We start from the raw sequence: 72,089 nt of genomic DNA on the forward strand, positions 1-72,089 counted from the left end.
GTGGGAAGGTAAACGGCGTTTCCGTGCGCTGCTCTGGTTCGCCAGAAACGGCTTAGTCATGCTGGCCACATGACCCGGAAGCTGTACGCCAGCTCCCTTGGCCAATAAAGCGAGGTGAGAGCCTCAACCCCAGAGTCGGCCACAACTGGACCTAATGGTCAGGGGTCCCTTTACCTTTACCTAGGTCCATAAATTACCATATAGCATATATTCAACACAAAAAACAGTGACAAATTGTTGTTGACAAAGGACAGCTGGACATATAAAGGGCCCCATTACCTTCAGTAGCTTAGGGCCTCATCAAACCTAAATCCGGCCCTGGGCACAGTGCCAATAAGTTAGGACCTGGTTCCGAAGGTGACAAAATATCCTTGGGAAAATGAATAAAACTTTCTGCCTGAAGAAGGGGACCTTGTTAGTACTTTAAAGTCTTCGTGGAATGATGGTCTTCCTCCCTATGGGCTTTGTGGGCTAGTTTCTGTGACGAGGGTTTGTTGGGTTGCAGGAAGAGAGCTCCGCTTGTTTAGAGCTAATACCAGATGGCTGTCCTTGAGAAATAATCTTACGACAGATAATAGAGCACAAACGCTGCAGAGAGAACAGGAATTGCAAAACAATTTGGAGCTGGACAGGAAATGGACACTGGCTGTGTGGAATGTGGACGGGTAAAAGTGAAGATGAACAACTACTTGAGAAGTGAAGGGCGGTGGACAAGATCAACGCAGACGGCAGCACACGCAAGATGAAAAGAAAGGAGAATTAATAGAGAAATAATATGCAATGACTTAAAGTGGATAGGCAGGGGAATGTACAGTATAACCTCTTCTGTTTTCTAGGGGAATATGATATTGTTATGTAAATATACGAGCAGGAATCGATAAATTGATGGCTGATGGATAAGGGGCAAGGACAAATGAAAATTAGAAAATTAATAATGGCGAATTGAATATAAGGAATGAAATGTGAATTAGAGATAAATATGTAATACCAAGCAGCAATGGGGGAAAGTAGGAAATTGATGGAGGAATTTAGGGAAAGTATGTTAAGAATAAGTTTTGAAATATAAAGATAGAGGTTTAGAAGTTAAAATTTGTTTAAGATAATTGAATTAGAGGAAATAAGGTAAAGTGGGGGGGATAAAAATTGCTGAGCTAAAAATTGGAATTGGAATACAAGAAGGGCAGGTGTGGGGAAGTCAAGGAAATTGGGTATGGAATGTAATTACGGTAAACTTTTTAAACTGCTGTTTTTCTTTTTCTCTTCTTTTTTCTTTTTTTCTTTTTCTCTTTTCTGTTTTCCTTTGTATTCTTTTTTGAAAATTTTAATAAACATAATTTAAAAAAAAAAGAAAGTAGGGACACATCTGGGACGAAGGGTGGGAACTCAACTTTTGGGGGGAAATTGTATTAAATTTGGTATTGATTCACTAAAAAATTGGAAAACTAATAAATATTATTTGGCAACGCCCCCCCAACTTTCTGCTAGAAAACCATCCTAACAGGGAAGCAGCCCCAGAGGCTTCCTTCTCATGTCTTAAATGTGTGTTGGAAGATCCAGTGTGAGTTACAATTCCCAGGTGTGCTTCTGGGCAAGAATCAAAGCCAGATGGTGATGGGATTGGAAGCAGGTAGCTTTCCCTCTTGGGTAAAGAACCCTTTTATCCTGGAGAGGACTATTCATGAGGGATAGTGTCAAATGGCTTATGTACTACACTCTCTATTGGACAGGCCTAAACTGCTTTAATTGTCTCCCCTGCTTTCCGGGAAAGCCTGGGAACTATAATTCTGTGAAGTGAGAGTTACTAATAGAAAAAAGGCAAACAAACTCAGCATCTCGGCTGTATAGGACCCTTGGAGGAAAATGTATATTAGTTTGTGGAGTCATTCTGCCCTTAGTGAAGGAGAAAAGCAGAGAAATAACAGGATCAATGGCTTTTGCAAGAAATGCAACGAGAAAATAGTATAATGCAGAAGTTGCACTGTAAGGGCTGTGAATGGCGGCTTTCTCTGTGGCTTCTTATCTTAAAAATAACAATAATAAAATACCTGGGAACATAACAAACTCCATGAGAATGTTTAGGCTTGAGAGGTAGGAAATGAATGGTTAGAGATTAACTCGGCAGCTCTCAGTATTGTCCTCCTGAGCAGAATGCCTACACCTTTGGAATTGTCAAAACAAAAAATTTTTTTTCCTTCCAGTAGCACCTTAAAGACCAACTAAGTTAGTTCTTGGTATGAGCTTTCGTCTGCATGCACACTTCTTCAGATACACTGAAACAGAAGATGCCAGATCCTTCTATATAGTGAGAAGGTGGGGAGGGGTATTACTCAGAAGGGTGGTGGGAATGGGTGATTGGCAGATAGCTGTGATGAGCCTGTTGACGACTCTTAACGACTGCAATAGGTCTTACAGGAAAAAGCAAGGGGTGAGAAGGTGAAAAATGGCTTTGTCATGTATAATGAGATAAGAATCCAATGTCTTTGTTCAGACCAGGTCTCTCCATGGTTTTAAGTTTGGTAATGAGTTGCAATTCAGCAGCTTTGCAATTCAACTTTGGAATTGTGTGATGGGTTGGAAGTAAGAATGAAAGACCCTTTAACAGTGCAGACAGAATTGTAGAGGGACTGCACTTAGGCATCCAAACCAGTCCAAACCATTTCAAGTTTTCTAAATTGTAGTGATAGCTCTGTAGACTCTTGCAATATTTTAACTTAGCATATTTGTTGTTGTTGTTGTTTAGTCGTTTAGTCGTGTCCGACTCTTCGTGACCCCCTGGACCAGAGCACGCCAGGCCCTCCTGTCTTCCACTGCCTCCCGCAGTTTGGTCAAACTCATGCTGGTAGCTTTGAGAACACTGTCCCACCATCTCGTCCTCTGTTGTCCCCTTCTCCTTGTGCCCTCCATCTTTCCCAACATCAGGGTCTTTTCCAGGGAGTCTTCTCTTCTCATGAGGTGGCCACAGTATTGGAGCCTCAGCTTCAGGATCTGTCCTTCCAGTGAGCACTCAGGGCTGATTTCCTTAAGAATGGATCGGTTTGATCTTCTTGCAGTCCATGGGACTCTCAAGAGTCTCCTCCAGCACCATAATTCAAAAGCATCAATTCTTTGGCGATCAGCCTTCTTGATGGTCCAGCTCTCACTTCCATACATCACTACTGGGAAAACCATAGCTTTAAATAGTCTAAATATCTCTACTCTTCAGCAGAGTAAAATCTCAAGGATGGCGGAGATATAACATTATCTAGGATAGCCTGTGTGGCTTAATGAAACAGCAAGCTAGATTTGGACTAGGGAGACCTGAATTCAAATCCCCACAGAAGACACATTGCTGCCTTCCATCCGACTCTACCTCTCTGGCTTGTTGTGAAGATAAAATTCAAATTACACCCCCTCTCCGCCACAATGTGCTAAAGTCTATTGCAGGCATAACAGGGCTAAATGGGATTATCAAACAGAATATCAAGGAGTATATTGTGACTCTAGTGAAATGATTTGTGTGTCACATGATTTCAATTATTAAACACACAACTGGAAAATAGCTCACTAATGCAGCAACATTACTATTGGCGGAGGGCATATTAACCACTTAAAAAAAGAAAGAGGCAAATACATAGTACATAGGTCTTGATTCGACATCGTGAATCAATGTTAAAATTAAAATTTGATGCAGCTGCATTGCTGCCATTGCTTTTACAATTTTTAAAAAGTTATGTACATTTTATGGTTTTCCAAGCTGCCTTCTTGAGCAGTTGTTGAAAAGGCAGGGTATACATGCTTTACAGTGCGATCCTCTGTTTCTCTGCTCAGAAGTAAGCCTATCTGAGCACTTACTCCTAGGAAAGCATGGCCAGGGTAAGTGTGTGTCCTTTCCAAGCAATCCTATATAATAATAATTTTATTTTATTTTCCCCAGTGGATGGGAGACGCAGCTTATGTAGGCTATACCTGCCCAGCCCTGGAGGTGAAGGGGGAAATTGCAACACAGGAAAACTCAGGCACAAAAATCCCAAAGCCCTTGGAAGCCACCAAAGTCTACCTTTCTGGAACTCTGTCAAGGATGCTGCTCACAAATAAATGAATGAACTCGTAAGACTGAGGACACTTCACAACATGTAAAAAATAAAAATTTGGAAAATAAATGTAAAAAATGAGACCAGTGCCCCAAATTCACTAATACCAGAGCCAGCGATGACCCAGTATTGTCAACACCCAGGAATCCTAAGGGTTGGAGTTTGAACCCATTTATGCTACCGACAGGGACGCAGGTGGCGCTGTGGGTTAAACCATTGTGCCGCTTGGGTTTGCCGATCGAAAGGTTGGCGGTTCGAATCCCTGCGATGGGGTGAGTTCCTGTTGTTCGGTCCCAGCTCCTGCCAACCTAGCAGTTCGAAAGCACGTCAAAGTGCAAGTAGATAAATAGGTACCACTCTGGCGGGAAGGTAAACGGTGTTTCCGTGTGCTGCTCTGGTTTCGGCAGAAGCAGCTTAGTCATGCTGGCCACATGACCCAGAAAAACTGTCTGCGGAAGCGGACAAACGCGCGCTGCAACTCCAGAGTCGTTTGCGACTGGACTTAATTGTCAGGGGTCCCTTTACCTTTACTTCACGCTACCCACAACCACTTTTTATGACCCCACGCACCCAAAAGGAAGGAAGGGGAGCCTACATAACACAGCACCCATATGGCTCCCCAGGTTGGAGCACACAGAGCGCTCCTGCTGGGAAGAGAGTTCAAGAGGGGACCAAGGGAGGGAAAGTCCCTTTTGCCAACCAGCCCGAGGGAAAGGCCAGGACAGGCAAGAAACAGGAGCTGCAAAACGCCCACTAACAGCAGCAACCTCAAGTGACTCACTCTGTAAGCCAAAGGTTTGAAAAGCAGCCCAACCCCCTGAAATGCAGGAATCTTTCGCCCAATGTGGGGCATGAACCCACAACCCTAAGATTAAGAGTCTCATGCTCTACAGAATGAGCAGTGCAGTTCCCTAACCACACAACCAGACTTGCAGGCACATCCAGGGACATTTTCTCCCTGCCCCCCCCCCCAATCCAGTCATAGTCTCCAATCACACAGGAGCTCCAAGGGGAGCCTTAGCTTGGTGGAACAATTTATACTTTCAGTGCAGGGCATCGCAGCAGTTGTTGAGCCTCCTTGGGGAGGAAAAGCAAAAAAGGCGGAGAGTGATAATCAAATACAGCCATACCTCATGCTACATTTGCTTCAGGTTAAATCTTTTCAGGTTGCATCCCGTGGCGACCCGGAAGTACCGGAAAGGGTTACTTCCGGGTTTCGCCGCTCACGCACGCGCAGACGCTCAAAATGACGTCACACGCATCCGCAGAAGCGGCGAATAGTGACCTGCACACGCGCAGATGCGGGTTGCGTTCTGCTCATGTTGCGAACGGGCCTCCGGAACGGATCCCGTTCGCAGCCAGAGGTACCACTCTACACACTTCCTCCTTCAAAAACCCAAACATTTTGACGATTTTTCAAAATTCCCACTGTACGCTAATTTCACCCTTGAAATTTTGGACGTATGGCAACCCTACCCAAGGGAGATGGATGCCAGCAGCAGCAGTGGATGTTATTGAGTGCTTGGCAGAGGATTAACCCACTGCCACGACAGATAGTGAATACAGATGCAGAAGTGGCAGGGGAGAGGGGACACAACTCGCCACACATGGAGGACACATGGAATCTGTTCCATTCAATGTGGCTCTTTCCCAAACGTTACTACAGCAGTGCTTGGAAACCAAGCCATATGAGGAACGGTTGAAGGAGCTGGGTATGTTTAGCTTGGAGAAGAGGAGACTGAGAGGAGATATGATAGACATCTTCGAATATCTCAAGGGCTGCCACGTGGAAGATGGAGCAAGCTTGTTTTCTCCTGCTCTGTAGGGTAGGACCCAAACCAGTGGCTTCAAGTTACAAGGAAGGAGATGCCGACTCAACATCAGGAAGAACTTTATAACAGTAAGAGCTGTTCGACAGTGGAATGGTCTCCTTTGGGAGGTTGCAGAGACCTTGGAGGTTTTTAAGCAGAGGTGGAATGGCCATCTGTCAGGGATGCCTTTGCTGATACAGTGGTACCTCGGTTTAGTACTTCATTCGTTCTGGAGGTCTGTACTTAACCTGAAACTATTCTTAACCTGAAGCACCACTTTAGCTAATGGGGCCTCCCGCTGCTGCCGCGCCGCCAGAGCACGATTTCTGTTCTCCAGTGGCGTAGCGTGGGTTGTCAGCACCCGGGGCAAGGCAAGTAATTTGCGCCCCCTAGCCCGTGGATTTGCGCCCCCTAACCCTACCCCCCAGATGTTGCGGCCGGCCCCCCCTGCACCCCCCACGCTACGCCACTGCTGTTCTCATCCTGAAGCAAAGTTCTTAACCTGAAGCACTATTTCTGGGTTAGCCGAGTCTGTAACCTGAAGCGTATGTAACCCGAGGTACCACTGTATTCCTGCATTGCCGGGGGTTGCACTAGATGACCCTCAGGCCCCTTCCAACTCTACAATTCTACAGTTCTATGTGTAGCCACAGAGAAGTAGCCAGAATATGTATGAACTGGGGTGGGACTCAAAGAGCAGTTCATCTTGGTGTGGGGATGCAATCCCTCTGTAAGCCCCTAAATTGGAGCTTTCCAAACTGTGCCTGGTGACACATTATTAGTGTGCCGGCTGCAGTGTGCAGGTGCGTCGCGCGAACGCTTTTATAAGGGATATTAGCTTAACCTCCGATTTGTTAGTAAAACTGAATTACTGTGTGGACAAATGGTGCATGTCTAAAAAGTGTCGCCGAGACGAAAAACTTGGGAAGTTCTGCCCTAAGTCTCCTTATTGATACCCAAGACCTCGCTAAGCGTGACTGAGTTTTTATTTTATTTTATTAAGAGTTTCCAAAACATTTTGCTGACGCGCTAGAGGGGGAAAAAAAAAGAAACCCGCAAGGCAACAGCAGCTGTCGATTTAACATTGCTGTATGGCGTTCTTGCAAGCGCGGAAAAGCGAGTGGCGTCAATATGGGGGGAGCCCCACTTCGATCAGGGCGCGAGCCGCGACCTGGGCCCAGAAGCAGCAGCCCGTCGCCATGGGAACGGAAGGTGCGCGCGCGCCCGCCCGCGTGCGTGGGGAAGGGGGCGTGTGCGTTAAAGGTCCTCTCGCCCTCCGATTCCCCCTCCCCTCACGGGGGCGTCGCCAGCCCCTGCCAGGCCCCGCCCCTTTCCCCCTGCCGAAGGTTCCCTTTGCCCAGGTCTGAGGGACTTGGCCGCCGACCGGCACCAGTCGCGCTGCCGCCGCCGCTGCCGCTGCTGCTGCTGGTGGTGGTGGTAGTGAGGCGGCGCGCGCTCGGTCCGTCCCGAGCGCGCATGCTCCGGGGCTCGCGGCGCCCCCGCTCGGGCGCGCTCGGCTCCGCTCGGCTATTTCCGCCTCTTTGTTGTACTAACTCCCGACCGGAATAATTCCCCCCCACCCCCATTCTAACCTTCTCCGGGTTCTGTTTATATATATATATATATACATATAGATACACATATACACACGTCTGTCTCCATATCTGCATATATATATATATATATATTAAAAAAATAAAAAATAAATATCCCCCACCGGCGAGTGTGTCTGAGGGGAGCGGGCTCCCTCCCCCACCACCCCACCCGCGTGGCCGGCGCCGTCCTCGTTGCTGCTGCTGCTGCTGCCGCCGCTGCTTCCTCCTCCTCCTCCTCTTCCTCCTTCTCCCCCCAGCCAGGTCAGTGTCTTCTCCCCCTTCTCGCCTCCTTTCCCTGCCCGGAGTTACGGCGGAGGCCCCCGCCGAGGGCTCCCTCCCGCCCGCCCTCCTTCCCTCACGCCTGTGGGCCAAAGGTGTTTTGGGGGGCGGCCGTGAGGGGAGACCACCCCCGCGCCCTCGCCCCCAAAACATGCCTCGGGTGGCGGGGCCGCCCCCTGCTTCCCTCGAGAGGAAGGGGGTTGTTATTGGGGAGGGGGGCAGGTGGGGAGGGGGGCAGGTGGATGTGCCAGAGGTGCGGAGGGCCAAAAGCTCCCGCTCCCTCCCGCTGGGATTTTGTGGGTTTGGGTTTTTTTTATTGGGGGGGTGTCTATGTCAAGGGGAGGTGTTGGTTTAAGAAAAGGAGAGGGAATTGGGGAGGTGGGTTTGAAGGGTACGCGCGTCCTTAACTTTCTGCGACTGCAGCAAATGCCCTCCAGGGAAAGGGTGGTGTTGGTGGTCTTCCTGATCCAGAGTTGGAGACTTTCTCCTTCTGCCCCACTCCCGGTAATTATAGCCCTCCACCCCACAAATCATAAGCTGGTTTTAATAATAATTATAAGTCTTCTTCCCCATGGCCATTTGCCTCCCCACCCACCCCTCCAAAAGTGGAAGGGGTCCTTAGATCTTTCAGAAATGTGTAACTCCCCTTACACACACACACTCTTTTAAAAGGATTTAAATCCCTCGCATTGAAAAGCTACCATTGATTTTATCTGCTTTCTCAACCCACCTCCCCGCCCCCAAGTTGTGCCAAGGAGTAGTCTCTGCTTGTGTGGTGACTAAGGGCTGGTTCACACCGGTGCCTCGCTTGTACTATGGTGGTTCCCATAGCCCAAGTGCAGTTTAAACTGGAAGGCTGCCACATGGGTTTGATGGTGTACAAAAAGAAAAGGAAAAGGGGGAAAGTGTGGTTTGCTGTGTTTTATTGGGGATTTCGCCCTGGCACAATTTAAGGTTACTGCATAGTTGTGAGTCTCTCAAGTTGATCTGCGGAAGTCTGGGCTTGGTATCAGCAAGTAACTAACTTGAAGCTTGCCCACATCGGAGAAGCCTGGGCTCTCAAGGTGTTCTTGGCCTCAGGTGTCTATATGAGTGTTATTTGTCATAATGAAGTATTGTTTTTGTTTCTGAATTCGCCACTCCACTATTTGATACTTCTCAGAGTGCTTCTTGATTTTGCCATTAAGGAAGTTCATGTCCAGCAATGTAGCCAAATGTTCTCACATAGTAAATAGTTTTAAGACCTCCTTTGATTGAAGCGATACGAGAGGTGATCGCATTTGTAGTTGAGATGAACTATCTATAGTGCTATTGATAACTAAAAAAATTTGTTTCAGAAATTATTTTGAGTGGCTCTGCTATTCTAGGATGGGTGCACTGTCAAAAAAAAGTAGGAGATAATGTGTTAGTAAATGTGATGCAAACATGATTTACCTCAGGCTAGTGTGTTGTGAACTTGAGATCTGTGCTTCTAGTGATGGGGTGTAATTGAAGAAACACACTTCTGTGGCTTGAAGTTCAGTTTAACTTGGATTTGTTAAAATCACTTTATCATGTTGGAATTTCAGTTTTGTAAATGCTGTGGGAATGTGATTGGGATTTGGTGATAAATAGATACATCTTCGTAACTAATTACAAGTGGGCTCTAGATTTTCATATGCTCCACATAAATTGCCCTAAATCTTCCTACAAGAATTGGTATTTCTAGTTTAAAATGCTTGCTATATTATTTAATAAATGCAATGGTGTGTGAAAATGTGTGCTTTAAAGGTAAAGCTACACTTTTAAATCTAGACTCCAAATGTATTTTTATACCACTTTTCTAGCAGTGTTCAACTTCATATGTCTGCTTATCTTTGAAGTTATCCATATATATATTTCTCCTTGTTATCTGATTATATTTTCATAGTATCTTTCTATGCATTCCTATGGTCCTGAGACGGTGTCTCAGGGGCTGAAGGATAGATTAGCTCTACCTGATGTCAGGTGGGGAGAGCAGATGTCTGAGCCTCCTCTCTGATGCTCTGGCCCAACTGATGAGAGCTCTGACATGGAAAGGACCAAATAGGGGGGATTCTGGGAAGTTGCTGATATCCAAAAGATCCTAAGTCACTCTGGTCTCCTGCTAAACCCCCAAACCCAGGGGAAAGCTAGACAAGTTTCTGAGTGTGTCTGAACCTCTCCCTCTCTTTGAAAACAGTGGGAGGGCAACGAAAAAAGTCACATTTTTAAAAAGCTTGGAAGTGGATGGCATTCACTTCCACTCTGCCAGCAGAGCCTGGGGGGAGGGCATTGGAAGATGCCGTTACAACATCTTTGGTCCCTGCTCTTTTGCTGAGCTGCAGCCTAAAACTGTAATTCAGGCTTTCTGTTACCCCTGATTCAGAAGCTCTATTTTGCTTCTAACCTGTGATGACCTGTTTCACAAAGGTATTTACCGTGCGGAAGACATTACTGACACTTAAGAAGCTTTTTGCTAGGTCATAGCCAAACTTTACACCTAAGAGAGATCTTATTTAAATATACTGACAGCTGCTTTACATAACAGAAGCTGGTATGTGTTAACTTTTGTACATATCTGCTTCTTCTCCATAATGTTTGGGAACATTATGTGTGTGATTTTGCTCCATACATACACTGCAGAACCTGCGCCTCTTTCTGTAATGTCTTGCAAAGTGATCTTAAGGCTGCTAAAATTTATCAAGGGTAGAAATGGAGCTAACATATACTGTAGGGATGCCAGAAGTCACCTTAGCCAAGAGTTTTCAAGTTTTCTACCATTTCAATGACAACATGTCTACTAGGGAGCCACTGTTGGTTTGCAAAAGATTCTGGGGCGTGTTTGGTGTTAACAATCTGTTCTTCAAGAGTGTTGGTTAGGGCTGTTGGGCTTCATCATAGTTCTCTGCAAACAGAGAATACTTCTTAGCAAAGGGTTCTGTGTCTGCACATTAGAGGGGAAGATTGGCAGTAGTGGGCAAGTTGTTTATTTAAGCAAACTGACCTGTCATTGCTGATCTTCTGATTAAAGAATCTCTGATACGCCTATGAAACCATTGATTTAATCTATATACCTAGTACTAATAGCCTATTTGCGCTTGCTTTGTGATAGAAAAGATCAAAGTTCACTTTTGACCAATTTTACCCCAAATAGCCAAATCTTAGTGTGAAAATACTTTCAATTTAGCATTGCAAGTCTTTATGCTAACTTCATTTCCAGGTACCATTTATGTGCTGGCACCTGCATTATACACCTTTAGGTGCCAGGCAAAAACGTTCCTCTTCTGCCAGGCCTTGGGCTGATAAACATCCAATACACTTTTAAATGTGTTGTGGGAAGGAGGAGTATTGGTTTATTTTTGTTCTTGTTCTTATTATACATTTTGTGGTTTTTTTATATTGTATTTTTTTATTTTGTGAGCCTCCCGAGATCTACGGATGAAGGGAGGTATACACATTTAATAAATAAACAAATCGTTGCTTGAAATAGAGCTGTTTGATATTAGCCATGGCAATCTGGCTTTGGAGTGGCAAGTGGCTCAGATAGATTTAATACAAAAAACTTTGTGTCTTCAACTAGTGAAATTAAAGTGCAAATCTTAAGCACACCCATGCATCGCATGCTTGAAAATGTGATTGTCATGCTGGTTTTTGTTAGGTTCAAGCACTTCAGTTCTGTGTAGCTGTGATTGGTGCAGAAAGTGGCTTGGACTGATGCAGCCTTAGTGACATCCATCCTAGGTGAGGGAAGTAGGGCAGGTCTGTCTTGTAACATTGCCTGTCAGCTGAACTCCCATTACAGCCAGTTGCTATCATATTTCAGGCACTCAGGCTTATTCAGCTATAGCTGGCTCTGTGGTAGCCCCAAAGGCAGACAGGGGACTGTACGAATAAAATCTTCTGAATTTTATATGCAGCCCACCTCTGCTGTGGTCCAGATTCAACCACATTTCACCTGTGAAAGGCATTTGCATGAAGCTGCTGCATAGTGTCTTAAGCATGGGTAGGCAAACTAAGGCCCGGGGGCTGGATCTGACCCAATCGCCGCCTAAATCTGGCCCGCGGACGGTCCAGGAATCAGCGTGTTTTATACATGAGTAGAATGTGTCCTTTTATTTAAAATGCATCTCTGGGTTATTTGTGGGGCCTCCCTGGTGTTTTTACATGAGTAGAATGCGTGCTTTTATTTAAACTGCATCTATGGGTTATTTGTGGGGCATAGGAATTTGTACATTTCCCCCTCAAATATAGTCCGGCCCCCCACAAAGTCTGAGGGACAGTGGATAGTGGACTGGCCCCTGGCTGAAAAAGTTTGTTGACCCCTGGTCTTAAGGAATGGTTGGTTAGTGCATTGTTGTTAGGCTGCCCCTTAGCCGCAGTGTCTTGGATTGGCCGACAGCGGCCAGTGGCCAAACTCCTTGGGTGTAAAGTCTTGCTGGTGCCACCAAATTCTACCTGATATTGAAGCTGCTTGCCAGAGCTCAGTTATTCATAGGACTGGGCTGGACCCCTTTTCTGTGAAGCAGGTTGGTTCACTGTGAGAATATTGTGACATTAAAATGAAAAGGCTTTTGGCTTGAATAGAAATATTGAAGAATGCCCTGTTGTTGTTTTTTTTATAAAAATGATTGAGGGAAGAAATTAAGCATATTTATTCACTTTTCTACAGGGACGCGGGTGGCGCTGTGGGTAAAACCTCAGCGCCTAGGACTTGCCGATCGCATGGTCGGCGGTTCGAATCCCCGTGGCGGGGTAAGCTCCCATCGTTCGGTCCCTGCTAGCAGTTCGAAAGCACCCTTAAGTTCAAGTAGATAAATAGGTACCGCTTTATAGCGGGAAGGTAAATGGCGTTTCTGTGTGCTGTTCTGGTGCTGGCTCGCCAGAGCAGCTTCGTCACACTGGCCACGTGACCCGGAAGTGTCTGCGGACAGCGCTGGCTCCCGGCCTCTAGAGTGAGATGAGCGCACAACCCTAGAGTCTGTCAAGACTGGCCCGTACGGGCAGGGGTACCTTTACCTTTATTCACTTTTCTCCCTCAAATTCTGAGTAAGACAGGTTTTCCAGCTATTACATGTAAAAAGTAAATTTAAAAATGAGCCACTGTTTCCCATGTGCTCACAATACAAATACTTTTGTACATGTATATGAACACCCCATAGCAGAGCACCTCTCCTGGTAGAACATTTCCCTCCATGTCATATAACTTTCCCCATTCCAACAAGTGATCTTAGCACCACTTTCCTCAGCAATTTTCTGTTGATGGAATAATGTAAGCCATCAGCAGTATGAAGTGTTAAAACTTACTTCTGGCTTGCGCCTTCATTCTTCAAATAAACTGAGAGAAAAGTAGAGTATAATTTCTCACTCCCAGAACCAATCCCCAGACAGTTGCAACTTTTTCCTTTCTGATGTCCTTAACCCTGTCATCATATATTTTTTTTTATAAAAAAACCCTGTCACTGCTTTGACAAGGATGAATGCTCCTCTCTTAGATATGTGGTTGAGCTGCTGTGAACAGATACCTTTTATTATCCCCTCCGATATGACCCTTGTGAATGGCCCTTGATTCCAGTGTTTATAAAGTTAGGATCAACCTTCTAACAGCAACACCAGCTTTTAAAAATTCTGTGAGTTTGGAAGATAACAGCGATTACGCTTTGGGAAGTTCTTATCAGAGAGTTTTATTCTTTAAAAAAATGCTTGAGAAGCTTTATTCCACTTGAGATTATTTTTAAGGAAGTTTTTGTCCACCTCCAGTTTATTTTAAATGAATTTAATGTTCAGTGGGAATGAAGTGGTGGTGTTAAGTAAGGTGCCACTCACAGATGTGTCATTTGTCACTGTAATTATTTGTCGTTCATGGAAGTAGAACAAATGTTGTCATCTCACCAGGTATAGTCAGAAAGCAGGAGTCACATCAAATGTGAGAAATTTTCTACGTGAGAAACATTGCCAAATATGAAACAACATGCAACTATCATGCATGGACTCCTGTCAGTTCCCTAGTTTGATGGGTCAACTTGACGTACACAAAGTCTATGGCTGTACGTGTAGCATGTGTAGTTTTGCACACAGTAGAGTTTTCTTGTACTTTTGAACTTGTTTGTAGAGAGAGTTACCAAAAAGGTTTGACACTGTTTGATCAACTTCATAGGTATATATGCCACAAATGTGTGTAGTGAAATATACCCAGGTTGCATTCTATTTCCAGGATTGAAGTGCTTCTCATGTAGGACTCTTGTCCTGTTTGTAGTGGCCTTGAGCTTTTAGTGCTTTCATGGATTGTCAACCTTTTTGGCAATAGTGTGGCAAGTCAAGATCAAAATGGTACCACTCTGCTACGCACCAAAGTACATATACAGCCTCCCTCCCATGTACCTTGAGATCCTGCTGCATCTACTGATTTTGGGAGCTGGCAGAAGTGCGGGACTGACTCCGTTTTTATCTTTTTATTAGTTTAGATATTAATCAAATATATCTGTGCCACAGCTGGTTGCATGAGATGACTTGCTCCTATCCAAGAGTGCCACAGTTCCAAGCTGATCGTGCCACTCCACAAGTTGACTACCAATGGGTTAGTCACAATAAAGGACAGGAAACTTCAGCAATAAATTACTAGTATGCTGTATGTTACCTGAACTTTTATAATGATGTTGTGTGTCAGTGACTATAAAGTAGGGATGAGCAGCCAAGGTCATCCAGACTAGTCTCATAGGTGAAAGAGAAGAACCCATTAGTCTTGGCAGTGGACTTTGGTTTAGAGCAGTGTTTTCCCAAACTTAGATCTCCAGCTGTTTCCAGACTACAATTCCCCCTATCCCTGACCACTGGTTTTGCTAGCTAGGATGATGGGAGTTGTAGTTCAAAAAACAGCAGGAGACCCAAGTTAGGGAAACACTTGTATAGAGAGTTGTTGCCCTCAAGGCGCTTTCTCAGGGTGGTTCTGCATAAACATAAATGCTGAGGGCTATAAAACCTACCAAGAATGAAACTGCTGTACCGGTTAAATGCATGTGAAAGCCTTCTACTGTTACACCATGTTGGAAGACATATCCTTCAAACCAAATACCCCCCGACATTTTGCTGTTCTTAAGAGTCATCAGACAGTTCAAATGCACACAAATCTGCTTCTATCTGCTGCTGTTCCAAAGCTGTGCAATTGTTTCTATTTACGTGTGTCTGATAGTGTGAAATCTGGAGCCACATACTCCAAATCTGAACGCTTCAGCCCACATTGGGAGCTGTGAATAGAAGGACTCTGAAGTAGAAACTGTTGCCAAGGGTATTGACGAATTAGTAAGATGCAGTTTTTGAGTGCATGGGTTGGTCAATACTGTATGTTTTTGATACTTTCCAGAGGTGGGAGGGATTCATGGGAAGCTACCCTAAGGGCTTGATTCAAAACCTATGCATTATAACATAGTGCTTGAGGCTGAAATATAGTCTTCTTTATTCCTCTTCCGCCTGAAAATGGTTGCCTTTCTGTGTGCCACAGCAAATATTGATGTTGACCACATCTGCACCCCAGTAATCTACTTCCAAGTCGTCAGCTTTTAGGGGAACCCCCCCCCAATTAAGCACTATTTGATGGAGGCTTACCTGGCAAATCACATTCTAAAATCAAATACCAAAAAATTGACAGTTTTTTCTGTTACAGCTACTTTTAACACCCATTGCTCAATCCTAGGATCAGAAATATTTAATTCGGGTGAGTAGCTTGCCATATATCCATATGCATGGGTTCATATCAGGTCAATTGGTAAAACCAAACAGAGCATTCTGCTTTACCTACTTATTAATAGCAGTGATATATAATTCAGAACTAATGCAAACTGCTCTTTCATCTTTAGGAAAGTGCATGAGTGTTACTTTTCAGCTCAAAATTATTTTGATCTGCAATAGTTAAAAATTTCGGTTGCCAAGATAAGATTTCTGAATGCACTATAGAAACCTACATGTTTTAAGTGCATTGCTCAGTTTCATTCTTCGTAAGTATGAATGCTACTTTTTGAGTAACTTGCTGCTGATCGTTTAACATGTGCCATTGTTTTTGGAGAGTATGTTTATTCAGGGTTAGGTGGTTTTACCCACATGCAAGTGCCAGATATATTAATTGATCTCAAACTTCAGGGTTGAAAAAGTGTTATGTGTGCAAACAAAGCTATTGCGTTCTCCAGAGATGCTACAGGATACCAAAAAAAAAAAAGTACTCAGTGATAGCCATTTGAGTTTGAGATGTCCTAGCAAGCAACAGGTGGTGTTAGTTGTCATAGCCCTATGATAGTGTGAATACTGAAATGTTGCACTCTGAAAAGATGCTAATTGATGATGTACCCACATGCTCCTTCGATTATATATGGCATTGTTTGTATGGTAGGCCTACCTCTTCATTAGTGCTTAGTTTGCCTGGGATTCACATTTATCTTTTAAAGATGGTTTGGCTGGTGGAAAGAGGTAGACCCAGTATGCAAAAGGCGTGGTAGATGCTTAGGTCCAGCATGAGATAATTTGGATTTCTTGTAGGCAGTGTTTGAAATTCACCAGGCACCAGGTCCCACCAGCGCCACTTGCGATCAAGTGAAGATGCCCTGCCGCCAGGATGGCGCCTGATGTCTCCACTATCTGGAGGTGCATGCCTGGGGATCCTTGGATCTTGCCTGTTTTCACACACTGAAAACACATCCTGTAGAAGTCTGTGATATTTTGTCTGCACAATCAGAACAAATTTTAAGAACCATGAAGTTGTATTGAAAAAATCGACCTTCAAGCCGCCTGGCCCCAAAATGAGAACTAGACATTCGTTTTGGCAATTGGCGCCTAGCTTATATATCTGAGTTTATAACACTGCTCTTAGAATACGCTTTCCTGGAAAATTGTCTTGCACAAGACTCATTAAGTGATTAAAATAAATGGCAGCTACACAGGAGAGCTTCCTGGTGGGTTGCGCCCTTGGTGCAAGGCCATTTGCAAGCCTTTTGTTTCTTGAAGCCTCATTGAAATCTCTATATCTGCAGGAGAGTAGGGCCTCTCTTTTTTTCTGGACAAACTGAATATTTCCTTTTAAAATCAGCTTTAAACCTGTGCTTTGTTTTTATTTCTTCCACCTCTCCCCCCCCCCCGGAGTGCAAGGTTGCACACATTGTTCTCCCCCTCCTCATTTAATCTATACAACAACATTGTCAGGTAGGCTAGGCTGAGGGGCAGTGATTGGCCCAAGATGCATTGTGAGCTTCATGGCCTGTGGGGATTTGAACCCTGGTCTCCCAGGTCCTAGTCTGACACTCTAACCACTGTACCATGCAGGAGTAAGCCTCATGGAGTTCAGTGGGGCTTATTTCCAAGTAAGTGGATGTAGGATTGCAGCCTTAAGAATGTAAGAAGAGCCCTGCTGGATAAGACGAAAGGGCTATCTAGTCCAGTATTCTGTTCTCACAGTGGCCAACTAAATGCCACAAACTGGAATTTAAGTACAATAGAACTTTCCATTTGTGTCCAAATTTTAAATCAGGGGGTCAGTTTCTTATAAACTTCTTAAGTAGCTTGCTTAAGTTGGTATTGCATCAATTATACATGTGATTTTGGAAACAATAATTCATAGTATGTCTTCCTGGCATATGTGAGCATAGCTCAAATGCCATTTCCAGGTGGTCTCCCATCCAAGCAACTTAGGAGCTATAGAACTGTGTCATTTGCCTTCAAACCATCACCATTCCAGAATACAGTATTTGTCTGAAAGCGCTATTACAACCTTCAGTTTCTTTATTCTCTTATTCCTTATTAGTTTAATATAAGATTCTCGTTCACTTTCTGCCATTTAATAATTGGCCAAATTGTATTGCCTTCTTGCTAAACAAGGATGACTGTGAACCGAATTCATCCTTTGTGAAACAGCTAGGTTTTTACAAACCTGGACAATTGCTTAGCATTGTTCTGTGGTGATTAACATCAAGGGAGAAATGAGCTTTAAGAAAGCAGGCTGCCTGGAGCAGCTCCATTTAATGAGGGTGTAGCTAAATTGGGATGATTTTTGTCTTCTGAAAATATCTTTACACTCTCAGGAATTCTGGATTTATGCTAATTTACCATATTTCTAATGCATTTTACTAGTGGAAACCTAATTTTTAGGTCTACTGTTCAGCTTTTTTAGATGGAAAGTATGAGAAGTTCTGCAGTAGATACCCTCTTACCTAGGGGTTCTCTGAGGTGGAACCACACATTCATGTCATGACCCCACAGTCTAGCATTTACCAAGGCACCAAGTCAGAGGCTAGAGTAAGATCTGGTTCCTTACTCGGAGCCTCATGCTGTGAATGACGGTACCCAGTTCAATTTTTCTAGAAAAAGAGGTGCATGAACTCCTTCCTTGTTCTCTTATAATGGCAATAGCGGCTACCTGAGAGGTGCCGGAACTGTGTTCCGGTGAGTTGCAGCTGAAGAAAAGCCCTGGCAGTATCCTTGAACCAGAGGATGGCAAAGAGGTCTCTCTGATGTTACAGCACCAGAGTCCATAGAACTGGATCCCTCAACCAGAGGAACATGATACTACCACCCACAGTATCTTGCCATTTCAAGGCGAAGGTAACACACCATAGAATGCAAAAGTGCCTGTCTGGAAGGCCGGCCCTTTAAGAAAGCCCAGTTTACTTAGATTTGAGTAGAGTCAGAAACCTGGATGCTTGTTTGCCAAACACAAGATTCGTTCAGTATTTTATGTAAAAAAAAGTAAAGAGGCTCAGGCCTCCTAGGCTGATGGGTCCCCTCTTCCGCCAAATCTAACAATTCTCTAGTTTCTGCTAATTGTTTTTTCAGGTCCTATTAGAAATCTAAAACACCAGTTAAATAAGCCAATTTGTATAATGAACGATTCCTGTGGGTTCTTCAGATAATTTAAACAGAATATTTGAAACATGGAGTGAATATCCTTATAAATGTGCCAACCATGTATTTGATTTGGCAGCAAATAATGTGTCATGCTAACAGTAACTCTGCACAATAGCACTTCAAATCTCAGTGTTTTTAACACGTTCCTAATTAGGTGTGAAGTGATGTGAAGTGATCGAAGGTTCATAGCATCACAGTGGTTGAAGCTCATTCAGATTTTCTACTAACACAGCTTATTAGGTTGGTAGTCAACTACCGGTAATACTGGATATTAATCTGGATTGACAGTTTGTGAATCAAGGTTTCACTGACATTATGAAAAAGCTAACAATCCATATTTGAAGGGTGCCAGAGTCTTTCGCTCAGAATCTGAGCCTGTAAATGGTGCCTGAGAAAAAAATGGTCCCAGGATTGAGACAGAACTAAATGTCATGCCAAACATAGGTTGCTGCTAAATACAGAGTCTGTGACAAGTTCACTCTCCTCTTCTCAATAATATTATATTTAAGAATACACAAATTTCCTTCTCAACAAATGTTTGCACAGCTGTGTACAATAAACAGAATGTATAATAGATATAAATATATGCACAGCAGTTTAGAAACAAATCTTTAAAAGATACATTTTTGTTAATTGCTTAATATAGATATACTTATGGAAGCATATTATGTTATGTATTCTTCTTCTTGCCCCAGGCCCAGGCACCCACCAGGGACGTGGGTGGCGCTGTGGGTTAAACCACAGAGCCTAGGACTTGCCGATCAGAAGGTAGGCGGTTCGAATCCCTGCGACGGGGTGAGCTCCCGTTGCTCGGTCCCTGCTCCTGCCAACCTAGCAATTCAAAAGCACGTCAAAGTGCAAGTAGATAAATAGGTACCGCTCTGGCGGGAAGGTAAACGGAGTTTCCGTGCGCGGCTCTGGTTCACCAGAAGCGGCTTAGTCATGCTGGCCACATGACCTGGAAGCTGTCTGAGGACAAACGCCGGCTCCCTTGGCCAATAAAGCAAGATGAGCGCCGCAACCCCAGAGTTGGTCACGACTGGACCTAATGGTCAGGGGTCCCTTTACCTTTAGTATTGTTGAGAGGTGGTAGAGGAATGCACAGTGCGATGTCGTTCTGTCATGTATTTCCATAAGATATTAAGGGGAGACAAGGGAAAAAACTCATTTCATGGTCTTGCATCTGATTCTGGCCTTCCATTGTGATCTGTACATGTCTACTCATAAGTGAGTTCCTCTTTGTTCAGTAGGACTTACTCCCTTGCTAGGGTATTTAGGATTGCAGCCTTTTAAATCTGGTTTTCATAATAGGCTAGAGCTGGAAGTGCCATGGTACCTCTTGTACAGGGTAAGTCTTTTAAAAGAGGCCCCGTGGAACATGTGTACTCTGTATCCACAGGGCCTCTTTTAAAGGACTCACCCCCTATCTCGTCAATATGGCTAGGAACACTCTTTTTGTTCAGCCTCTAGGATTGTTGCTTTTTCTCTTAACAGAAGAGCTTTGCATTTGCACTGGAAGCAGAAATTCAACAAGTGAAAATTTCCTGGCAAGTTGTTGAAGTGACAGGAAAAAGCTGTGCCTGTTGAATTTCTGTTTGCTATGAAGCAGTTAAAAGGACAAAGATTCTCTTGTCAAGATGGAGAGAGTGGTAGTCCTGAAGACTAAACTGATCATAGAAAAAACAAAAACAAAAGATCTTAACAGCTCTCAACCTATTTCAGAACCTTTGGTGAGGCAAGTGGGTACACTTGCATCTTCTGTCTTTTCAGTTTGTTGATGAACAGAAAGCAAAGGATTATAAAGCAACAATGGGCAATTGGGTGTGGGAAGGAGATCACTCAGAGAGGGATGGGAGAAGCGTGGCTGGTTCACATCTCTGGTTTGTAGAGGATTCAGAAAGAGGTTTTCACTGCACTAGGTGAGGAGCCACAATACAGGAAAACACCCTTGAGGGTGAAAGTAGGGAACACTGTGAAGCCCCCACAGTTAAAGACAACTGCACATTTTGCACAGAAGTTGAGCTTGTTGTTTGTTTCCTTTAGCAAACATGCGGAAGGCTAAATGTCAGATGTGAATCCTTGTTTACCTATAGCAAAGTTATTTGTCACATAAATATTAATTTGGACATTTCATTTGAAGTTGACAAGCCAACTAGAAGTTGAAAATACATCCTTTCCCCTTTGCTCCTGAGAAAAACGAAAGAGCAAAATTAACACATTCCCCCACTGGGTATTAGGCAGCCTGATACCCATGTTCTAAATGCATTATATTAATTTCAATATCATTTCTGTGATAAGTTTTCAGACTAGATACAAGTAACCCACTTCTCTCAATTTTAGTCAACTAGCACTGATTAGGAAGTTGCTAGTGCTAATTTCAACAGCTTCCTCCCGCCCCCCCCCCCATGTTGTTGTTGTTGTTTAGTCATTTAGTCGTGTCTGACTCTTCATGACCCCATGGACTAGAGCACACCAGGCACTTCTGTCTTCCACTGCCTCCCGCAGTTTTGTCAGACACATGCTGGTAGCTTCGAGAACACTGTCCCACCATCTCGTCCTCTGTCGTCCCCTTCTCCTTGTGCCCCCATCCTTCCCAACATCCGGGTCTTTTCCAAGGAGTCTTCTCTTCTCATGAGGTGGCCAAAGTCTTGGAGCCTCAGCTTCAGGATCTGTCTATCAGTGAGCACCCAGGGCTAATTTCCTTCAGAATGGAGAGGTTTGATCTTCTTGCAGTCCATGGGACTCTCAAGAGTCTCCTCCAGCACCAGAATTCAAAAGCATCAATTCAAAAGCATCCCCCCCAATAGCCTTGCATATAAGTCTATGAAATTATGAATCTGCATACAATTTTACTAGCCCACCTGTACCTATACCTGAATGCCTCAATATACACATTTCTTTAACTTGGTCACCTAGAGGTTATTCCTAGCTGTCATCAGGCGGATAGTTGAGTGGATATTGTTAGGTCAAGCCTGCAGTAAGTTTTTCAGACTCTCATCAAATGGTTTGTCACCAAAGTTACCCCTGTGGGATGCTGAGAATGAAAACATTTTTGCTGCAGAGGACCTTCATTAAGCCCGAAATCTGGGATCCCCTCCAAACCTGTGCCACAGTTTTGCCGTTGTTTTGCAGGGTTTTGCAGCCCCCTCATCAAACTGAGTAATCAAACAGGGGTTTGTTGTTAACCCCCCAAAAAAAACCTGTGCCAAGGGGGACTGAGTTTTTTGTCCTCTCCCCCAAGGAGATTGAAAGAAGGAATGGTGAAGAGGTTGAGAGGGAGAGCCAAGAGTTTATGAGGAAAAAATACTGAGGAGATGGCAGAGATAGTGAACAAAACTGAACTACCTTCAGATGACAGGAAGAGCAGTCTTCTGCCCTGACTCAGCTTTAATCCAGCCACAGTTTATTGCCAGGCGAGTGACTGAGACTGAGGCCTCTAGCTGCATTCCAGCCCAGACTGTAAGATCAGACAGGTCTGAGAAACCCCAATTGCTCATCTGTGGATAACTGATTTACTGGATTCTGTTCCTTCTCGTGTTTTGTTTAGCAACATGCATATTTATCTGAAATGTTCCTCTTTTGTATTTCTCACACTCCCAATTTGATCAAATTGCCGATAGGCTGTGGTGTCAGTTTTCTGGAATGTTTTGAATTGGTATTTTTTCTTAACCCCCCCCCCCCAAAAAAATTAGGGTAAGTTGCAATGGAAAAAATTATGATGCCCTAGAGAGCGATCTTATTTAGCATGCTTATTTTATTTGTATTTAGTAAATAAAGCTAAAAACTTTGAAACTGCCAAACTTACCTAATATTTATTTGCAGTTGGCACCATTCATTGTTTCGGTGGAAAAAATAAACACTGGAAAACCTTCCACCCTACAGGTTCTCCTTGTAGTTCTGTTGACAACTTAATCAGTCCTACAAAGGCTGTGACATTTATCCCCCTTCATCCATCCCATTTCAGTTAAACAACAACAACTACTAACCCCAGGATTCCTAGTAAAAGAAGTTGCCAGTATGGAAAAAAGTGGGGTTAACAAATGTTGCATGTATAAAATACATGTTTGCTAAGAGTAGTTGAAATATCCAGAGCAGTTACATTTTATTCTGCAACCTAAAACAACTTCACACAGGAAGCAACTATCGTTTATGCTTTTCTAATTTCAAGGTTACACTACTGTAATGTACTTTAGTGGAAGACAGGAGTGCCTGGCGTGCTCTGGTCCATGGGGTCACAAAGAGTCGGACACGACTAAACGACTAAACAACAACAACAATGTACTTTAAGTAGGCCTACCTTTGACAATTTGGAAGCTTCACCTGGTGCAAAAAATCCTAGCTGGTGTATGTTTCTTTTTTCTATTTTTTCAGTTTTCATTGAAGGTGTCTCATCATTTCTAGGGACCTAGTTTCTGCCTCAAAATGAAATTCAGGTAGAATCAGAGCTAAAAAACAAGTTTGGAGTGACACAGTTTGAACACTGCCATTTCAATGGTAGGACCATGATACAGATGGGGAGACTTTGTACTGCCACATCTGTGTGGAGTAAACCTTATTTGCCTGGCATTAAAGCATGACCCAAATGATCATGTTCAGTTGAATATGGAAAGTGCCAAGATAACTGCATTAGGGCTAGAAATCCTTGGGTAGAATCTTACTCAGTTTTTTCAGTATGCAAGTTGACCTTGCTGGTTTTGTTGTAAGATTTAGCGACTTCTGAGTTTGGCTGCTTTTGAAGTTTTCACTGAGGCTTGTTTAATCTAAGGTATTTCCGCTGTGAAGCCATAATTCGGTCCTAATGCCATTATTCTTGTAGAATTGTTAGAACCACAGATTCAGTATTGGGACTTTACTTAAAGCTGAAATTGTAAAAGTTAAAAAAAGAGGGCTTTTGGACATTTATAAAACGTTTACTACCTTAATTAAATTTAGCTACATTTTGCCCGGATTTGATTTATGGCATCCTAAAATGCCTGCAATGAGTTTCAAACGTTCATGAGTCGATGTTCCAGCTAAACTCGCAGGTGGGGATTCTCAAACTTATGGGGACATTGTGGAATTTTGAAACAGTGCCAAGGAATACTGACTTTTCCGCTAGATTCCCACCCCACTGCTCCCACGCCACACTGCTTTTCCATTTAGTAAAAGTCAGATACAACAGAATTAAAACAGATCTTCTTGAATTTGCATGATTTAAATACTCCCCCCCCCCCAAGAAAGGGCTCCCATTCATTCACACTTTGCCTTTCCACAGGATCTGGGTAAAAGTCAGCTCCTCTAAAATCAGAAAACAGATCTTATTACATGGTTTATAAAATGAGATCCACCCAGAACAACAACCAAATGAGATTTTACATTGGTGTCTATAGACTGCATGCTAAAAATCATGGATCCAGCACTTGATGGCAGTTGCATGACACACAGAAAAAGATGAACCCATGACATCGATCCTGATGAATTATCATGATTTTTAGTTATGTCAATAAAACCATCATGTCACATAATATATCTGAGGTTACCTGTGATTTGCCTGAGGTATGGGGGGAGAAACTTTTGTAAAAATCATGAGAATCCCCCCCCCCCAAATACACTTCTAATTCATGTTTTTTGCCATTTTACCACCCGTTCACTCAGTTTGGAGAGTTCCCTTTGGAGCTCTTCACAATCTCTCTTTGTTGTAGTGACCACCAGCAAACATGGCCACCTCACTGCTCATTGCTAACTCTATAAATTGTTTATGAACGCGTTAAAAAGCACAGGTCCCAATGCTGATCCTTGAGGGACTCCACTTTCTATACCTTCATTCGGAAAACTGTTCATTTATCCCTACTCTTTGCCTCCTGCAGCTTAATCAATTCCTGGTTTGCAAGAGGGCCTAAACCTCTTATACCTTGGCTGCTAAGTTTATTCAGGAGGCTTTGGTGAGGTACTTTGTTGAAAGCTTTTTGAAGCTCCATGTACACTACGTCAACCAGATCACCTCTATCTGTATGCTTTTGTTGACACTCTCAAATAACTCTAAATACCGTATTTTTTGCACCATAACACTCACTTTTTTCCTCCTAGAAAGTAAGGGGAAATGTCTGTGCGTGTTATGGAGGGAATGCCTACGGGTGGCGGGGGGGATCTGCTGCAGTCGTGAGCAGAGGATCCATGGTTCCCCTTCCTTCCCTCCTCTGTGGCTCGCTTTGAAACAGCAAAGCGGGAGAAGAGCCGCTGAGTGGGGAGGAGAGAGGGACAGAGAGCCTGCTTCTTTAAAGGAGCAAAGCGGGAGAGGAGAGGCTTACACGAGTGTAAGCGGCTCCTGTCTGGTTGGTTCCTTTAAAGCAAGCAGGCTCTCTGTCCCTCTCTCCTCCCCACTCAGCTCGCTACATAGCAGCAAAGTTTTTCAGCTTGCTAAGCTGGGGGTGAGCGGGGAGGAGGGAGAAAAGCAGAGCCTGCTTGCTTTAAAGGAGCAAAGCAGGAGAGGAAAGGAGCCTTCTCTCCTTATACGCCTCTTCTTCATTATTAGCAGCATTCTTCTCCACCCATCCCACGCGTGCTTCTTCTCCCCTTAAACCCCTCTTCTGCATTATTAGCAGCATCCTTCTCCACACACCCCATGCATGCTCCTTGTCCCTTGAGTGCTTTTCCTTCCCTCCCCACTTAAAACGTGGTTACAAAGCACGGATCCACATGGATCCTCAGAATTTTTGCACTGGGTCACCCCAAATTCACCATCAGATCACATAGCATGTCCATGGCTACATCTTGCACCAAAAAAACCACGCACCCACTGTTGCCTGGGGCCGCAGTGGTGCAAAAATGTGGTTACAAAGCATGGATCCACATGGATCCTCAGGATTTTTGCATTGGGCTACTCCAAACTCACTGTCAGATCACATGTCTGTGGCCACAGCATGAACCACAAAAATCATACATCCACTGTTTCGTTTAGAATATTTTTTTCCTTGTTTTCCTCCTCTAAAACTACGTGCGTGTTATGGTCGGGTGCGTGTTATAGAGTGAAAAATATGGTAGGTTCATGATACGAATGTTCTCCGTAGCAGGTGCTTTACCACTGAGTGTGTGTGAGAGCTCCCAAGTGTGAGTAGGTGTGCCACTTGGAGGAAGGGCTAGTACATTTTTGTGGTTGCGCTTCTGCAAGGTTACATGAGAGCTAGTGTCAGATTTCTTAATTTAGGCAGCTTGAGCAAAAGGCTTATGTGGCAATGCTTCCTATATTTTGTCAGCTTCAAGAAACTGAAGACACTGGCAGCTTCCTCTTTCTTTATACTGTACTTTTATTCACTTGTAGAGCAAACTGCTTAACTTTTAATTTCATTTGAACACATATTCGGAGTTTCCCATTTATTTATTGGTCCCTGTGACAAGGCTGCATTAATGCCCACCTACTTTCAGGGTCTCTGGGGCTGCGTTTGGTGAGCTAGTTCTGTGTAGGGATCTCAACTACGACTTGTGTGTTGATTTGGAAGACTAATAAGTGAAATGATGTCTTTGACCACTGCATGGCAGGGGGACAGCTTGGCACTAGTCTTCAGTAAGCTTATGTTCAGGTAGGCAAAATTGATATGAGAGCAACCCTTAAAGGGACAGTCCTTAATTAGAGTCAAAGATGGCGTCTTGGTTTCATGGAATCCTGCCCCCCTGCCGTACCCAGTGAGATATTTGTACAGAATATTTTGGATATGTTTTGGGATCTCATAGAATTGTAGAATCATAGAATTGTAGAGGATCATCTCGACCAACCTCCTGCAATGCAGGAATATGCAGCTGTCCCATACAGGGACTGCGTTTGCAACCTTGATGTTATCAGCACCATGCTCTAACCAACTGAGCTGTCCTCAACATTATTTTTGTGCCTCTGATGTGTTGTTCAGAATTTACAGAATAATATGGATGAAATCCTGGTCCTTGCACTGATTCAGAAGAGATTGCAGTCGAAATGTGGGGACATGCAGGAAAGAAACACAGGAGGTGCCAGGGGAAACGAGGGCTGAGTGCAAATGAAATGCAGTTATAGGTGCTTAGGTTTTATTTCACTGGGGATTAGGATTTAGGAGCAACAGAAGAGGGGAGTTTGAAGAGGCCCTGAGGGGGAGCAGCATGCAGATGTAACTTGTGTTTTAATGCATTTGATATTTGATGTTAGCCGCCCTGAGCCCGGTCTTGGCCGGGGAGGGCGGGGTATAAATAAAAATTTACTTACTTACTTACTTACTTACTTACTTACTTATTTACTTGTGCAACTACATTCTAGGTATTAGGGGCAGCAAAAGGGGAATAGAGCTTAGATACGTATCAGAGCTTAGATATGTAAATGCTGAGAAGTCAGCATATGAAACAGCTAATGGTTGGGGGAATAACTTAGAAAAACAAAACAAAGCATCATTCCAGTGAATTAAAAATACAAATCCTGCTCCTACTTCTCTTCCAAAGTTCTAACTTAATGGTTTGCCTGTTCAAAAACAAAACAAAACACTGACTGGGAATCCCCATCCAACACTAAAAGATTCCAGTTGTAGGGTATTAATAACCAGCTTAATACTGAGTCTTGCATGAGTCAGTACTTTATTTTTTTCCATAGCTTAAAGCATGCCTTGCATATTTTCATGCAAATGAAAGAAATAATGTTTTTAAAGGCTGTATAAAAGGCATTTGTGGTATATTTGCAATTAAAACTAAAGCTTCTCCAGTTATATTTCAAGTTGTCTCTGTAGGAAGTGTGAAGTGGGCATTTAGAGACAGTTTCAAAATGCTGAAGAAATTAAAAGGGCTGTTCTTGAGAAGCCTGCAACTGGGCGTTATTATCCAAGCTTGAGCTTACTCCAAATTAGGGCTTTGAGTGTTTTCTCTCCCCACTGAAGGGCAACTTTCCACTGTTGGGAAGTCACAGCCTGCACTATAAATGCAAAGTTCAAAACACATAAAACTTCTCTTCTCAAGGCAGAGATGGTTGGTTTGGTCAGGTGTGGGGAACCTTTGAATCTTCAGATGTTCCCGATCTACAACTCCCATCATCCCCAGCAAGTATGGCTCATGGCCAGGGATAATGAGAGTTGTAGTTGAGCAACATTGGGGGGGGGGGAGAATGCCCCCGCACCTCGTCTAAGGAACCAAGCTACCCTCTAATGATGTGCTGTGTTCATGCACAGCACCTTGTTCGTATCATAGGTTGTTGCTATTATTAAGAGTAATTAGAAGCCCAAACTTGCCACATTGTTTTCTAAAATGCTAATTTTGAAGGAAGCAGAGAGCAGAGTCACTGAAATCTTATTTCATGATTACTGTATTAGTGACTCATCATCCAGTTTGGGCATTCTTTATTCTCAGAATCAGTTTGCCAGAGGTTTAATTAGCACTGAACTTTGAAAAGGATGTCCGTATGTGTGGGTTATCAGGTAAGCAGCAAAGGGAACTCTACCTGTTACCAGCTGGGCCTTGAAAGGTCAAACTGTGCAAAGGTGGATTTCATTAATGGCCGAGAGGGCGGTCTATTCTACACTTAATGCATGCTTAAATTGTGTTCCCCTCAAGCTGATTTTGCCTCTGGTGCCTACAGATTCTTGACTTCAGTGGGTTTTCAGTATAGAAAACGAGTGACCCGTCATGCAGGAGCTTTCCCCCCAAAGCAGGTGCTTAGCCCATAAGCTTTTCTTTATTTTCAGGGTTTTAAGGAATTTAATCAGGGCTAAAAGGGGGGAAATGCAGTTAACCCTGGCTACATGGGTTCGTGTGCTGACAGGACTAACAACTTCTGATTTTAAAAAATGTGGGCACCTTGATCGGTCCAGGCAAGTCAGTGGACAGAAGTAGAAGCAAAAGTTGTAGCAGCAGCTGGAATGCCAGGAGGAATGAGATGAAGACATGGAACTGCCCTGAGACCTCCGAGTATGAGGCGGTATATAAATTCAATAATTTTTTTTAATTTTTTTAAAAAATTGAACACTGCCACCCACTCCTGCCTCCCTTTTGCCTCTATGCTGAGTAGAACAGAGTTGGGGAGACATTCTGGAGATACTGAGTTTTATTGTTTATTGCACTCAAATTATTTTTTTCTGTGAGTTTAGTATAATTGGCTTGTGATTCTTAATTAGTACTCTTGCTGTCTACTAACCCTTGGATTTTGTGAAGCATTTAACTGCTCTAAGCTGCTTTGGGAACCAATCTTGGTTGAGCGGGATATAAATATACTAACAGTGCAGTTGCTAATCGTGTTTGCTCGGAAGTAAGCCCTACTGTGTTAAATGGGACTTAATCGCCAGGTAAGTGTGCATAGGATTGCAGTTTAAGTGAATAATAAAGCTTTTCATTTGTTCCTGCATCTAGTGATGGAAGTCACGATGTGCGGCTGCTGGTCATGTACCTACATTCTAGAAAACTACATCTCTGGGTTGTGCTGTTACCCTCTTCATCAATGTTGTCTGAGAATCTCTAGGTTATCAAAAAAGCAGCCACTGAAGTTGGAGCAACATTCCCAGCCGTGCTTTGCTGATTTGGATGAACAGTAATGCCAAGTCACAGCTTGCCCAAATTAATGGTCTCATAGTATAATTTCGGATCTGGGTTTGCAAACAATGGTTGTTAGATGATGGTGGCCTGGACATCACAATAAACCATGGATTGAAGTTTATGTCTGAGCTTATGAGTTTATGGGAAGGCCCATAAGTATCGATACCACTTTGTTCTGCTTGTGCTACCTTTTTCTTTTAGACTACTGTTTTATTCTGATTACTGTGAGATACATTTGTGAGCTGTTGCTTAGGGTAGGAATCAGATCCCCCTAACCTTGAATTTTAACTTATAATGGTGAGAGGTGCCAAATTTTGTGCTTCCAGTTTCCCTGAACAAATAGTTGATTCAAAACTTGATGAGACATCTGAGATGTGGGCTCCCAGGTGTAGTATGCCCGTTGTCTGCAGTTTATAGCAGTTGCTAATAAAGTTCAGATTTAGTTCAAGACTAGGATGGTTTCTAAAAGCTCTGCAAGCTTTAGTCTTTTTATATCCTAGAAACCTCTTATGTGTGCCTAATATAGGTCCATTGTTAAGATATTTGGGTTTGGTGGAATTTTGCTTTGGCTCATAGGCATACTTGTCCCCTTACAGCTAGGTCCCCTGGAGTTCAGAAATACTTTAAGACTACTTTCATACTGAAGCTTTTCTTCTTGTTGTTAAAATCCCTCTAGCATTCTCACTATTGCATTTGCTTCTGTTGTTGTTTGATGGCTCTGTGTACTTCATATTTTGTATTCATTACTCTTTTGGGAAAGTTGTTGTGTTTTTTTTAGTGCAATGGGGCTCTAAAAGAGAATGCGGAAATTTCCTTACATTTCAAAAATAGTATTGGTAATTTTTCAAAATCAAATTGGTTTGGATCTTTCTATAGCTTTCATGAATGCAAGGCCTGCCATTGCTTTGAGTACTGAAGTAATGTAAGCTGTCACTGTATGGAGATCTAGGCATCATGGAGATGGTGGCCTTTTAGCAGAAATGCAAAGTTAATGAAGCCTGAGGATGTGGTCAAGATGCTTGCAACTTCACAGCCTGTTACATGCTTTCTTGATTCATATTTATCCTGGCTGATTATTGCCAGCCCTTGAAGCTTTACTGGGCAGCTCCAAGGTGTGATGAATGCTTTGTGGCATGATAGGATGGTCCCTGCTGCTTTGGAGGAGGTGGTAGTGTGGCCATGCAAGGGGAAAAAATCACTTTGGGAGCAGAGGTTTATGCCAATTATTGCATGCAAACTACTTTCAACACACCTTTTTTGAGATAGGGTGGTGCTGGTTCAGCTGTGGATGCTTTTCTAGTCTGGTCTGGTTTTGGGGCAGAGTTGGTCTCAGTCACCCTGATAGATGACCTTCGGGATGGGGAAGCGTGACCATGCTGAGATTGCTTGGATCTCTCTGTGACCATTGATACCATTCACCACATTATACTCCTGGACCATCTTTGTAGGTTGGGGACACCATTTCACAGTGGTTTTGCTCCTACTTGTGGGGTTGGTTCCAGAAAATAGTATTGGATGGCTGTGTCTCAGCCCCCTGGCAAGTGATTTGTGGGAGCCACAGGCAACAATTTCCTCCCGAAATGATTTAATATTTATATGAAGCCAGTGGGGGCAGTCACTGGGAGATTTGGGGCAAAGTGTCACTAGTATGCTGATGATGCCCTTCTATATTTCTTTGTAACATCTGAACCAGGAGAGGCTGTGTATGTCCTGAACTGGTGCCTAGAAGCCCTAGATGCCTTCATAGGCTGAATGAGAGCATATAAACTGTGACCAGACAGAGACACTATGGATAGGAAATCCCCAGATCATAACCTTTCAGTTAACTCTGTAATGCTATCTATGTGTCCTAAGTGCCCTTTGACAAAGTCATATTGACAGTAGATCCATTGAAATGAATGGACTTAAATTAATTATGATTAACTTAAATCCATTGATTTTAGTGGGTCTTCTCTTGAGTGTAGCATAGTCAAAGGCCATTTGTCAGCGCTGCCCAAGGTCCCAGCTCACACAAGACCAACGCTGCTTCTTGCTCAAGTTAAAAAGTCTTTATTGAAGTTCAGTCTCATTTCCAGACGCGCAGCGCGCAACGCTACATCTATCCATCAGACCGTAGAAGTCCCATCTGAATCTCCTCCCCCCTGACACCAGCTTAAGATTCTAGCCTTACTCCACCTCTTCCTCTGTTCCTTCTTTCTCTGGGTCCTTCTGCTAGTCGGAGTCTCAGCCCTCCTAGATTCTTCTGACGCTGATTCTCCCGACTCTTCTCCCCCCCTCTTTCGGGCTTTAGGACCTGGCTCCCAATCCGGGTTTTCTGCTGTCCCGCGCTCCTCCACATTTGAACTTGGCGCGCGCGCGCAGCCTCCCACTTTTCTTCTGACCGTTACACTTGTGTCACTGCTCCCCCTTTCGGGGAGGCTAGCTGGACCTGGCCTTCCCTCCGTCTCCCCACTCCCCGATGGAGGAGAAGCTGGTCCTGACTCACGTGACTCTTCCCCCCCCACTGTGCTCTGGTGGGGGAACTGGCCCTACTCCTCCGCTACTCCTTTGGGACTCCCCTCTGGTTCCTTGTCTATGGATCGTCCCCCCTGGGACTCGCCTCGCCCTTACCATAGGAGCCCCCTCCTGGGAATCTTCTGATTCGCTGGAGAAGCTCATGGAATCTCTCGGTCCACTGTCATATTCCCCTACGCTCCCCTCTGATTCCTCTCCTCCGCTCTCTATTTGCTCTCTCCCCTGCTCTTCTGCTCCTGAGCCTCTGACACCATTCTTTGAATTTAGCTTGTTACCAAATTTTTTGGATAAAAGTTTGCATTGGGTGGGGAACCTTGACTCTCTAGATTTTCTATTTCCTATCATCCCTGACCTTTGCCTGTGCTATCTGGAACTGATGGGAACTAAAATTCAACAACATACAGAGGGTTTCCCACCCTTGGTCTACATTATTTTATCAAATTTCCCACTAGCTTTGAGTCATTGTTCAATGAGTTGAGCATCTTAGTGTACAAAAACATTGTGATAATCATCCCCAGTCTTGCATGTGAGCTTGTTTCTTCTCTTAATTTAAAACAAGGAGAGGTTAGCAGCCAAATGCAGTGCCTTGAATCATATGACAATTTGAAGTCTGTGAAGGAGGCAGGAATGGACTAGAATAGTGCATGCTTCCCCCTTCTCATTGCATGATTACCAGCAAGTTACGACTGGACTTCTGCACCCAACTTCATTAACTAGAAAGTTCTGATTCATTCCTTTTGTGCCATCTGTTCATTAAATGACGTTGAGGAGGAAGGTGAAAGAAATTGCTCACACTTATGAGTGTTTGAATGAATGATGCTTAATTTGTCACTGGTGATTGTCTAATATTCAGTCTTAATACCTTCAAAAATTTACATTTAATTGGTCTGTAGTATAAAGCTCACTGTAAACTAAACACTGATCAGAGAACTGATTTTCTTTTACAGCAACCACTGCTTAATCAGTAGTTGTTTTAGCAAATAATCTTGTATTGGATTCAGCAAAGAAGTCTAAAATACTCTTTTAAAAATAAGTATGCTCAGAAAATAGTCACACTTAATACTTATGTGCAATATATGCACAGGATGCTGCCATTAGTTTTACCTTTTTCTCAAGGGAAAGATGCTTCAACCTCTTGATCATTTTGGTTGCAATGTTCTGTAAGTGGTGGTCCTTTATCTCATATAGGTAAAGGTACCCCTGACTGTTAGGTCCAGTCATGGACGACTCTGGGGTTGTGTGCTCATCTCGTTCTATAGGCCGAGGGAGCCGGCGTTTGTCTGCAGACAGCTTCTGGGTCATGTGGCCAGCATGACTAAACTGCTTCTGGCGAACCAGAGCAGCGCACGGAAACATCTACTCACAGCAAACCTGGGTTTGCAACAGGAAGCTGCAGCCAGTCCTGGTTCCTTGCTGAGTGTATCTGTATGATACATGAGTGTATCTGTATGATACATGAGTCCTGAAATATTTTTACACTACATGTTTAGATGTATGTATGTTATGTATATACAACTACAAAATGTAGTGTGTGAGAGGTGTGCAAGTAAGCGCATATGTGAGTGGAGCAGCCCCTGCCTTTGTGTTGTGTGAACAGAAGGCTTAAGACACCAGTAATACTGCATTCCTCTTCTGACTTGAGAACATGCTTCTAGAGCTACTTGAGCTCAAAGGCATGAATTGTTGACTAAGATATTTAAGCTTGCTAATCTTGGAAGATTAAACTGATTTTTCTAATTTAGGAGTGGTAATTCATCTCTGGAAGCTGAAGGATTTTTGGAAGGGTTGCCAATTAGTATTTGGTTGTACAGTAGTTAATTTTCAGCTATATGTGTAACAGCAGTGGTTCACTGTACCATAGGTGTCGGTTATTCATTGTTTCAGAAAAATCATATTCTTAAGTCTTACTCAGTCATTATCCCCTCAGTGCAGTTACCACTGTGCAAGAGTCAGGGTGAGCCCATTAGCCCTTCCCCCCACTTTATGTTTCCGTGGTCATTTCTACTGTCCATGTGTTGGAGGCAATTTACAGCTGAGGACTCTAGCTTGCATAGAACATCTGGTCAAGTAGATCAGGTGTCCCACTGCAGACATTCAGCCCCCAGCATGTGGAGGCCTTCAGGAATTTCAGCATGTACAGGGTGAGTCCTTTAAAAGAGGCCCCGTGGATACAGAGTACACATGTTCCACGGGGACTCTTTTAAAAGACTCACCCTGTACATGCAGGAGGAGCTGTCCCAAATGAGCTCATTTCTGCTTCCTCCTTTGCATGTTGGTGCCCACGGGGTGGGAGGTAGAGTAACTGCAACAACATTTCAAAGCAGTTTGCATGAAATGCTAATTAAATTCAAAAATCTCTGAACTACACCTGAAAGTAGTGCCCATAATTGTCAGGTGCACTGCATATGGATTAAGTTCATTTGGGGTATAACATTGAACAATTTCTAGTTCAGGTTTATTCTCTTACATGGGTTTTGTACTCTTTAGACCCTTTGAGCCTTTATGCTTAAAGATCATAATTGTTGAGTGGCGTGTGTGGAAATTAAACAATTCACATCCCATTGTGTGTGTTTTGATGTTTTCTTAGTCTTCTTAAGTATGTTTTATTCTTCAGCACAACAGCTTGTGAATGCTGAATTTTCGTTTGCAATCGTTTGCATCAGTGGTTCCCAACCTTTTTACTTGGTATAGTGACCCATAAATTTATCAGGTTTTTTTGGACTTCAGCATTGGCAGGCATTGGTTTTGTGCATTTTAATTGCATGTTTGTGTATTTTATTACCTTGAGGCATCCAAGCAACAATTTACTTAATGTCCTTATTAATGTGGAAGTTGTTGAATTGTTTATAGTACTTAAAAAGTTACCCATAGTTTTGTTTATGGGAATGTAAGAACACCAACCATATGATTGCAGGATATTCCTCCATAAGCTGTTGTAATTTGTTTTTAAAACATACAATTACACAAGCCATGTTATATCTAACAACATATTAATAGTTTAAATATTTTTATTCTATTTGGGCAAATAACAGTGGAATTGCTAAACTAGCACTTTGCCAAAGAGTAGTTCAATGTAGGCTTTAATGGTTGTCAGACATGGTTCTCATATCATTATGGATACATAACCTGTTTTTGTATTTTGGCTTCATAGCAGCCATTCCTGAAAAATCTGTATCAAAAAGATATTTGGTACCAAATGGCAAGCAGCACAGATATTTCTTTATCAGCAAACTCTAGATACTCTGTGGCAACATGAAAGCAAAATTAAGAGCACCTCATTTACAAAAGTTATCTTAGAGGGTCCTATCACATGACAATTGAAGGAGCTGTTCTTTTTGCACAATGAGGACTTCATGACATCAGTTGCAAACGGGTTTTGCACCCACTCAACCTTCTCAGTTTCTAAGCAGACTTCAAATTACCATTGACTTAACTAACCTTGGCAGCAGGTTCAGTGATGGTTCACTTGTACAGGGAGTTTCTCTGAGTGATTATTACAGCTCATCTGTGATGCACAGCTGCCAAAGGAGCGCCTTGTGGTGAACTGTCACTGGATCTGCGAGCAGACAGCAGTTCCTGAGTGTTACAGTGTAAGACCTGAGCCATCCGGATGTTCAGAGACATGTGCTTATTCAGATCCCGACCCACTTATGGGTCATGACCCATAGGTAGGGAAGTAGTGATTCAGCTGAACTTGAATTGAACTGTGAATTGGATGGTGGTGAGCTGGAATTAGTGCCTTTTGGATTTCTTGAACTTGTTCCTTTTAAAAATGAATTCCTACGTGGCCATCTCTTTTTTGTTCTTATAGCAAGAAAATGCTTTTTATCCTCTGGCAGGAAAATAATGAAAAAAGGCATTCATCTACATGTGTAGAAATAGAATAGATTTGGATCTTATCATGAAATTTGGCACAGAATAGTAGATGAAGAAAGACTCAATAGCAGATTGCATGTGGATCGCAAGACAGGTAATACATGTATTAGGAATCAAGTTTTGAAGCCTGTGTCCGGTTTTGTCCCAGAAAAACTGGGGATTAAGAAACAAGAAGTGAGCAGAGCTGGCTGGTGCTGCCATCCATTTATTATAATTATGATATAAATATCATAATTATTCGGCCACTCCTATCAAAGGAGCCCAGGGCAGCAGAAACAGCAAAAGTAAAACAGTGTCAGACTAGTGGGTTTAACTCTGTGAAAGGTTACACTCTTGTACCTGCTCTACTAGATCTTGTGGATCTAGGAAGTTTATCCAGTGACCTATTTTAAGCAGGAAAGCAGTTAGCCTTTTGATAGCTTGACTATTTTATGCTGACAGAAATAAGTTCACCAGAAAAGGATCAGAAATACTTCTCATTTCTGTCACCCTGTGGTGGCAGGGGAAAATGACATCTACACTTTGTTTCAGTTCACATATCTCTTATTAGCCTCATATGTCTAATTTTTCTTCTCTGCACTGTGACAGGTACCCATCATTTAATGTCAGCCCCATCCCATATATGCATTGAAATATTTACCTGTATTCCTTAAATCTCTGGTATTTGTTCTGGCAATCGTAGTGTTACCTAACAGATTGTTTTATCTCTCTTTTCAGGTCTCTGGATGGCAGACTCTGAAAAGAAATGCAGTTTTAAGAGGTATGTTGACCACATGTGCTTCCAGAATTATTTGGGGAAAGAGCACTTTACTGATGGAATTGGACTTCTCGCTTCTCACTTTAAATAGATGAAAGGGGAAACAGGGATTGAAAACAACAAGCACACCCAACTCGAAATTGGTGCTTTTGAAGTTCTAGTCATAATTAAAATTTGCAAAACGCTTAGTTTTACTGTAAACAATAAAATTGCTGCTGTCCCACCAGATAGAACCTGTTTTAGTCTCAACATCAGATTTGTTATGGGTCCAGTATAAGTTGCTTTTAATGTTAGCCTTTAGTGTTATGGCTTGACAGTTGTGTAGAAGCTCAGGGAGGATGGTAACTGTTTTAATCTTGAGGGTTTTTTAAATGTAGGAATATTTTTTATTCAACTGAAATATCTTGACACTCTTTCACATAAAGATTATGTGGGGGAAAGAAGATTTGGAAGATCCCCAAATCTATTTGAATTGCATCACTATAAAATATTTGAACTTCCCCTCCTAACTGGAGCTAGGGAATTCCTGTCAGTGGCAAGAACTCCTTCATGCTCTGATTCCTGCCACAAGAAATGTTTAATGTCTTCAAAGTTTTGGAATGTCACAGAAGAGTCTTTGAGTGGTTAAGTTATCCTTACAAGGCTACTGAGAGTCACCCAAACTCTAAGCTAACCCTGCTTCTTCTGGCGTAGTTTGTCCACCACCCTGCACTCATCTCTCACCTGTGAATCCTAGAAGCTGTCAGCATGCAACAGCGACCACACCCTGGGAACGGCTTTGGTTAGTTGGCTAAACCAGGTGAGGGTAGCCGATGGGACTCAACCCTTGGTGAGTTAGGGACTTCCCTAGCATGCGAAGACAGACTCCTGCAGATTGAGCAGACAAGACTAGTATTGGGTCCAGCAGTCAAGAAGATGGTTTCTGTACATGCTGTGGAGGGAAGTGAGGGGCAGATGGGGCTCATCCACCTGGAAAGGTAGCCCACCAAGGAGAAGGAAAAATCTGATGCTAAATCTCTGCTGCTTTGTGGAATATCTTCAGGAGAAGAAAAGGCTAAGGAGCAGGGCTTTTTCTCAGCCGGAACTTGCCAGAAGTCAGTTTCAGCACCTTTCAAGTGGGTGCTATTGCCATTCTAAGAGAATGAGGGAGGTTTTCATGGTGAGTTTTGGCATGTCTTTTTTTTTGAAAAATAGCACTGCTAAGGAACTCTGAATAAACCCAACACAAATCCAGAGTGGAGACCCTAAGACAGTTGGATAGTGACTTGTACGCCTCCTTCTGGCAACTCCTGCCACCAAGTTGGTGCCAGACATATTGCTCTGCTTTCCTTTGAAACCCCATCAGTGAGGCTGGGGTGGTGGTGTCTTGTCTTCTGGGCAGCCCAGGACCTCCATACACACTGCCCAGGCTTACACCTCGGGGTGGTCACTTCAGTGCTGCTAGTGCAATAGCTTGACTTCACCCCCAGAGATGCATTCCATTGTCTCTCGAGACAGATGGATACCAACACAAAGCACTATGCCATGGGAGCTAGGAAATTGCTGTTTTCAGAAGCAGAAAAGCTTGAGGTTATCTTGGGGCCAAACTAGATATGACCAGGGGAGAGTAAGTATTAGCTCTCCCACTGTTTATTTATTAAAAATAACAATTTAAATATAATTAGAAGTGTAGGCATCCGTTTGAGGCAATGTGTTAACCCTGTTCTCTCTGTAACATTTTCCTATTAGGCTGCTATTTGCCCTGCAAGAGAAAACAAAGCATACAGGTATCCATATTATTAATAGCTTCAGAAGATGATTTTCACTTAACAACAGCACAGAGTAAAGGGTTTAACATACCCACCCCACTGCAGTTCCAATCAAATTTCCCAATGTACCCCTGCAACTGTTGTTAAACTGTAAAAGTATGTACACTGGATGTCCTCTCGTGAATCTTCTGTCATGCAAACCCTTTGACAAATGTCTTATTCTGTGTAGGATTCCCCAGGTATGGAACTGCAGAAGATTGCAGTCCTGGTTGTTGCAGCTGCTGTTCATTCTTCTAACCACAGTTAGTGCCCACTTCCCCTGAAGCACATGAATTTTCTGTTTGCATTTATTAGCTAAGATTATGCTGTTTATTTTGAGGATTAGATGGGTTTGTTTAGCATTACTTCTCGGCATCTGATATCTCAGATCTCTGGGGCACTGCTTTATATGGTGCCAGAGTATGGCTTACCATGAATGTTTTGAGTCCCACATCCACCTTGCTCCTTCCCAGGCTTTTTTAGGTCAGCACAAGACAGGAGATAAGCCAAAGTTTTGCTTATTGTGTTGTCTGGACCCAGAATTGTTGTTAAGGAGGAGATAGTGTACAACTTTCAGAGCTGTGAAAGGACTGAACTTTGGCTATTGTCATGTTCTCAGCATGGTTTGGCTTAGTGTGATGTACAGATGTGGCCATTACGTGATTTAGAAAGTATCCTCCATGGGCAAATACACTCAAATACACCAAGGGGAGAGATAAACTGCTATTATACTATTGTAATATTTACCATATTTTACACTCGTCCAGCCTGGAGTAGAAGGGAGAAACACACTGCTCTAAAAAGTGCAGAAAGGAGCAAAACTAGCACCCCCTACCACAAGCTGTCATGGCTGGCCAGTTTGGCAATGTTGTGGAGATGATAAGTTGCTGAAATGGATGTTTGAGCTGGAAACTGTGATGGGGGGCTACTTACGCTGACACAGATGTGCCCCATTACACATTCTCTCAACTCACCCCAGATTCAGCGTATCAGACATAATGAAACCTTCTTCTTCTTTCTTTGGTGATCACGTGTAGCCGAGTAAGATTGTCTTTCATGAACACAGTCTTAACAGTGAGTACGTAAGTGACTGTGGAGGCCAATTCTGGATCCACACGTCCTTCTGCAGTGGGGACATAGGTTTCCGGATGGGAGCTGATGATAGTGAGGGTTTGCCAAACGTGCCTTCCTCTTAGCACGTTTCTCCCTTTTTTCCTGAGTTCGAGTGTCTACAAAGTCCATGATACCTTTGGTAAAGGCAGCATCTTCCACCATGTGAGCAGGAAGACACCAGCAACCAAAAGCTGTTGGCATCCTTGCACTCGGAAGTACAGTTTGCCCTGGCAGCACATACTCCTTGCAAGTACGTTTTTGATTGCAGCATGTAAAGAGAAGGAAGGAGGGGCCATATAACACAGAGCCCTGAGAGCTTCCTTGGGGGAGGCCTGCAGAGACGAGAGCATAGAGCCCTCTTTGAGACAAGAGCTAAAGACTCACTGAAGGAGTAGAAGTGTCTTTTGCCAAGCAGGGAAAGGGAAGTACCAGGATAAAGGACAAAGGAAACTGCAACCGCTCACTGTATAGGGCACAAGGTAGGGAAAGTGGAGTTTGAACCTCACCAGGGGGAATAGGGAGAAGATGAGCAACACCAGAGACACTACTCATTAGTTCCCTATTGGCAGCAGACAGGAAACAGATGCGTCGTGACACATTGGTTTCCTTCAGCGTTGAGACCCAGTCACATGTGCCAGAAGCACATAGGTTGCAGATGAAGCCTGGCGGAACAAGTGGCAATCTCATGGAGGGGGTCTGAAAGTAGATCATACCAGGGAGAGGGATTTACTGCTTCCTGGCAGTAAAAGAGCATAAGTGCACAATCTTGACCAGATGTCAGTCCGATTGAATTCAGTAGGGCTTTCCCTGAGGAAAGGGGGTTAGGATTGCAGCCAAATCGTAGTGAATAGCACCTGGGGTGGAAGAGAGAGCCTGAAAAGAAAGGTCTGTGTCATAACCAGTTACTCCAGGAGGGCTGCTGTGCCTTGGACAGTTGCTCAGTAGCAAGGTAACTGCTGTGGTGCCCCTCATGGCTCACAACTTCATGTTGATACTGCGAACAAAGAGTGGCTGGAAGAAGTAGGCCGGGAACAGGCAGGGCGTCCTGATTGCTGGTCATGGGGTGCTCTTCCTTAGGGCCTACGTGGAATGGATACCCCATTCCTTGTAGGCCGTGGGGAAAGCCCGCCCCATGAAAGCTTGGTACCTGTGGGCAGTGGCCCATGGAGAGCAAGAGGCATCTGCTGCCAGACTATAGTACCTGCATCTCCTCAAGCACAGTTGCTGTTTGTAAGAGAAGACTGAGTGCCGCCATGGGGGAGAGCCATCCTTCTCCTTGTTTCATGGGAGTTTGCAGTGGAACTGTGTGTGTGCTCAAAGAGCTTGTCTTGATCCATGTGTCCAGGCTGTGATCCAGCAAGACAGAAGTGTTTGGCCAGCAGTATCAGTGTATGGAATGGAGAGCAAGTGTGGTGTAGTGGTTAAGAGCAGTTGACTCGTAATCTGCTGAACCGGGTTCGATTCCCCGCTCCTCCACATGCAGCTGCTAGGTGACCTTGGGCCAGTCACACTTCTCTGAAGTCTCAGCTTCACTCACCTCACAGAGTGTTTGTTGTGAGGGAGGAAGGGAAAGGAGAATGTCAGCCGCTTTGAGACTCCTTAGGGTAGTGATAAAGCGGGATATCAAATCCACTCTCCTCCTTCTCCTCCACCTCTTCTTCTTCTTCTTCTTCTTCTTCTTCTTCTTCTTCTTCTTCTTCTTCTTCACCAACAAATAGTTTACCTATATGTGCAGATGCCTTGTACGGAAGAGACTGTTTCATGCTACTCTGGCTATGGGGGTGGGTGGGGAGGAAGCAATACAGTTCAGGCAAGACACAGTATTAATATATAGCAAAGTGGGGTGGTGAAAGACATAGGAGACGGTTGAATCAGTCATACTTTGTGGCATACAACCCCCCCTCCCCCAGCGTTAAGGACCTGTAATATGGAGAATTGCCTATGCTGATTTTTCTTGGAAAGTTTGGTTTTGATGGATATGCAGTACCTTCATCGGACATAAAAACATATGAATGATTCATTTCTAACAATCTACACAATAATTTGTAGAAGGCCTCTTAAGGGGAGAGAATAGTTAATCATAAAAAAAAGAATTTCCCCCCTCCCCTAAGAATCTTGAGTTTGGCTCTTGCTAGCTAGTTTTATTGAATGACATGTACATTGATCAGGAAAGCAAAGGAAAATGGTCAGTGCAGAATTATCTTAAAGTATAGTGGTATCTCGGGTTACATACGCTTCAGATTACAGACTCTGCTAACCCAGAAATAGTGCTTCAGGTTAAGAACTTTGCTTCAGGATAACAACAGAAATCATGCTCCGGCGGCGCGGCAGCAGCAGCAGGTCCCATTAGCTAAAGTGGTGCTTCAGGTTAAGAACAGTTTCAGGTTAAGAACGGACCTCCGGACGAATTAAGTACTTAACCCGAGGTACCACTGTAATCTGAAGACGCAAGTACATTGAATTACCCTTACTGCAATGAAATTATGAAATGTGTTCCAAAATAAAAATTAATTAAAATGTTTTCTGAGCCAAAGTGTCTCAGCAGTTCTTACTGAAAAGCATGTTAATTTGGTGACACCTGCTGCGTAGGATACCATTGCAACAGATGGTAAAACTAGCTCCCCCCCCTCCATTTTTAATTATTTAATGCTATACTCCTCTTTTTCAGTGCAGATTTTCCCAGTGAGGAAATGTGAGCAGGTGTTTTTATCATACTTATAAGTTTTAGTATGTCATACTTCAACTGCTTTCTGGAAACTTTGAGTTTGTATATTTTTTATGAGCCAAACTTGCTCATCAAATTTGGGTGTTTTCATAACATTCTTGAGAGATTTTTACAGTTTCTTTTGTCAGGGTCCCCTCTACCCCTGCCCTTCCAAATTTAGGGTTCAGGGATTTATTCTTGATGAAAGCGCACATGCATGCATTACACACAGATTACATGGAGATTGTTTAACTTCTGTTCCAAGGCCCCAGTTGAAAGAAGGAAGATGACTAACCATTCCTTATTGTCTTACGCTACCAACATACACATTAGTCCCCACCTCCAAAGTTACACAGACTTTTGATTCATAGATAATAAAATATGTAACATCTGTCCCCTGAGGCAGACTTTCAACAATTCCTTGCAGACCCAGCGACTCCAAATTCCTAGATACTGGATTCCTATCATGCTGCTTTTTAACTGACCTGAAGTCAGCTGCAGGTTATATCAGTCTAAGGTCTTTTCAACAACAGATGAACTTTTACAGTTCAATCGTATACATTCCTACTCAGAGGTAAGCTCCATTACAACATCATGACCCACCTAACTCAGAATTGTCTACTGTGACTGCCAGTGACTCTCCAGGGTTAAATACAGGTTTGTGTTTGTGTGATAGAATCATGTGAGACTCTACCCAGTAACGTGGGGATTTTTGGAAGTTTTTGAAATTTATGCTAGTAATTCATTCTAATTTGGGATCCTACAATCCATACTTCCATCACTGCCCCCAACTGCAATCTGAAGTGGTGCAGTCCAGTAACCGTACCTGCTACTTCTGAGAACTAGGCCCCAGTTAAACCTGATTGTGTAGAATGTCACAAACTTAGTTGCGAATAAATATTGCAGCATTAGGTCTAGAATACCAAATGTTGAACTTGCCTTTAGTAATTGGATTGGACAGTTCAGTGGATATTCATTCTCATTTTCTTAAACCAGGACCCTTCTTTTCAAGTAAAATATTGTTAGGAAGAAAGCTACATTGAAAAACCTAATCACTCTCTGTATTGCAGGCTTATCATGAACGTCAAATATTTAAATTTGCAAAGGCCACTTACATCCACACTTGGAAAAACTGATGGCCCTGTTTTTCTTGCAGACACCAAAGATGCTGACGAGGAAGATTAAGCTTTGGGACATCAATGCCCATATAACCTGCCGCCTTTGCAATGGTTATCTTATTGATGCTACCACTGTAACGGAATGCTTGCATACCTGTGAGTATTAATATGAGTATTAAGAGTGATGTTTCATCAGATGTAAGATTAGTGGGTTGGGTATTTTTCATTGTTCGATACATCCTCTCTGTCTGCTTCTTCTAGCTCTGTAATGTTTCAGAGTCAAATGTCAAATACCAAGCTTCTCTCCACCCACGCCCCCATCCAGGATCAGATCGTGGGTGAAGACAGATTCTGATTACAGATAAAATCCATATTCTGGCTGGATAAGATGTTACTTTCTGCTGGGAAGGACATAGCAGGGGTCCCCGTAAGCCTGAGGCTAACTCTCATGTGAATACAAAGCATATGCTATGGTCCTTCTTTTAGTGGTAGGGGAGAGTGTAAATGAATGATGCCAAGTAATGTTCTGCTTTACTTTGAAGGTGAGGACAATGGTATATTATGGTAGGCTTTTAGGAATGCTAAAAAGTGGGATTGTTTTGAAAGATAAGGTATATTGGAGAATTAATGATGGTGGTGATGTTTGAAGCGGCACATAATCCAAGGTTTATTGCTGGCAATAAATCAGGTTCTTCTTTCCCTCATACGAACCAGTAGTGAAGATCTAAAAGGAAGGATGGGGGGGGTTGTTAATATTTTGCAAGTGGTATTTGAAAGAAAATGAAACATGGAGATTTAGTTCATGTGATACATACTAAATTATGAGTTGATTGCTGTGCCGATTTGTAAGCCTTAGATTAATACTCCTAATTTAAACCTAAACTGAAGACTTTCAGGAACTGTTGTGTGAAACTGTACAAGGCATAACTCTGGACAAGAAGGAGACAAGATAGGTTTGTAGTTCTTGCTCATGTAGCCATAACATGTAGCCACCTGCCCCTTGTTAGGTCACAGTCATTCCCAGTTTGGGTGCTTGTGGCTTATTCCATTTCAGTGCTAAGGTCCTTATGACATTTGAAAGACCCCCCTTCCCCTTTGATAGGTGATGGCTTATAAGTGCATTTAAACTTCATAGAATTTGCCATTTATACAGTGCTTCCAAAACACTGAACTTTCCCCCCTATTCTACTCAGAAGCTTCTCTTCTTTCCCCATTTCCTTTCCCTCCAAAGGAACTTCTACTGTTTGCAAGAGAGCAATAAATATTTTAATAAATAATAAAACTGAACCATCATCTTGGTCTATCTGGACTTTCACCTTGCTGTCCCTCTTCCATGGTTTTAGTCATATGCTTTCTGTTGACTTTTAATGCAATAGGATAGCTGGGTAATCGTGTGGGTGTGAATCTTTGTTATGCCAATAGGTCCTCATTGCTTTGCATATATCTCTCTGCCCTCCTTCCTTGCAAACCAGGCTTCCCTCTAAAGGCTCACAGTGCCTCATCCTGGCTGTTATTAAGCACTACCTTGAGCTTGTTTCTGCTAAAATGTGCATCATTTTTTGTGAGATGTAGATGGCACTGTTTAACTGCAGAAGCCAGGCACCAGTATTGCCAAGGTTTCAAAGCCATTGTAGGACGGTTGGCTATATTCAAGCGGATGGTGTTCTAGGTATCCTTTTGCTGTACCTACAACTCTGCTGTTAACGCCACTGAAATAACCTCAATTTCAACTTTAGACAACGCTAAATCAATGATGGCACACTGTCAGATATGTAATAAATATATGTTTATAAGGAACATCCTATGTATACAGACCTCAGTTTGACTCTAAACACCATGTTGTTCTTAAGCAGTAAACAACTTTTCATAACTTCATATTCTGCATTCAAACAACCTAAAAATAAATGTGTACTTTAAAATTTAAATCCGTTTAGAATTCTATGCCAGAAAAGCAAGCAAGCAAACAAAACCCCTCCCAGTTTTATATTGCTGCTCTTCTGATCTTTCTTATCTATATTTTACCCTCTGAAGATGAAAGGAAGTGCTTGAATTTATGCCTTAATATTTGTATGTTAGACAATACATCCTTATTGGGCATTATTTAGTTAAAGCTGGAAAGTGAATACAAATAGATGCTAAAATATATAATGCATTTAGATTACATTTAACTTTTTTTGTATTGAGAAAGCAGTTTTGTAAAGAATGAAATGTTCTGGTCAGAGATGGAAAACCTCAGGCTTGGAGGCCAAATGCTTGGAGCCTTCCAGGGCTTTCTGGCCCTCATAAATCTCTCTAGGTCACATACTCTGGAGATCCATGCCCCTGGCCCAGCTTTGCATCCCCCCCTTGAGTGTTTTTTTGACTGGCTGGAAAGTGTCCAGTGAACCCCAATAATGCTGCTTACTTGCTTGGATGGAGGATAGAGAGGAATGTGTGAGTGTGAAGAAACTAGGCAAAGGTGATGTTCACATTTATGGCTTTGTTCACTTTTGCCTTGGCCCACCCACATCCTCTATGTGGCCCTCAGCAAGTCGCCCCGAAGGGAATGTGGCCCTCTGGCTGGGTGGAGGGCAGGTTCTCCACCCCTGATTTAAGTGAACAGTGTTAAATATGCAACATCCATGTTTGTTCTTAGGACGGTAGTAACCAAATCTTTCTATAAACAGTCTGCAGGAGTTGCTTGGTAAAGTATTTGGAAGAAAATAACACCTGTCCCACATGCAGGATAGTTATACACCAAAGCCATCCACTACAATATATTGGGTAAGTAACGTTTTAAGGTAATATGTACAGAGATCTGCTAGGTATGCCTTTCCCATCAGTGGGCTGGTTTAGAAATGCATGTATATAATTTGACTGCACATCACTTGTTTGCATAGCACAATGAAAATTATGGGGAGCCATCCAGCCTTCCTTCATTAACTTTACTTTTATGTGAGGGGTGAGTTGATGTTTCAGCACTCATCCCAAGGGAAATTTCAATGCTCATCCCACCATCCAGTGTTAAGTGATACAAATTCAGCATGGAAGTGCTTCATAGTGAAATTTACTTCTTGTTATTTTCTCTCTCTTTTTGGCCAGTCATGACAGAACAATGCAAGATATTGTTTACAAACTTGTTCCAGGTCTTCAGGAAGGTAAGTGAACAATATACTATTCGGTAAACATTTACATATGATTAAAACTTTTCAATGTGGTGTTTGCATGTAATGGTTTGATTTTTTAAAATAAAATAACATGCAATAATGGATGGCATGATGTAGTTCCAGGTTGTTTTTATGGGGTTGCTTTGGCAACTAAGGGCCAATCGGCATGTTACAGTGGAGCTCCATGCTTGTAAAAGTTACTGGGATGGCTTTGGTGGTTTCAAGTTTGGACTGGGAGAGAGGGGAGGCCCCCCCCGTACTGTGGCCCCAAGTCAGATCACTTTTGCAGAGCTGCTGTTAGCCTGTAGAAGAGAAAACTAATCTCTTGGTTGATTTTACAGAAAGTTATGTTGGGAGCTCCAGACATGAGGCACCAATGTAATATGTAGTTTGGCCCTCAAGATACTGCAGGCAGGAAAATTCATTGCAGTGTGGGTGCCTTATATTTGCACATGTGAATGTGAGAAATTTTAGCGAAGTGGGGATATTTACTGGTATTTATTGATATTTGAATGGGCCCAGAGAGGAATGACAGGATAACTAAATGCCTTTGGGAAATTTATTTTATTTATTAGCTAAATATATATATAACCACCCTTCACCTGAAAATATGTAACACAAAATATATAACCAAAAAACAAAAGCAAACCAATAGCCCCCTTCCCACAAACACATCTGGAAGACCATAGATTTTTTTAATCAGCCAAAGGCCTGGTTAGAGAGGAATGTTTTTGCCTGGCACCTAAATGTCTAAATGTCACCCTCATTTCTATTATGTAACTGATAAAGGACACTTATCTAAGAAGCACATGAGTAAATTTCAGGAACAAGTCTAATGATTCAGGCATTTCTAACATTTCCCAGCGGGCTTCCTAATTTACCAGTAAATGTCAATATCCACATAGTTGCTTACATTTCCTGCAATGCATACTAACATAAAATTCCTTGTGGATGTGCTGCAATTTGCAGTCCTAGATTTTGCTGTTGCCTGTTTCACTAATATGGATACTTTATACATATGATGTGTGTACAGTAATACCATCATTACTTCTGACTGAAAATTATTTCATAAATGAACCAGGCATGGGAGTGTATGTGTGGGGGGGAGGACTTTATTTCACAATTTGTAAAACGTGAGTCTCCGTCTCAATCCTAAATCTTGCCTAGAGTCACTAACAAGTGCATGAAACAAGTGCTGGGCCATTTTAAAGTAGAAACTGAAATCCAAAAGTAGCATTCAATCGTTTAAGAAATTTCTCATCGTATTAAGATGATGTGTAATGAGTCACAGAAAAGCTGTCGGACATTAGAGAGTGCTCTTGATACATTTTGCTGAAAGTGTGAGAGGAGTAAATTGTTTGCTTTAAGTTGATGAAGTCCACTAATCTTAGCTAAAGACACTGTTTTAAAATGTTAAACAGCGGAAATGAGAAAGCAGAGGGATTTCTACCACAAATTGGGCATGGAAGTACCAGGTGACATCAAAGGGGAGACGTGCTCAGCCAAGCAACATTTAGATTCCCACCGTAATGGTAAATAGACATTGCATGTATTTGCTACACCTGTGCTTGCGAAAGGAAATTGTTTGAACATTCTTTATTGATTTATAGTATGTTTATTACCAATATATTCTGTTTCCTAAAGAATATGTATGCTGTTGCTTGTAAAATGTGGGACAAATAGATGCTTTCCCACAAGTAAGCAGTTTGAAGGCTACAGCCTCCTGACTTATATATTCGCAACAAATTTTACATTCATGCCATTTTCCACAATTGATGGTACCTATGATCTTCCCCACTGGCTATTGTATGGTCCACCTGTTTGTGTAATGTAGGAAGTGGACCCATCATCTGCACACATATGGGTTCTGTGGTGTAGGCATTCAGAATGCCTAGTGGTTTATAAAGATGACTACAGGTTTGACTAAGGATGCCGGATCAATAGCCAATTTTTAAGTCTTTAGAGGCAATAAAACAACTTCACTGTGATACACTTCACTGCGAGCTGCTTTCATCAAAGCGAATTTGAGTGGCGCACGTTTTTCTGCTGTTGCAGAATGAACTTTACAGTCCTTAAGTGGCATAATTGTGACATGAGCCACTGTAGTTAAGAACCTACTTCAGATGCATCAGCCAAGAATGCTGAAATTTAAAGAAATAAAACGCCTAGGATCTAGAGCAAGGAATGTGTTACTGGTTCAAAGACACAAGTGGTATCCTAATATTAATCTTGACAGTAGTGTGGGGGTGTCCATTAGTGCCCTAGTGCCAGTGGATGCCACATGCTCTTGGTGCTTCTGAGCAAAGTACTGCAGAAAGATTTGATGTGGGTATAGTGGAGTTCCTCTCTGTGTTCACCTTGTGGGATGTTCTTATGCGACACAAGTTCAAGGCATTAGGGGCCAGGTGTGTGTGTGGTTCCTGGCAGTTGGGCAGAGTTGGCTGTCTGCATCTCACTAACTGAGAAGCTCTAAAATAAATCTAATGTAAAATTGGCTGTGCCATATAACCTTGTGTTTGGGGTTGATTGTGCTGCTCCAGTACAGCTTGTCAAAACAGAATGCTAGTGTTGCAAGGACCTTCATGGCTTTGCAGGTAAATATGCCACCCCAAACGATTTAGCTTCATGAAGGGCTTGATTGTAAGGAGAGAACTCTTACACTGCCTCTGAAGAGGAGCAGAATAAAGAACCCTTTCCCTACATCTCTGCTGGGGACAAATTAGCTGATAGTGGTTATGATCAGGGGCAAAGTGTGGCCAGATTTGTTTTCTGGCTTCCTGTTCTCTCTTTCTGGTATACTCTAATTTTAAATCTCCAGATGTTTCAGTCAGAAACAGGAAATGGAAATTGTGTGCAGTTTAGCCTGATTTTTTGAAATATCCGAGGTGTTGCAATGAGAAGAATGTGGAAATGTTATGTTGGGATGAAAAGTCTGAGTTTTGGTGGCTTTGCTGGTAAACTGTTTTCATTAAAAGCAGCAAGAGCACAATCAGGTTGTTGGTGGAATTATCTAAAGATCTTATAACCTATCAGAATCTTGAGAGCTTTTTTTAAAAAAAAAACTTTCAAATGCCAGAGTTTGTCATGATGCACTACATGACATACTAGACACATAGTGTCTTCCATGTGTAGCTTGAATTGCTCTTAATATGAATGAATTTATTGTAGCTGATAGAGCTACATCTGAAAGGGCTGAGGACTTCTTGCATTTATTTCATATGTGAATTTGATATCTTTAGAGTCTTCAACTTTGTCACAGATGCTCTCTGCTTTTTTCATAAGGGGAAACAAAAGCAGATGAGAGTACAAACAAAGAAACGTCGGAAGAGAAACAGGAAGAAGATAATGATTATCATAGAAGTGATGAGCAGGTACTGTTTAAATATGTCCTTTTAATTAAGCAGATGTTTAGCTTTTGGTTTCAGGATAGAACCAGCTAGGAGATAACGTTGTACCTTTTCAAAGAAGGCATTTGTGTGAGTAGCTAGAGATGCTACGATGGGTGTGTTCATTGTTAAGAGAGAGTGGTGTCCAACAAGATGCTGCGCAGTAGAATTTCCCCTACCTTTCCATCTGCTCAGTGTGTCCCCTGCATGTATTCTGGGTCCCCCCCCAATCTTCCAGAGCAAATTTGGGAAGGGCACAGGAAGGCATGTGGGGAGAGGAGGCGAAGTTCCATTGCAGACACATTAATCCTTTTGTTAGTGGAGCACTTATTTGGATACTGCCCAGAGTTTCAAAAGTTTCTCATCGAGTGAGTACTCAGTTTCTAAAACGAAAGCAGGCTATGATTGCTGGGTATTATGATTCTTTGAAAGTGTTGAACCCTTCGCTGCAATCACCTGTAGCCAGGTTTTGTTTCCTGTCATCCTAGTGTGGTTGGTTGTGGCTCTGAAAACTCCATATACCAGTTGAATAATTGATGCAATCTTCTCTGTACACTTTGCTTCTGTTTCTGCTCTGGAGAAGTTGGCTTTTCAAATCACTGCCTTTTAGGACTGTTTCTACACATGCAGTTTATTCCTGCCAGCTGGTCTGTCACCTGGCTTCAGCAGCTGTGGAAATGTAGCTACTTAGATAAACTGTTATTTCATCCCTAACTTTCATTTCTTGTTAATGAAATTCAGCATTTCCTACTGCAAGGAAAAACAATGAATCTTTTTGTTTAAGCATTTCATAATTTTGCTATTTGAGTTCGTTTTGAAGAAGGCAATGATGTGACTGTTTCGAGTATCTCTGATGTTTGAAATTGGGAGAGGCCATACCTCAGCAGTAGAGCACATTTTGCACACAGGAAGTCTTGAGTTTAATCCCCTGCGTCTCCTGCTGAAATAGATCCTTGGGCAGCAGGTGCAGGAAGGATAGCCTCCTGAGACCTTGGATAACCTCTGCTGCTCAGAACAGACAACAGTTGACTAGATAGAGCAGTAGTCTGGTATCATAAGGCAGCCTCATATGCTCAGGGTTTTGCTGAAAGCCAAATCCCTTGACTCCATGGATCATAGAGGTAGAACTGGAAGGGCCATTTCGTGTTTGTTTTTTTGTTTAGATGTACAAGACAGCTATAAATCCTGGGAAGAGTTACGGATCCAAACGGACATGGATTTAGCAGGACACCGTAGGGGAGTGGGCAAATGTAGAGGAGCTGGTCCTGGAGTTTGCACATCCCAGTGTAAGAAACATCTTGGTTTCTGTAGAGGAAAACTAAAGATGCAGTGCTTTACCTAGGTAGGAGGCTAGCACGGTCTTCACCGAACCACCTGAACAACATCACCATGTGAAGCTGCCTCCAGTATGCGGAGCCTCCACCAACAAAAACACATACCTGTCCCAGTTTGGTGGTGAACAGCAGTTCTGGTCTTGGAAGGTATAGATCTCTTGCATGACTCTTTGATATGTGGAAGTTGCATGCTTCCATCGGTACCTGTCAGTTGGTACCCATGATGTAGCTGCTCCCTAGGAACATAGGGAGGTTGGACTGTTTCTCCATCTATCCCAGTATTCACTACTCCACCTTGCTGTGGTTCTCTATGCTCTCAGACTGAGCTCTCTGTTGTCACCTGCTCCCTGACTCTTCTAAAGCAAGAGATGTCAGCGGTTGAAACTGGGACCTCTCCTGTGTTCCAAGAATGTGCTCTACAGCTGATTTATTTGTACCTTCATTTTATGTAAAATGAATCCTTGCTTAGTTCAGTTTCTCAACCTTTTTGCCACTGAAACAAGGGGGACTTAGCAGGGAACCCCTATTAACTCGTGTTGGCTGCTTGTTTCCCCCCCCCCAAAAGGTAAGCATCTGCTTAGAATGCAACAGCAGCAAATTGCGTGGATTGAAGAGAAAATGGATTCGCTGCTCTGCACAAGCTACAGTCTTACATCTAAAGAAGTTCATTGCCAAAAAGCTTAATCTTTCTTCTTTTAATGAGGTAAACTTTATAAAAAATTATCCATACAAAGAACAAACATACGATTGTGTTGTGTTCTTAAAATGATCTTGCAACTCTTTTTTTTAAAAAAAATAGAACATCACTTTACAAATGATAGGTTTTTTTTTTCTTTCTGAGACAGAAATAGCTTGATGAATAGAAAGTGTTGGTATCTTGAAATAGTCCCTATAGGTATAACAAATGAGATTTTCTCTTAGAATTGGTTCTGAAGCTTTTCGGTATTAGTCATATTTCACTATTCTTCCTTCACCTGCTATTTCCATTTGAACCATTCTTTTTAGCATCTATAGGGAGACTTGGCTGTTAAGAGGTTTGGGGTAGAGGTTTGTACTAAGTGACATCCTGTCCTGACTGTTGAAGTCCCAGGCCTTCTACTTTTTCAAGTTTTTTTTTAGCAAAAACAGCGGAGATAACCTCAGGCTTTCATTCATACTGTGCAGCTTAGAAATGTGCTTTAAAAACAAAAAAATCAGCTCCAGTAGGTCCCCTAAACTTGTGGAGCAGATTTTAGGGGCACACAGAGTGCTGTGGGGGGTGGGGAGAAGGGAAGTAATGTTTGCATGAGTGGAAGTCTGTTGTGCAAGCTGAATGCCACAATTTGATACCTCACCCTCTAGAATTTAGGTGGCTTCGTAGCTTGTTATAATTATTATTTATTAAATTTGTTTACCAACCTTCATCCGAAGTTCACGAGGTGGCTCGCAACATAAAAATACACGAAAAGACAAAATACGTAATAAAATAAGAACAAAAACAAACCAATAACCCTCCTCCCACAAACACATTTAAAAGGCCATGGAGCCTCTCTGGGGAAAACAATCCACAAGCGGGGAGCCACCACAGAAAACGCCCATTCTTGTGTTGCTGCCCTCCAGATCTCTTGTGGAGGGGGCATTCAAAGAACGGCCTCATGGTGATGGCAGGGTCCGAGTTGGTTCATATGGGGAGAGATGTCCTTGAGCTATTGTAGTCCTGAGCAGTTTAAGGCTTCATAGATCAAAACCTGCACTTTGCCTTGGGCCGGGAAACTAATTGGCAACCATTGCAGTCGGTGTAATATGCTCAAACCGTCTTGCTTCACTGAGCAACCAGGCCACCGAATTCTGCACCAGCTGAAGTTTCTGAACTTTCTTCAGAGGCAGCCCTACTGTGTTGCACTAATCTAACCTAGATGTTACAAGAGCATAGACCACAGAAGTTAGACTATCCCTGTCCAGGTAGGGGAGCAGTTGGGTCTCCAACCGAAGCTAATGGAAGCCACTCCGCACCACCGAGACCACCTGAGCCTCAAATGACAACCTCATACCTCTTCCTTTAGAGGGTGTGTAAGCCCATCAGGATCAGGCCACCTCCCATCCATCTGGCCTAGAAATACAACCACTAACAGTGTGTCAGTCTTTTTTGGATTGAGCCTCAGTTTGTTGGCTCTCATCCAGTCCTTTGCCAAGGCAAGACGAGGGTCCAGCACATTCACTTCCCCACCTACAGATGCAAAGGAAGAACAGAGCCATGTGTCATCAGCATATTGTCGACAGTGGACTCTAAAACTCTGGATAACTCCACTCAGTGGTTTCATGTTAAACAGCATAGGGGATAAAATTGAACTCTGATGAACCCAGTTACAGATAGGTAGCCGTGTTGGTCTGCCATAGTCAAAACAAATTTTTTTCCCCCTTCCAGTAGCACCTTAAAGACCAACTAAGTTAGTTCTTGGTATGAGCTTTCGTGTGCATGCACACGAAAGCTCATACCAAGAACTAACTTAGTTGGTCTTTAAGGTGCTTCTGATGAACCCCACATTGAAGGGTCTACAGGGCCAAAGAGCACTCTCCAAGCACCCCCCTCTAGCAGTGACCATCCAAGTAGGACCAGAATAATAATAATATTATAATAATTTATTATTTATACCCTGCCCATCTGGCTGGGTTTCCCCAGCCACTCTGGGTGGCTTTCAACTGAATATTAAAAACAATACAGCATCAGACATTAAAAACTTCCCTAGACAGGGCCGCCTTCAGTTGTCTTTTAAAAGTAAAATAGTTGTTTATTGCCTTGACATCTGCTGGGAGGGCGTTCCACAGGGCAGGCGCCACTACCGAGAAGGCCCTGTAACCTCACTTCTCGCAGCGAGGGAACCAGAACCACTGCAAAGCAGTGCTACCACCCATCACCAACTTGGACAGTCGCTCCAGAAGGATACCATGCTCGATGGTATCGAAAGCTGCTGAGAGGTTGGGGAGAATTAACAGGGACACATTTCCCCTGTCTCTCTCCTGACAGAAGTCATCATCCAGGGCGACCAAAGCAGTTTCTGTGACAAAATCGGGCCTAAACCCCAATTGAAATGGATCTAGAAAATCAGTTTCCTCCAAAAGTGCCTGGATCTGGTCCGCAACCACCCGCTCAAGAACCTTGCCCAGGAAGGGGAGATTGGCAACTAGCCGGTAATTGCATAGATTTTTGAATCCAGGAAGGGCTTTTTAAGGAGTGGTCTTGCCACTGCCTCCTTCAAGCAGGCAGGGATCACCTTCTCTCATAAGGAGGCATTAATCACTTCCCTGGTCCAGCCAGCTTCCCCTTCTCTGCTAGATTTTATCAGCCACAAGGGGCAAGGGTCCAGAGCGCAAGCGGTCACCCAGACCAGTCCAAGCATCTTGTCCACATCCTTGAGCCTTAACAACCAAAACTCATCCAACAGAACAGGACTAGGCAGTGCTCTGGACATCCCTTGAGAGCCATCTGCTCTAAGGGCAGAGTCAAGATCAGGTGTGAGAGGTGCAGGTAACCTGACAAGGGGAAAGTGCGTGGCTGAGCTTGTCCAATCAGCTCCTAGGATGTGGGAATGGATTTCCTGCTTCACATTGGATAAACCTATTGAACAAGATTTTCCCCGCGGCTGGGTGGCTACTTCTGAAGTGGTCTCTATATAAATTGTGTGCACGCCCTGTGTGTCTGGTCTTGCAGGTCTAATAAAAGCCAGACAAAAGTGACAGACAGAAGGATAAAGTAGAAGGTATAACCAGACCTATGTTGAGACATCTAAAGCTGGATGTTTTGGGACCATATAATAGTTTACACCTTAATATTCATGATATGGATGTATGAGACACTCTGATTCTGATGAAGGCAGCCAGACAATCAAAATTGGCCATCAAATATCTAATGAGGCACAATTTGCCATTTTCCTCCCCCTCCCTTTTTTATTGCTGTTTCTTATCAACTGCTTCATACATAGGGTTAAATGCTTAGTAATGGTCTAGTTTGCCCCTGGACAATTGGGTATTTACTGGTGACTTCTGCAAACTTCTTTTTTGTTCCTAGTGAATCCTGTCTGGGAGCTAAAATGACACTCTTTTTATCTGCTTTTTCATTCAGACCTCCCTCATCCCTTCCTTTCACAGTTGCTTCAAGCAGGCACGCTCAGAACTTTGCACATGCTCATTTTGATAACTTCCACACACTCTGGCTTTTGTTTATTTTCCACAAGGGCAGAGCTTCTGGTCTGTTGTAGAGCACAACACAGATTGTGACCTATCCCTTTATTGTTCTGCACACCAACAGAGACTATAGAATGCAGTTCATGCCCTGAGTCATGCAACCCCAGTGGGTGCCCAAATATTATCCCTGCGCTGCCTGGCAAGCTCAGTGATAGAGACAGATAGAGACATATCCTTGTTATGTAATTTGTCCTGTGGCCTAGAGTTTGAGCTCTAAATGGGTTTACTGTATTGGAAAAGACTTCCAAATTGTCTTCTGAAGATCCTTATAGGGATTCTTTGAAGCAACATCTATTTTGCCCATAAAGGGATTACAGTTTACATTTAAACCGCCATTTTCTTTAATTTTACTGTTTAAAATTGTGTCAGGATTTGTGCCAATTTGTGTTTGATAAGTAAATGAAATACTTCTGTTTTTATTAGCTGGATATATTATGCAATGAAGAAATTCTGGGCAAGGACCACACTCTCAAATTTGTAGTTGTTACGAGATGGAGATTTAAGGTATGCTATATTTGTGGTTAACTTGATGCATTTAACTTTTGAGATTAAAGCCTCCAAACAAACTTACTGGGGAGGAAACCCATCTCCCTGCACACACATGCAAAAGAAGTTGACCATGATTGGTTTAAATTAATTTCCATTTTGATACATAAATTGCTTACATTCTACACTAAACTATTTACTAAAAGCAGGTGTATTATTTTATCTTTCAGAAAGCACCTCTACTGCTACATTACAGACCCAAAATGGACTTGCTGTAAGAACTATTTTGTCCTTCTGGACGGTTTTTTGCAGAGACTATCATCGGGCACCTTCTTAGTGCATCACGCAATTGACCCGTGACACAGACCAGCAGAAATCATTCCCGAGAACAGTAGTGCTCTCCTGTTCAACCACCCTGAATCTTTCTCTGAGGGATGCATTAACCTGACTTTCTGGACAGAAAAATATTTATACTTTTTTCTACAAAAAAAAAAAAAAAGGATATCGCAACTCGAGAGGACACTACCAGCACGAAGTTTACAGACATTGAAAACACTTCACAGTTCCCTGTGTGTAGCTCAGTTCTTGGTCATCATCTTGCAAAGACGCAAAATAGGTTTAAAGTGTTGTGAAGGAGATGAATTTCGAATTTGTTGCCCCAAGCCACTTTTGTGTTGCTTCACAACGTAACTTAAATGTGGCACATTTTTTTTGCAAGATTTTCTGTCTCTTTATACCTCACGGCCATCTTGTCTGTTAGTAAGCCATTCCTAGATTATTTAACATTGACAAAGATCTAATGGCTGGCAGTGAATTTCCTGTGTTTCACTGTTCTAGACTGTTCTCCTTGGTTCCTTTGCTGATGCATTGGATGAGGTTATCGGAAGATTTTCGATTGTTTCCATTCGTGGTTTTATCAGTCACATCAAAAGTGCTGAGCATTTAGAACATAGATCTTGCGGAGCTGGGGCTGATATTGGACTGAGGGATTTGCCTTTCAGTAAATGAAATAAGCCATTGGCAGCCTTAACTACTTGAACTCCAGTCTTGTTCCTTTTGAACAACACTCTAATACTAATGCTACAGCACACTTTGGCGACATGCGTTAGTACATTGACTTTCTTTCTGGTTTCTGGTTTCCCTAGTAAGTCAGTTCTGTCCACCTGACTCTCTGCTGAATTAACTTTATGGGGGTCAGATTTAGATGGCAATGTGGTACTTCCTGGCCTTAATTATAAATCTTTATTTATTTTTTAATCCAGGCCCCTAGGAATGCATTAGCCCCTCTAAACTATGTAAGTACTGTCTCTCTCAATAGAGGATTGAACAGCTTAAAAAAGGATAAATGCTGCTCCACTTTAAGCAACTTGAGATTTTTTTTTTTTAAAGTTTGCGTTCGGATGTGACTTCTGCAAGTTTGCACCACGCACAAAGTGGGTGTGTGATAAACTGCATGCTAGCCTTCATTGGTCGAGGGCACGTGAGGCCCTTTCATCGGGGGCCATTTAAATGGTCCAGTCTGGGCTGCACCCAGTAACATGTGTGCATACTCTCATTGTTGCACGTAACTCTATGTACTGGCATGTTTTCCCTCTCCCACATGCACATACATGCACAGAGGCATGTGTATTCTTTGCATGTACACAAACCTGCCTTTCCTCCATCAGGCACCAGCTTGGCTGGGACTTGTATTTGTCCCAGGGACTGGTAAGGGAAGAGGGTACATCACTTTCCATGATGTTTTGCCGTTTTGCAGTACGCTGCCTTGAGTTAGGTTTCTCCTATCTCTGTTGCTTCAAAATCCGCTACTGGTGGGATTTGGGCTTGACTAGAAGCACAGAACGGCCAAATGAATAAGTGTCATGTACAGGCGGTGAGTTTCAGAGAGACCGGCAAGAAGGTCGAGGGGGAGATGATGTTTCCCCCACTTAGGGAGACATGCTTGAGTAGCCAATATGCTTAGCCCATAGCAATTTGCCCATCTTTGCTACTTGTTTTTCTGAGCATTCTTGCTCTGTATTAATGGGTGCAGGTTAATGACTTTCCTTTGTGGAAGAAGCCCAGATAGGGTGCAACAAGGGGGTGGTGTATTATGACATGTGGACCATTTAACAAATCCTTACCAAACGGAAGTCCAAAACAGGTAGTTGCTGGATAACATTGAGATCAAGTATCTATGTTAATAGCATACACTCAAGTTAAAATACTGTTCTCATCTTCTTGAATGGATGATTCTCGCAGCGCTAGACCTCCCCCACCTCTTCAGTTAGGAATTAAGTCATTTCCTTCCCTAGTCCTGATTTTTCTACTGTCATCAACTAGAATTAAAATTCATCACCCAGCTTCTTTCAGCCATTGTCCTCCTCTATGCCTTTGGCTTCTCCCGTCAGTGTGATAGGAGCCCAGCTTTCCAAGGTGAGCAGCGTGGCCTTCGTTACCTCAGATTTTATCATGGCAAATCTTAATAGGTGGAAGTCAAAGGAGTCAATTAGAGGAACGAAGGGGAAATGGGAGCAAGTAGGAAATGTTGAGATGACTAGATGAGATTTGGCTTAGCAGTAGACGGCACTGGACACTCTTTCTGTGGAAGGTCTTCCAGGGCAAGCCCTGTTGAAATGAATGGGCACCACAAAGACTACACTAAACATTAAGGGCACTTATCCTGTTCACAGGAGAATTTTCCACTGGATAATTTCCCTTAAATTTGTAGCTTCTACTTCTTAATAAGGCCATACTTCTGTGAAAAGCAATTTCCCATTTCACGTTAAGCTATTGCTTGCCATTTTCAGAAAGTATCTTCCAATATTAAAAACGAAAGCACTGGTTAATGGAAGACTATGGATTTGTGGAGTGTGGAGGACTATATGGGACTGTGTGAGGCCCCTGGAAAAAGAAGAGTCTTAACTTTAAGGTTTTCCCCAATTTCACAGGCCTTATGGTGCTATCTGAAAACATATTGGCTAACATTGCTTAGTGAGCCTTAAGCTTGGAGCCTTGTCCAATACCCACTTGATTCAATTAATCTTTTAGAGGGTTAAATGACCATATACAACTATTCAGTCTACCTCAGACTAGATACACAGCTGAATTGTATGACCAATGCCATCTTAAAATACGGAATATAAATGTTATCCTGTGTAACTTAAAACTGAGGGATTAAATAGTATCAAGATGCAAACTACAGCCCCACAACTCTTGACTGCAGCAGTCTACAGAATCTGTATTGCTAAGTTTCTAGCAAATTTTTGAATCACTTGAATTTGATACGGTGCTATATAAATATATTTAAATATATATCTAGGCAGGTGCATGGAACCAAAGCCAGCAGTTGACACCTAAGCTGGTTTTGCTGCTCTTCAGCGAGTATTTATCTCTGCTTTTATAACAGCCTGATGAAAACAACCTTGGCAGAAAATGTTTGGGTTTTTCTTTCTTTCTCAACAGCTTCTTAGAATACATTTTTTTTCTGTGGAAACTCAGTTCCTTGGGGTGTGTTTGTTCCAAAGACCTAGCTGACTTGTTTTATCAGAAAAAAACACAACCACAGTGAATACCAACAGAGCAGATCCTTGTGATAGAAATTGTCTCTCTTCTGTGAAGTTTTTAAGGGGCAGGTTGCACAATGATTATGTTGGCAAAACATTCTGTTGATCTTCTGGCTTTAGGTCTTGGAATCATTTTCAGCTTGAGTGGCTCAGGCCACACAATTTGGTTGAATAAGTGATCTATAAAAGTTACTGTGAAGTTGGTTTTCGAGGTTTTTTTTTTGTTTTGTTTTTTCAAATGACTGCTTACCGCTGGTAAATAAATGCAGTAAAATTATCTTGTTGCATTATCCTCAGCAACAAAAGAGACGAGCATAACGCAGGTTCATGTTCTCGCTTGGTATAATTTTCTTTTAAAATAGAGAAATCAGAATATATAATATTGAATTTTAAATAAGATTGGGGCAGGGGGGGTTAAAAGTTAACTTTATAAAATTATTTATTCTATTTTAAGCATTCTATCTTACTTTTTACCATCTAAGTATTTTTTTGGTTTTGATGGTCCAGCTTTATTTATGGGCATATAAAATGAAATTGTGAGATGTTTTTTACAAGCTTCTTCCTTCTTTTTGTGAGGGCCAGACTGGATGTTGTGCTGAATGGGTGGCTGCAACCAAAAATGGCAGCCGTGTGTCAAGTCTTCTCCCCACCTCTGTAATGTTTATGATTACTTATTTGTGCTCTCCTGCCATTTTGCATCTCTTTGCACCCTTCCGGAGGCAGACAATGATATGAGAAATGGTGAATGCTCTTACATGAGGCACAGGTAAGTTGTACTAGATATTTCAGAGCAGTAAAGAGGGAGGATACAGCTGTGATAATGTATGACAGCAGCTGCAAATTTAGTGTAATATTTAGTTTGGCCCCTTCTTTGATTTTTTTTTTAGTATGTTTTTGTTTTGTATGGATAAAGAGCATTACTTTATGCTTTTTGTGCAATAGGTTTGAAACATGCTTCTGTTAGGCATAACTTTAAGATTTTAAATGTAGCATCTACTAACCACAGATCTGAAAAGGAATGTAGGTGGGTTTAAGTGTACATTCAAATGGGCTCTTCTGTTTTTCGTTTTTCCTTCTTTCCTGGGATTTTTAAGAGTGACATTTGGGAGTTGTGTCTGTGTGAAAGAACTACCTGTCAGCAATATTTTTTAACGAAAAGATTTGGCAAAAAACTCTTAAATGTAAAATGTGGAAGAAATTGGCAAGACTTGCAACTTATCCGAATCTTTTTTTGTGTGCCATTAATATGTCTGGTATTGCTCTCTTATTTGTATACCATTTAACCTGGAAATATTTATTTCTCAGTGGTTGTGCAATGCTCCAGATGCAAACTGTAACCTTGGAGGGGAAATGCAATCATTTTAAAATATCAGACTTCAAAATATGATGGTGCTATTCCCCCCCCCCCAGTAGGATTTGAGCCTTTTGAAAGCTTATCTGGCTCTTATTGTTTTCATAACAATCTAATTAGTCTTGGGAGATTCACTGTCCTGTTTCTTTTCCAGTGGATGACAACTCTATTAGCATAGCCTATTTGCAATGATTTGAAACTGAGCTGTAAATTTAAATGCAACAGGAGAAAGCCAACCAGTTTGTACATCTACACAATAACTTTGATAACTTTATATTTTAACCAGTACATAAGAAATGCATTTACTGCAGACGGTTAAAACTGTATTTTACAGAAAAAAATCTGTTTCTGTATTTCCTCAGGTAATTGCTCCAGTTTTAAACACTTCACGTGATACCTTAACTTAACATATATACACGTGCCCTCCAAGTTCAAATGTAAAAAGATGAGGTGCGCAGGCAGACCCCATTGCATGCCAGAATTGCAAGTGGACGTATTCACCTTATAGTCAAAATGTGCACAGGAAATGCAACCTTTTTAGCAAGATGCATACTGCTGGCTTAGAAACGCACTTTCTGCTTTAAGTGGAAGTGGTGGCTGAATGCACATTCTCCAGGAATTGGTTTCTAACCCTAAAAACTGGCTGCTGCCGTTTGAATTCCTCCCCTCTTTGTTGAGCACAAATTGTGCCCTGGAGGTGACTCACAAAGGCCAGGGTTACCAGGTCCTTGCGATCCAGGGTTTCTGCTGAGCAGCTGCAAATTGGCAGAGAAGATGGAGATCTGCAGCGGAGGAAGCAGGGTGTTTGTGTGTGTTGCTTAACCATTTCCCTTACAGACCACTTGCCTCCACAATCCTACAAACATGCTTCTGGAACCCTGGCTGGGGTGAAGTGGAGGTTGCAGGAGGAAAATGGTGCAGGAAATGTTAAGCACTTTCTCCCACCTTACTCCTCTGCTGCAGTTGGTTCCCTTAACCCTACTGTTTTGCAGCTCCGTGGCAGATCTCGGTTCCAGCCTTGTTCTGTTGCTGAATGCGTTGTTCTGACCACTGCACCTGTCTGGAGCTCTGTGAATGCCCATGAGCATTGAACCTGTCAAAGCTACAAATGGTTCCTCCTCCTCCTAATGTTTTGTGTGAATGGGCACATTTACTTGGGTGAGGAAAGTTACCTAAGGTGCACTGTGCACACCCGCTGGGCTTCGGGTATTGCAAAATGCCCTATTGAAAAAGGCAGTGATAACAGCCAAGTGACAGGGCAAGTGTCAAGAATACCATTCGCTTGCAACGAGATAAATTTAGGGTTATGGGACAATAAGCCAGTGCAACCGTTTAAGCCTTTATCCTCACTTTGTGGCATAATTAAGTTACTGAAAATTCTTGCCGTATTAAAAACAAATAAATCATATTTTTTGGCTTGGTTTCATTTGAAAGTTTACAAATTTTTTTTACGCTTTGTGTTGCTGTGTAACTTTTGTACTATTGGTGGCTAGTTTTTGTCTGGATAAGCCTTTTGGGGGATTATTGCTTAATGTTTTGATTTTATGATAGTGAAGCTTGTATTCAGTGTTCTGCCAATTAATATTATATGCTTGTAATAAAAGCAAAAAAAAAAAAGGCTATTTTTTTTGGCCTGCTTTTCAAGAACGTGAATGTTTAGCTCGCAGAAGGATAAATCCACACCCCTGAGAATGAAAGCAAGCTGGGCTTGTGTGACTATTGCCAGTTTTGTGTTCAGTAAGCTCTGATAATGTCCCTTGCCTGTCAGGCTGGAGGACAGAGGCGAATGTATGTAGAAACTAGACCAAAAACTCAATAGCTCACAGCTATTTCGAAAACCGGAAACTCAATAGCCGACAGCTGGGATTCAGGTTGTTGCACTCAGTGGAAGCTGTGTGGCATGTTCAACTTCCGAGGCATGTTCAAAAACTGAAGCATTTACTTCCAGGTTTACAGCGTTCGAAAACCAAAATGTTCAGCAACGGAGACATTAAAAAACCGAGGTATTTTGCCCCTTGTCCCAACATCACTGTATGTGTCCAGTTCTCAGCACCATAGTTTAATATGCTTGCAGAGGAGAGCAACCAAGATGATCAAGGAAGGGTCTGGAAACCAAGAGGAATGGTTCAGGCAGTTGGGTATGTTGTTTTATCCTGTTCTGGAGGGTAGGACTCAAACCAATTGATTCAAGTTAGAAGAAAGGAGATTTCGGCTAAACATCAGGAAGAACTTTCTGTCAAAACAAAAAAATTTTTTTCCTTCCAGTAGCACCTTAAAGACCAACTAAGTTAGTTCTTGGTATGAGCTTTCGTGTGCATGCACACTTCTTCAGATACACTGAAACAGAAGTTGCCAGATCCCTCTATATAGTGAGAAGGTGGGGAGGGGTATTACTCAGAAGGGTGGTGGGAATGGGTGATTGGCAGATAGCTGTGATGAGCCTGTTGACCAAACCTTACGCCAAAGAATAAACGGACATAAATCGGACATCAAGAATCACAAGACAGAGAAACCAGTAGGAGAACACTTCAATCTCCCAGGACATTCTATACAAGATCTCAAAGTAGCTGTTCTACTACAAAGGAATTTCAGAAATAGACTGGAAAGAGAAGCTGCTGAATTGCAACTCATTACCAAACTTAAAACCATGGAGAGACCTGGTCTGAACAAAGACATTGGATTCTTATCTCATTATACATGACAAAGCCATTTTTCACCTTCTCACCCCTTGCTTTTTCCTGTAAGACCTATTGCAGTCGTTAAGAGTCGTCAACAGGCTCATCACAGCTATCTGCCAATCACCCATTCCCACCACCCTTCTGAGTAATACCCCTCCCCACCTTCTCACTATATAGAAGGATCTGGCAACTTCTGTTTTAGTGTATCTGAAGAAGTGTGCATGCACACGAAAGCTCATACCAAGAACTAACTTAGTTGGTCTTTAAGGTGCTACTGGAAGGAAAAAAAAATTTTTGTTTTGACTATGGCAGACCAACACGGCTACCTTTCTGTAACTGGAACTTTCTGTCAGTAAGAGCTGTTCAACAGTGGAATGGACTCCTTTGGGACTCTCCTTCTTTGGAGGTTTTTAAGCAGAGGTTGGATGGTCACCTGTCATGGATGCTTTAGTTGAGATTCCTGCATTGCCGGGGGCTGCAGTAGATGACCCTCAGGGTCCCTTCAAATTCTTCTATGAGTCTATGAGCATAGCTACTAAGCTGAATGCAGGACATTAGCAATGGGTGGAGGCCCACAGAAGCTTACTGTTCTACCTAATTTTGCTTCTTTCCTGGAACACAAGAAATGAGATTTGTGCATTCTGTGCATTCTGCATTGATCTCCTCTCTCTGCTACAGCAGATGAGCAACAACAAATTCCTGAATGAGAGGGAAGGGCAGGTGCAGGGAACCTGTGGTTCTCCAGATGATGTTGGACTACAACTCTCATCATCCCTGGCCATTGGCCATGGTGACCAGAGCTGATGGGAATTTAGGAAGATGACATCTGAAGGATTCTAGGTTACCTATCCTGGGGGAATTGCTAAGGGCTCGTGCGGCCGCCATCCACAACTGATAAATCGTGTTTGGCTTGGTGTGTTGCAAGTTGTACAGCCTTACTGAGAAGTTCATCTCCTAATAGAACAGATTTTTGCTGACCTCTATGTATCTTCTATGGCAAACACTCATTTTTTGAGGGATCTGATTGCTGTGCCTTACATCAGTGCATAGATGTAGCACAAAATATCTTATCCTGGAGCAAAGAACGTTCTTGACTTCGCTTGGTTTTTCTCTCCGCATGCTGCTCTTCAGACTCCTTTCATCTTTTCACAATCAAAGCTGGAAAAGTGTGTTATTGTCAGCAGTGCAGTCCACAAATAAACCTATCAACACCATTAGCAATATTACATCTTTTAGATTTTAGGAGCAATATCTGGTGAGACAAGATTTTCTGAATGGCCATACAGACCTTCAACGAGACCAGAGATTCCCAAATTGTGGACCAGGGAAGGTTGAAGGTCTCCCAGAGTCCAGAGAGTGGTTAATGCTTCATTGGAGGAAGGGGAGTTACCATTCGCTGTGAAAGAGCTGGTGGTGCATCCCCTCAAGAGGACCCCCCTAGACTCTGAAATGTTAAGCAACTATTGCGTTTCCGAGCAGAATTCAAAGTGTTGGTGCTGACCTTTAAAGCCTTAAACGGCCTCAGCCCAGGATACCTGAAGGAGCGTCTCCACCCCCATCGTTCAGCCCAGACACCGAGGTCCAGTGCCAAGGGCCTTCTAACATTTCCCTCACTGTGAGAAGTGAGGTTACAGGGAACCAGGCAGAGGGCCTTCTTGGTAGTGGTGCCTGCCCTGTGGAACCCCCTCCTGTCAGATGTCAAGGGAATAAGTAACTATCTGACTTTTAGAAGACATCTGAAGGCAGCCCTGTTTAGGGAAGTTTTTAATGTTTGATGTTTTATCGTTTTTTTTTAATATTCTGTTGGGAGCCGCCCAGAGTGGCTGGGGAAACCAAGCCAAATGACGGGGTATAAATAATATCATCATCATCATCATCATCGTTGTTGCCCAGTGGCAAATATGCCCTTTTTGGACAAGGTGCTTGAGAGAGTACTGGCAGTCTACTTTGAGGCATCCTTGGGAAGATAATATCTAGATCCATTTCACTCTGGCTTCAGACCCAGTCATGGCACTAAAACCACCTTGGTCATCCTGGCTGAAGACATCTGTCAAGAGAGAGATGGGGAGATCACAGAGAGTGTGCTCCACCTCTGGGTGAATTGCAATATACAGTGGTACCTCGGGTTACATACGCTTCAGGTTACAGACTCCACTAACCCAGAAATAGTACCTCGGGTTAAGAACTTTGCTTCAGGATGAGAACAGAAATTGTACTCTGGTGGTGCGGCAGCAGCGGGAGGCCCCATTAAGCTAAAGTGGTGCTTCAGGTTAAGAACAGCTTCAGTTTAAGAACGGACCTCCAGAACGAATTAAGTACTTAACCCGAGGTACCACTGTAATTGACTATGGTATTCTCATAGAGCAGCTCAGGGAGGTAGAAGCTGGGGGCACCATACTTCATTGGTTCCATTTCTACCCCCAGGACTGTTTCCAGAAAGTAGTTACAGTGGTATCTTGGTTTACGAACTTAATCTGTTACGGAAGTTCGTTCTTAAACCAAAGCGTTCTTATACCAAGGTGTGCTTTCCCATAGCAGCGGGGGACTCAAATGGAACACACTCAACAGAAAGTGAAACATGTTCTGCTTCCAAAGCAAAGTTCACAAACCAAAACACCTACTTTCGGCTTTGCAGCGTTCTTAATCCAAGTTGTTCATAAACTGTTCTTAAACCAAGGCACCACTGTATGGAGGAGGCTCCTGTTCAGCACCGTGGATACTGTCCTGTAGTGTCCACAGGGTTCCACCTCGTCCCCCATGCTATTCAACATCTACCTGAAGCTTCTGGGAAGGGTCCTCAGGAGATTTGGAGTGAGGTGTCACCAAAATGCAGGAGACACTCTGCTCAATCTTTCTGTTTCATCTGAATCAGGAGAGGTTGAGGTGCTGGACCAGAGTCAGGGATGGGCTGGATGTGAGCCGATAAAATGAAACCGAATCCTGAAAAGATGGAGATGTTATGGATGAAGTTGCACTTCTTTAGAAGGAGCAGGTCCTAGCTTGGGGGCTCCTCCTGCATTCAATGTTGTCCCTGGAGGTTCATATGGTCTCGGTGGACAGAAGGGGCTATTTCCATCTCTGACTGGTTCACCAGCTTCAAGCACCTTTTAGACAAGAGACAACTTGGCCGCAGTACTCCATGAGCTAGTAACTTTCTAATAATAATAATAATAATAATAATAATAATAATAATAATAATAATTTATTTATACCCCGCCCATCTGGCTGGGCTTCCCCAGCCACTCTGGGTGGCTTCCAAAAAAATATTAAAATACTGTAATACACCAAACATTAAAAACTTCCCTAAACAGGGCTGCCTTCAGATGTCTTCTAAAAGTCTGGTAGTTGTTGTTCTCTTTGACATCTGGTGGGAGGGCTTTCCACAGGGCGGGTGCCACTACCGAGAAGGCCTTCTACCTGGTTCCCTGTAACTTGGCTTCTCGCAGTGAGGGAACCGCCAGAAGGCCCTCAGTGCTGGACCTCAGTGTCCGGGCAGAATGATGGGGGTAGAGACGCTCCTTCAGATATATTGGACCGTTTAGGGCTTTAAAGGTCAGCACCAACACTTTGAATTGTGCTCGGAAACCTACTGGGAGCCAATGTAGGTCTTTCAAGACCGGTGTTATGTGGTCCCGGCAGCCTCTCCCAGTCACCAGTCTGGCAGCCGCGTTCTGGATTAGTTGTAGTTTCCGGGTCACCTTCAAAGGTAGCCCCACGTAGAGCGTATTGCAGTAGTCCAAGCGGGAGATAACTAGAGCATGCACCACTCTGGCAAGGCAGTCCGCAGGCAGATAGGGTCTCAGCCTGCGTACCAGATGGAGCTGGTAAACAGCTGCCCTGGATACAGATTTGACCTGTGCCTCCATGGACAGCTGTGAGTCCAGAATGACTCCCAGGCTGCGCACCTGGTCCTTCAAGGGCACAGTTACCCCATTCAGGACCAGGGAATCCCCCACACCCGCCCGCCCCCTGTCCCCCCAAAACAGTACTTCTGTCTTGTCAGGATTCAATCTCAATCTGTTAGCCGCCATCCATCCTCCAACCGCCTCCAGACACTTCAGACTGGATTATTGCAGTGCACTCTAGGTGAAGGTGACTTGGAAACTTTTAAGTGGTACAAAATGCAGTGAGTGGATTTCCTGAGGTTTCCTTTCGATCTTGTATAACTCCGTTTTAAAACAGCTGCATTAGTTGCCAGCTCATTTTTGGGCCCAACTCAAGATGCTGACCTTGATGTTTAAAGCCCTTAAAGATGTAGGCACCAAAAATCTGAAAGGCGGCATTTGCCCTTCATTATATAGTTTTTGTTGTACACCAGGCTGCCTCTCTTTACCCTGGTCTTTGTTGCTGGAGATATATATTCTTAGGGCTCACCCTATTCTTATGACTGTAATTTGTTTTGCGCTGTTTAATATTGTATTTTTAAGTTGCTGCAACTAATGCTGGAGGGCAGGTAATAAATCAAACATCTGCTTACTATCTGAGGGTGGCAAGGGGGTCCCTAATTCTATGAAACCTAAAAATTATGCAGATGAACACCTCAGCCCCTCTGGTTGCACGCTCATGTGCCTGGCATGAGTTTTGGGAATCTCTGCATTTATGTAGCAATATTTGGTGACATTTGATTTTCCCAAATGGTGGCGCTAGTGGGCTACCAGTAATGCTCACTTTCCTGGGATTATAGTGCATGATTGTCCTTCTGCGGCAACTTTCTAATATGGATATGCAAAATTCGATGTCTTACATCCGTAAATGCAGGTGTGTAATCCGGTCCATTTCAAACATGTTTCCTTTTGCCTCATTCCATAATTAGTCTTTAGAATTGCACAGGAGACCTGGATTTATAATTTATTTATTTATCTTGTATGTCACTCTCCTTTGTTATAGATTATTTGTCGTGTACGTTCACCCACAAATCAAGCTATTTTAGTCCAACTGAATCACACCCAATTAAATTACTTGAACAATGCAGGGTATAATTTATATTCTATGACATTTTCATGCTGCTTCAGCCTGAATAAATCTCCTGTATATTTTCTAAGTAGTCTGCAAGATGGCAATTGACAAAAACAATTTCTATAGCCTATTATAGAGGGTGTAATGAAGTTGGTACTTACAAAGTATTTCAAATTAAGAGGAGGGGCAGGTAAGCATTAGTTTGGAAAGACTGATATGCCAAAGCAATTGTTTGATAGGCAAAGAGGGCTCAAATAAGCTAGCTGGTAAACTTGGTAGCGATGTACACTTTAATAAACGTAGAAGTAACATTAATACATTAGGTTTTTTTGAGAGCACTCAGCGCTTCATTGACCAATAGTGCTCCTGCTATGAATGGATTGTGGAAGGTTCAGAAGCATCAGGGTGAGGCCATTGCTCAGTAGCAGAGGGCATGAATTGCATACCAAAGATCCCAGTTCCAGTCATTAGTATCTCCAGTTAAAGGATTCCAGATTCCATACCTGAGAAAGACCCTCTGTCCGAGAGCTTGGCACGTTGCTGTCACTCGGTGTTGGAGGAACTTGTTCCACCATTTTGAGATTTGTTTTTTGTTGAAGAGTGGCTGCTTTTGGTTGAGAAGAAGAGTTTGAATTTGATATCCCGCTTTATCACTACCCTAAGGAGTCTCAAAGCGGCTAACAATCTCCTTTCCCTTCCTCCCCCACAACAAACACTCTGTGAGGTGAGTGAGGCTGAGAGACTTCAGAGAAGTGTGACTAGCCCAAGGTCACCCAGCAGCTGAATGTGGAGGAGCGGAGACGCGAACCCGGTTCACCAGATTACGAGTCCACCACTCTTAACCACTACACCACACTGGCTCTTAGTGCACGGGAGACTGCCTTGCATAGGAAAGTCAAAAGTTTGGCCTACGATGGGCGTGTGACACTTGAGGGGGAATTGAAACCTGAGAGGGAGATAAACAAGGGAGATAAAGACTCCAAAGCGATTTGAGAAAAGGAAATGGCACACTAGTGCCCTTCTGATTGACCAAGAGGGTGGATGGGGGACCTGCGGTCTTTCAGATGTCATTAGGCTCCAATTCTTACCATTCCTGACCATTGTTCGTCATGACTTGGGATGATGGGAGTTGAATAACATCTGGAGGATACCCGCAGGATACCCGCCCGTGTCTTAAGTGGGAGGGAGAGTGGAAATAATATCTCTGAATAAAGCTGGCCAATAGGATTAGAGTTAGAATATGGTTGGAGAAGGGACACGGGTGGCGCTGTGGGTTAAACCACAGAGCCTAGGACTTGCCGATCAGAAGGTCAGCGGTTCGAATCCCCGTGATGGGGTGAGCTCCCGTTGCTTGGTCCCTGCTCCTGCCAACCTAGCAGGTCGAAAGCACGTCAAAGTGCAAGTAGATAAATAGGTACCGCTCCAGCGGGAAGGTAAACGGTGTTTCCGTGCGCTGCTCTGGTTCGCCAGAAGCGGCTTAGTCCACGCAGCTGCTCAGTGGTAAAACAGAAACAAACAGTTAGTGCATGGGCTCTCAAACAGTGTAGCTGGACATGTTTTCTTAGGCTATTTTCATTTGCTCTTATGGTTAATTGTTCAAACTGTTTTAGCCCCCCCCTTAATATCTTTATAATAAATGTATAAATGTATAAATGACTACCTTACAAAAAAAAAACAACACCTTTAGGAAAAGCAAAATTGGTTGTTGGTTTAAATTTTCCTGTGGGTGTGTTATTCACACCACACCTATTGTCCAGCACAGAGGATTGGTTGGGCCTGTAGGCATGTCTCAGAAGTTACTTTAAAACATTATTTAAAAACGAACTTTCTCACATGGTACCCAGGTGAAACGGTTGTAATGCAATAACATATAAAAGACATTAATCTTCAGCTAAATACGTATGGTTAACATACTTTAAAACTATAGTAATAAATTGAATAAATATAGTAAATAGCTAGCAAATACATTAAAGCAGCAACCGTCCCCTGGAGAACGTAAACATTATAGCAAAACAGCACTGCTGATTTCGGCAACCCAATTAAATTCATTCCAAAAAAACCAGCCACAGCTTAAAGGCTGGAAGAGACAGAGATGGGAATTGAGGACAGAAGAATGATGGCAATTGTGGAGTGGGGTAGATATTACAGAGATTAATAATACACTGAATGGTATGGCGAGAGAGGAGGGGAGAAGGTTTTTTTTTAAAAAAATTAAAAACCATTATAATAAAAGAGATCATCCAATGAATTTGAGGGAGATTAGGGCTGAGGACGTGGGTGGCGCTGTGGGTTAAACCACAGAGCCTAGGACTTGTTGATCAGAAGGTCGGCGGTTCGAATCCCGTGACGGGGTGAGCTCCCGTTGCTCAGTCCCTGCTCCTGCCAACCTAGCAGTTAGAAAGCACTCAAAGTGCAAGTAGATACCAGCGGGAAGGTAAACGGTGTTTCCGTGCGCTGCTCTGGTTCGCCAGAAGCGGCTTAGTCATGCTGGCCACATGACCTCGAAGCTGTGCGCCGGCTCCCTCGGCCAATAAAGCGAGATGAGCGCCGCAACCCCAGTCGGCCATGACTGGACCTAATGATCAGGGGTCCGTTTAACTTTACCTTTAGGGCTGAGGAAGATGAGTGCCACGATGAGGGTAGGAAAAACTCCTCTGCTCCCTGTGCAATATGGAGGCATCTTTAGGCGAAGGAGAAGAACAAGGAGACATTTCATCCTTGTCACTGCCCAGAGGTTCCACCCCTCTTGTTACAGAGCAATAAAATGTTCAGATATGGGACTGAACCACCCTCAGATATGAGCCCCTAAGCAGCAGAAAGCACCTCAGGAGCTGGCTAGGGCAGAATGGTTGTCTGGCGGGTGGGGAGGAAAATGGCGTCCCTTTCCTCCTCTTTCAATCCCTTCCCAAAGACCTCGATAGCACTACAAAGCGTATTTTCCAGCCTGGATGAAGCTCCAAACATTCACTCTCCTGGGTTTGGCATCACATTGCAACACTTGGTTGCAGGGATGGGCAAATTTCTCTGGATTTCCTCAGTTCCTCATTTTTCCAGTCTTAAATTCAGCTCTTGGCATCTCTGCACCAGCATTTTAGTGCGAATTTCCCATCATAAACACATTCCTCCCCCTCTTCCTTTTTCCTTTCTCCTCCTGCGATGAGGCTGCATTTTAATTGTTTTAATGTTTTAATGTTGTATTTTAATCTTGTTTTTAAGTTGTATTCATTCAACTCATTTTTATTATTGGTTGTTAGCCTCCCTGAGCCCGGCCTTGGCTGGGGAGGGGGGATATAAATAAAAAAGTATTATTATTATTATTATTATTATTATTATTATTATTATTATCATTATCATTATTATTACCCCAAAGCAACTTCCCCTCTACATAGTGCATTTTTATGCTATTTTCACAGACACATGCATTTCAAAGCACCTGTAATGGCTTTAGGGGTTGCTTGTGCGTAAGTTGCCGCCACTCTGGGCTAGGTTGGCTGGTTAAACCATTTCTCGCTGGACAGCCATCCACTCCGTGGCTGTTCAGTCGCTGGCAGAATCCGTCAGTGGGCGTTTCTTAAACCTCTTCCAGCAAAGAAGTTCTTTGACGCCAAGTCGCCGCCTAATTTCCCTGCGCGGAAGTCTTCTGCGCAGGGTGGGTGTGGGCAGCGGAGGACCTGTGCTCTCCTCGCTGGTCTCCTGCGAAGAGTCCTGGAGCCCCTTCTCTGCTCTCCCCATCGGCCCCCCTCTATCCCTGGTGTTGCACTGATTTTCTTCCCCAGCCGGAGACCTGCCTCTCTCCCTGCTTGGCCCCTCTCCAGCATCGCTGTGGAGCCTCGCCTCCTCCGCTAGTTCCGATGGCAGTTCCCTGACAGCACCCTTTACCCTAATATATGTATTTTCATGTTACTTGGCATTGCAAATTTCTGAGAAGTGCAGATTTGGAAGGGCAGCTGTGTTTCAATTCATGTATTG

General features: G+C 43.0%; 1 protein-coding gene across 12 annotated transcripts; it reads left to right on the top strand.

The window, feature by feature from the left end:
• The first annotated feature begins 7,373 nt into the window (after positions 1–7,373).
• On the top strand, positions 7,374–56,952 carry PCGF3 (polycomb group ring finger 3). Of its 12 annotated transcripts, none has more exons than XM_053372045.1 (11): positions 7,618–7,737; positions 36,256–36,298; positions 38,024–38,061; positions 43,056–43,173; positions 45,684–45,780; positions 46,099–46,154; positions 47,585–47,695; positions 49,446–49,534; positions 51,449–51,586; positions 55,528–55,608; positions 55,821–56,952. In XM_053372045.1, exons 4-11 carry the CDS (start codon positions 43,065–43,067, stop codon positions 55,866–55,868), a joined length of 729 nt encoding a protein of 242 aa, XP_053228020.1. In that variant the 5' UTR covers positions 7,618–7,737; positions 36,256–36,298; positions 38,024–38,061; positions 43,056–43,064; the 3' UTR covers positions 55,869–56,952. The 12 variants fall into 12 exon arrangements, 11 of the variants coding, with proteins under 11 accessions (XP_053228017.1, XP_053228020.1, XP_053228013.1 ...); XM_053372038.1 differs by lacking the exon at positions 7,618–7,737 and adding an exon at positions 42,306–42,473; XM_053372037.1 differs by lacking the exons at positions 7,618–7,737; positions 36,256–36,298 and adding exons at positions 36,753–37,454; positions 42,306–42,473.
• Positions 56,953–72,089: the final 15,137 nt, after the last annotated feature.

This window comes from Podarcis raffonei, chromosome 17 (assembly GCF_027172205.1).
Source record: "Podarcis raffonei isolate rPodRaf1 chromosome 17, rPodRaf1.pri, whole genome shotgun sequence".
Lineage (NCBI taxonomy): Eukaryota > Metazoa > Chordata > Lepidosauria > Squamata > Lacertidae > Podarcis > Podarcis raffonei.

Bases quoted from the DNA above. Each gene is read 5' to 3' on its own strand.
- PCGF3 (XM_053372035.1), top strand. From the start codon at position 43,035: ATGGCCCTGTTTTTCTTGCAGACACCAAAGATGCTGACGAGGAAGATT. The intron at 51,587-55,527 runs GTAAACTTTATA...TGTTTTTATTAG, and splicing joins ATCTTTCTTCTTTTAATGAG to CTGGATATATTATGCAATGA. The intron at 55,609-55,820 runs GTATGCTATATT...TTTATCTTTCAG, and splicing joins TTACGAGATGGAGATTTAAG to AAAGCACCTCTACTGCTACA.